Raw genomic sequence first — 72,089 nt, forward strand, 5'->3', positions numbered from 1 at the left:
AATGATAGATAGACACACACACACACACAGACACACACACACACACACACACACACACACACACACACACACACACACACACACACACACACACTATCTCACATCGAAGCTGTGAGATACACACATCTATCCAGACAGATGGATAGATGGATAAAAGGACAAATAGACAGACAGATTTGTAGATGGATAAAAGGACAGATAGGCAGACATAGATAGACAGATGGATAAAATAACACAGGTGGATGGATGGATGGAGAGACGGACGGAAGGACGGACACAGACAGACAGACAGACAGATAGATAGATAGATAGATAGATAGATAGATAGATAGATAGATAGATAGATAGATAGATAGATAAAATAACATGGATGGATGGATGGATGGATAAAATAACATGGATGGATGGATGGATGGATGGATGGATGGATAAAATAACATGGATGGATGGATGGATGGATAAAATAACAGATGGATGGATGGACATAGATAGATAGATAGATAGATAGATAGATAGATAGATAGATAGATAGATAGATAGATAGATAGATAGATAGATAGATAGATAGATAGATAGATAGATGTGCAATACTGATTTCGCTGTAATGGAATCTAAACTGACTGGTGTTGATGGCGCACTCTTGCAGGAGTCCAGTCTAAATCACTAATCTGAAGAGAAGCTTGTTGGCGTGATCTGGCCTGAAGCAGCTTCTGTTCTGTCAAACTTATTGTTTATCAGCAAGTTTTGCTCACGACCTGGAACAGCTCAGCTTTCTGCTCCTGGCCCCTAATTTCACAGGTCACCGCTTTGGATTATTAGCCTTCCGGACAGTCCCATCTTCCCTGAACCAGCAAATCTGTTGAGTTTGCTTGAGAAATAAAGTGTGGAAGGGGGACACAATGATCTCAGAGAGAGAGAGAGAGAGAGAGAGAGAGAGAGAGAGGAGCCCCCGTCATGACGACAGATGAATCTGCCAACTGCACGACACCTGCTCCTACAGCGACGGGCTGGTGGCCAATGAGAGCGAGTGGGTGGGCGCCGTGGGGGTCCAGGCTGACTCTACACATGCATATGTATGAGTGTGTATGAGTGTGTATAGTGCCTGCCGTCCCGGTCCCAGCAGGCGTTGGGTCTGTTCCTGTTCCTCATTCTGCTGCCGCACAGAATCACCAAGCACATGCCAGGTAATAAGGTAAAGGGACCGGATATTGTGGTAAAGTTCCATACCGGAGATTTCAGAGGGATTCCTATGGTCTTTGTTTGCTGTCCTGAACATATTTTTCGATTCTGAGAGGGTTATAATCTCTGATATTATAATCTTTACATATATCAAAACAGGAAAAAAATGGATTATAAAATATTGAAAGTCAAGAAAGAGCTTTCCTACTATTCACTTTTTTTCCCCAACGGAAGGATGAATGATTATTACAATTTTACACAGAACTGGATTTAAAGGGATGGTTCGGAGTTATTTCAACCTAGGGTCCTTTGCACCATGACCTTGAGCCAAACACACCCCCCCAGAAGCCTTTTTTCCTTGGTCGAACATTATTAAAGTTAGAGCTTATTTAGAGATATCAGCCGAATGGCTTAATGCAGGCGCTAATGGATCCAAGGTTGTATCTCGTAAATTACCCCACTAATAATGCCCAGAATGGTACCAAACTTCTACAGTAGTACAAACAGATTCTGTACTCATAAAACGAGGCATTGGAAAGTTTGTAAGTACATCAGGAGTTTATTTAAATAACACTTGCCTGACGGCTAATGCTACCGCTAACCCGGACAACAAAATTTCACGCGAGAGTATAAAAACGTCTCGCTGAATTTTGAAAGTTTTATAAATGCTTGTATTTTCAGATCAACACTTAAAGGGTAACTAAACCCTAAACCAACTTTTTTTAGATAATGATCTGTAAGAATGGGGCTTTATTAGTGCTTTTCATTGATTCAAGTAATTTTTTTGACATTTGTGTTTAAAGTATTTTAATTTTACTAAATATGGTGTAAAAACGTCTGAGTGCTGCCCTCTTCAGGTTGAACAGTGGCTACTGCAGTTGAATTTTCCTATTGGAAGTTGTGGTACACTCTGATGTCAGAGTGTACCAGCTAACCACGCCCCTGCCTGCAGAGAGATACGTCTCAGATGCACGCCCCCTCTCCACTGGGCTCTGCCTACTTTTCCAGCATTTTTCAAATATTGCCAGTGGGTGGAGTCAGGCTCTGACCAGGGGTTTAGTTACCCTTTAAAAAGTATTTTGAATATCATCCAGTTATCAATACATTTCTATGGAGTTTTAAATTCACTAGCTTTTCCCTAACACTTGTGAGTTTTGCAAAGGACTTTTACGGGCTTTTCCAAAATTACGGAAGTGACCTCGACGTCCAGGTTAGCGTTAGCATAACTTTAATAGAGCTCTAACTTTAACAATGTTCGACCAAGGTTTGGCTCGAGGTCATGGTGCAAAAGACCCTAGGTTGAAATTACTCCGAACCATCCCTTTAAAATGCAAAATAACCATTTTATCTCCAATATAACTGGATGCTATTACTGTAACTGAATTAAATATGCAAATGTTATTATTAAATATTATGTGAAACAGAGCAATACTAATGTTGCACAATGTGTTCGTTCGGTGTTTAAATAGTAGGCAGAGCACACATATCCAAGAAAGAAGGATGGATGGATGGATGGACAGACAGACAGACACTTTCATATATATTAGAATTATTAGATCAATCATTTACATGTTCATTAGGGAAATAAATATGAGGAGCATGAGCGCAGCGGAGCGTGAAATTTTTACACTGAAGCATTCGCTTTACTTTCATTCAATAGGAATTGCTTTAGGGCAGGGTATGTTGTTGTCTACACACACACACACACACACAAACACACCACATCGCTCAGTGCGTGTAGAAGAGGAATTCCTCAGTGTGTGTGTGTGTGAACACTGCAGCAGTTACTGACTTAAACTCTCACTCACGTCTCAATGCACACAACTAGCAACCAGCCATTGCAGTCTTGCATCCCCCCTCACAGTCCTGGGACAATTTCATTTGCAATAGTGCAATCAAGCAGCAAACTAAGAGAGAGGAGAGGAGAGGAGAGGAGAGGAGAGGAGAGGAGAGGAGAGGAGAGGAGAGGAGAGGAGAGGAGAGGAGAGGAGAGGCTGCTCCATTCCCAGAATAAGCCTGACTGATAAGTGAATGCGATTAGAATGTCAAACAGCTCCAGCACACACACATGCACACACACTGCCTCCATGTCTGAGGATCATGTGCACATCTTCAGAGGATTTAAACACTGATGCACATCAGGACTCACAGGCGAAGCTCTTGGCTTAGTCTGCGCCCCTCACCATCTCCTAACATACATGTATTGCAATGGCATGTTTTCTTGAGCACTGTAGCGACTGCATATTCAGATGCCTCAATATTTTCCTGCATGCGTCATGACTCATATAAATCAATAAATCAAAAGGCAAGCAGGTGCGTGTGCATGACAAGCTGTATATTAGAGGAATTAGAGGCTATCTTTGAAATATCAAACCATTCTCTGAAATATGATGTAAGCAGGCACCTCTTTACTGATTGATCACTCCTCTTTACTGATTAATATTCATGGTTTAGGGCATGAGGCAATTTTTTGCTGATGAAATATGACAAGTCAAGGATAACTAGGAAGAAAAAAACATTGAGTATAGAATTTTCCATTAATATTTAAAATTTGAGCTATTTCATGAAATTTTCAGGCTTGGAAATCACAGATGTTTCCAGGTTTTCCGTGACTGAAACTGTTGCAGTATGCATAAAAGTCCTGAATTATTTCATTTTGACTCATTATTTCAGAATGCCTAGCCAATTTTACACAAAACTGCATGAAAAATCCAAAAACATTTTTACGAGATAATAAATGGATGCCAGTCGCTGAATTAAAAATGCACACATAGCAAGTTCATGTGACAAAACTGTATCATTCCACTGCCTGAAACTTTGTATCATTGCACATTACTCTTTTTTTTTTTTTTTTTTGTTGCACATTACTCTCAATTTCACATTTTTAAACAGAACTGTGAGAAATGTCCACCCTTTCGTTGACTTAGTGACACGCCCTCTCCACACATCAGCCAACCTGATGTCAGCAAAAATGCACGCGCAAAATGATTAACAGTCAGAGCGCGTTTCTCATTGGCTAAGGAAAGCGCGGGCCGCTCCCCTGCTCACTCTCTCAACCGTTTACTATCTCGTTCTGTCAGAGACGTGTATGATTTATCACAATACCGAAATAGCCTACATTCATGTTTGTCAGGTAATGTCACTTTATGCGTGGTTTTAAAAATATTTTAAAAATGCATTACAGTAAGCAAGTATTCCATCCTGAACAACCCCTGAAAGCTCATTTTAAAGGGGAGTCGAGGAGAAGGGAACCTCCATCCGCAGAATAACCGAGGAAACCCCGCCTGAATGGAGCATCCCCGTCAGGTCCCGAGCAATAAAGTCCCGTTATCGCATCGCTGACATTTACACCGTTTAAACCTCTACCCACAGTCTCCGACACACTAGCTCATTAATATCAGATTCAACAATAAAACATTTAAAACGATTATGAGATGAAGGTCACGCAGAAAGCGTCCCGTTTCGTTTATGTAACCAAACATTTACAGCCATCGGTTAACAATAAAATAAACCAGAAGCTAAAGGGTGATAGTGGATCCCTGTGTGAACTGCTTTCATTTAAAGCATCACACTGACAAAGAAACAAACAAGTGACCACAGACACCAAAGGGATGCCCACATGTGAGCCCTATATGCAAAACATAACCCGTGTCTTTCCTGCAGCAGCCTATACATGCACACATTATATTTAGGCAATAGCTTATACCTAATATCTGTTATATAACCTACGGAGTATCATGACCAAAGCTACGAGAATCTACAAAGACAAAAATGCACTAACAATTCTTTGAGAACTATCACACAAAATAGAATAACAGCAATGTTGCATGTTATCCGGACCAATAAAGAAAATGCTCAAGAAAAACAAGTTAAGGCTTCATGTTAATACAGTTTGCACATGTTCTTTACTTTTCAAGCCCAAACACAAGCATGCATCACCTTCATCATCTGAAGGATGAAAACGCATTTCAGAAGATGAAAGTTCATGAGACGAGTTCGCATTCCAATCGCGTGTCGTATGTTATCATACCTTGTATCCTAGTTTGCTGTGATGTTCAGGGCAGGCGTGGCTGTGAAGCGCATGTTGCTGCTGTGTAATTCATTGAAAAACTGCTCCGGTTGTGCTGATCTCTCTCTCTCTCTCTCTCTCTCTCTCTCTCTCTCTCTGCGGGTTGACAGTTGTAGCCTATTTCACTCTCTCGTGCGGTGGAGATACTCACTCACAGCCTGGCGCGTCCTGGGTGGGGTGGGGGGTGGATTGCGAACGCGCATGCAACCTAGCGCGAGAACGCGCATTGTTTCATCTAAAAGGTGACTGACATGAAGAAAATAATGTCAGCTGACATGTATACTAGCAAAGTTTACTAATCTACTGAAATGTATACATAGGCTATTGTGTGATGTCAACCTGTGCATATTTTATGAAATGTTATATTACAGATCCGAGTGTGATGCTTACAGTTGGATATCTGTGGAATTAAACTCTTTCTAAACAAAAGAAAGCATGTGTATGTCTGTGGATGCTTTTCTTAAAAACATTATTTATATGAAATAAATAATCACAAATAAATAATGTATATCAAATATTTTCTTTTGTGTTCAGCAGAAGAAAGAAAAGGCACACAAGTTTGCAACATGAGGGTGAGTAAATCATGACAGAATTTTAAGTTTGGTGTCAACTATTCCTCTAAGTTGCTCTGGTAAGAAAGTATCCAAGAACAATATTGTAACTGTAAAAACGTGTCAAACTAACGTGTAATCATTAAGCACAGACCCAAATGTTCATTTTAATTGCATTAATATCCTTGTAGCCTACATTAATATTAATATTCCAGTTCCCATCAAATTCTGTAAAATTCTGTTCAATAGTTCAATAACTCCCTCTGCTGGCATGACAATAAAACAACACTTAAAAAATGGCTACTTAAATATCTTATCTGTATTCAAACAAAAAAGAAAGAAAAGAAAATCAAAAAAGGATGCTGTAATCAACATCACGTCAGGCATTTTAGAGAACAAATGGTTTCGATTTTGTTAAGATTAAGATTGTATTGTTCTTTATGAATACATTAGGCCTATTGAAGAAGACAGATCGTTTTTGTGATAGAAGACTTAGTTGAAAGTGATAATTCAGAAATCAGATCAGAAATATCATTAATGAAATGTGTCATTATAAAATCAGAAAGAAGTTTTTAAAATGGTGATTTTAATTCAGAAACATTATTCTATTTTTCTTATGATCTATCCATGTTAACCTTGAATCGAAAATAACTCCCAAAAATGTGAATGTTCCAACCCTTTCTAATTATTTCCCATACATATTTAACTTCATCTCTTCCTTTGTTTCCTGGTGAAAAAGACTGTCTGTGTTTTTTCTATTGAGAACTCCAACCTTTCTGTTATCATCCTTTCCATAATTTTGCATACATCTGATGTTAATGCTATTGGCCTATAACTTGTGGGCTTAGAAGGATCCTTGCCGGGTTTTCTTGAACGACTACTGCCTCTTTCCATGCATTCGGTAATCTTCCCTCCGAGTCCTCCCACACTCTGTTATGAAGGTGCAGCAACTTTAAGAGCGCTCCTTTCCCTAGCATTTATATCAAATTCAAAAGAGTGTAAAAATAACTAGGTTAGGTGGTGGGCACAGGAGAGAGGAAACTGTAATGACAAGGTTAAGGCTGGGGCACGGTGCTCTAAACAAATCACTGAAAATGATAGGAAAACACGAGACGGGCTTGTGTGAGTGGTGTCAAGAAGAGGAGTCAGTGGAGCACATAATTATAAGATGTATGAGGTACAGAGAGTGAAAATGAGGAATAGTTCGAGGGAATTAGAGGTGCAGGAATTAACATTAAAAGGATTGTTGAGCAGGTGACAGAGCACAGGTTAGAATATTGTTAACTTTCTTAAGGGAAACTGGTTTGTTTAATAGGTTATGAGGATAAACAGGGATATGGGAAAGTGTATTGGGTAATGAATGAATGTGTGTGTGTGTGTTATAAGATTATTATTTTTTCTTTTATTTCTTTTGTGTCTTTTTATGTGGACAATAGATTGTAAGCCTATTGTCTGATTCACACTCCGGAGCAGAAGGTGGCGGTAATGCACCAAAAGCTGGTTGCCAACCGCCGTTAAAAACAAAGAAGAAGAAGAAGAAGAAGAAGACCACCGTTCCCTGTGAATTCCCCCGAATTCCCTGCTGCTTGAAAACAAAGAATGGCTGATGACGAACAGTGGTCTTTCGAATCAGCTTTGGCCGCGACTCTGGAGGACTTGGAGTTAAGATTTTCTTTGAGAAAAGAAGAAAAGAACGGCACTTAAGTCATTCTTAAAAAAGGAAGACGTGTTCGTAGCTTTGCCGGCCAGATATGGCACAAGTTGAATCTATCAACTAACGTTAGTTCCGCTGTTGGGAAAACGCTCTGGTTGTTCCTATTGCGTGCCGAGGGAATCTGAAAGACCACCGTTTATCCCGTCCCTCGGATTGAGCCGTGTCTATGGTGAGTTGCCAGACCTAACATCTTGATGTAGGCTAAGGCATAACAGGAAATGGTAGAAACTACTAATTAGTGCTTCTGTCCTTTCCATTCAGAGTAAGTGGAGGAGATCAGACTAATCAGTGCAGCTCCATGAGGACATAATGAGTCATGTACAACAATCCAAAGAGGGAGATTGTTCTCCAGGATGCAGGTACATTCAATAAAGACATGATATCAACCATTTTTACATTGTTAATACACTCTTCCTGGTTTTCTTGTGAAAGACTACAGTGGACATCTTCAAAATAGAAAAGGTTGCTTTGGCTCTTTTCATCTGATGTCACCAAGCCCTATTATTTGCTGTATTACAGTTCAGTCCAGCAGAAGAGATCAGATTCACCAGAGCCCAGCTGTGTGTCCATGAAGAGTAACTGGTCAATGGATCCTCCACCCCAACTTAAGAGTGGAGACACACAGACCAATCTCAGGTGTTACTTTTAATGAAAAAAAAATATTGCAATGTTTTTTTGTTTTTGTTTTTTTATGTTTTAATTGATGGTACTTTTAACTTGGTTTGATGTTCTTACATGGTATTGTTCAAGTTACAGCTTTTCTATGTTCAAATTTGGTAAAAAAAAAACAAAACAAAAAACATTCCGACTTCTCTTTTGTTAGTAACACTTTATTTTAAAGGTTGATTAAACTATCTAACGTAGAAAGAGGTTCTGTTCTGTTACAGTTTGACTCAGCAGGAGAGATCAGATTCTCCAGAGCCCAGCAGTGTGTCCATGAAGAGTGACTGGTCTATGGATCCTCCACCCCAAATTAAGAGTGGAGACACACAGCCCAATCTCAGGTGTTACTTTTATTTTCAGTATATATTACAAAATATTGGAATGTTTTGATTTTTTTCCCCAGGAAATTTTGGTGAATTGATGGTACTTTTAACTTGGTTTGATGTTCTTACATTGTATAGCTCAGTTTACAGCTTTTCTATGTTCAAATTTGGAAATGCACTGTAAAAAAAAAAAAAATTCCAACTTCTCCTTTGTTAGTAGCACTCTATTTTAAAGGTTGATTGAACTATCTAACGTAGAAAGAGGTTCTGTTCTGTTACAGTTTGACTCAGCAGGAGAGATCAGATTCACCAGAGCCCAGCAGTGTGTCCATGAAGAGTGACTGGTCTATGGATCCTCCACCCCAAATTAAGAGTGGAGACAGAAGGCAGAGTCTCAGGTACACAATTGCGTATGGTATTGCCATGACCGCTTATGGTCCCTCCCGGTCTTATACTGTTATGAAACAGTAATATGAATATATATATAAATTAAATAAATAGCTGCATTTATTAATAATAATCAGTATAAACATTAATTTCATCAAGTAATCTATCTCATTAGCCTCACTGTATCAGTGGTTTATGGCTACCAAGCTAAATAGCATTTGGGTACATTCGTATAAAATGGATATCGATGTGTGTTTACACAGTATTAGCATTTTATCACCACTTGAAATTATCCTTTTTATATATTTCTAATATAAAAAGTCACCTTTATTTATATAGCACTTTTTACAGTACAGATTGATTTAAAGCAGCTTTACAGAGATAACAGGAAAATAATGCAACAAAGTTTGTTGCGGCTGTACAGCAGATCTAGAAGAAAATAGCATCATAGTCCAGCTTAAGTAAGTTCAATGATGGTTCATTTCTGTTGTAAAAAAATGATTTAGTTAATTTATCTATACAGCCGCTCTGGAGAAAACAGTGATGTCCTCGACCAGCTCAGTTCAGTTCTCATATAATGGTGTCAGTGCAGGCAGATCAGTAATATTGTTGAATATTAAGTGTAAAAACAGCAACTAATCTGTTTACAGAATTATTCAGTTAGTAGCACAATTCACTTTCAAAGTATCTGATTATTCTGCTGTTCTACTTCATGCTGTTTAAGGCGAATCCCGCGACCCAGACCAGATGTAACAAAAAAATATGACGAGACTATGAATCAACCACAAGAATTTGATGAAAGCACTTATCCTGGCATCAGGTAAAATAATATATTAAAACAAAATAGCCTCTTTTTATGGCTCTATAAATGTAGCTCTTGTATTTATATTCTGTTGTATTGATTTTACAGCCATGACTCTAATCATTCTGAAGTCCTCAACACATTTAGATCAAATCTGAGGAAAAGGTTTCGGAGTCTGTATGAGGGAACCGCACAGCGGGGAAGACCAACACTCCCGAATTAGATCTACACAGAGCTCTACATCACAGAGAGTGAGAGTGGAGAGATCAGTAATGAACATGAGGTGAGACAGATTGAGACACAATCCAGGAGAGCAGCAACAGAGGACACACCGATCAAATGCACAGACATCTTTAGACCTTTACCTGGACAAGACAAACCCTTCAGAACTGTGCTGACAAAAGGAGTCGCTGGCATTGGAAAAACAGTCTCTGTGCAGAAGTTCATCCTGGACTGGGCTGAAGAGAAAGAGAATCAGGACGTCCAGCTCATATTTCCACTTCCTTTCAGAGAGATCAATCTGATGAAGGACAAAACACTCAGTCTTTCAGATCTTCTTCATTACTTTTTCCCTGAAACAAAAGGAATGGAAATATCCAGTGACAAATATAAAGTGTTGTTCATCTTTGATGGTCTGGATGAGTGTCGTCTTCCCTTAAACTTTCACCGGAATGAGATTCTACGGGATCAGACCAAAGAGACCTCAGTGGATGTGCTGCTGACGAACCTCATTGTGGGGAATCTGCTTCCCTCTGCTCTCATCTGGATCACCTCCAGACCAGCAGCCGCCGATCTCGTCCCCTCTGAGTGTGTCCATCGAGTGACAGAGGTACGAGGCTTCAATGATCCACAGAAGGAGGAATACTTCAGGAAGAGAATCAGTGATCAGAGTCTGGCCAATACAATCATCACACACCTGAAGTCATCAAGGAGCCTCTTCATCATGTGCCACATCCCAGTGTTCTGCTGGATCTCAGCCACTGTTCTGGAGAAGATGTTGAGCGAAGCAGAGACCGGAGAGATTCCCAAGACTCTCACTCAGATGTACACACACTTCCTGATCCTTCAGACCAACATCAAACATGAGAAGGACTATGAGAAGAACATGACAGATGAAGACATGATCCTCAAACTGGGGAAACTGGCTTTTCAGCAGCTTGTGAAAGGCAATGTGATCTTCTATGAGGAAGACCTGAGAGAGTGTGGCATTGATGTGACAGAAGCATCAGTTTACTCAGGATTGTGCACTCAGATCTTCAGAGAGGAGTTTGGCTGGTTTCAGGGGAAAGTCTTCTGCTTTGTTCATCTGAGTGTTCAGGAACATCTAGCGGCTCTATATGTACATCTCTCCTGTACAAACAACAACAGAAATGTGTTAGACCCAAACACAAAACAAAGCTTGCGGTCTAAAGTTAAGGACAGGTTTCAACTCAATTCACCAGAAGAATATGTTTCATTATCTGAGCTGCATCAGAGAGCTGTGAATGAGGCTCTACAGAGTAAAAATGGACATCTGGATCTTTTCCTGCGGTTTCTTCTGGGTCTGTCAGTAAAGTCTCATCAGATTCTCCTTCAAAGATTAATGAAACAGACAAGACGATCTGACAGCAATGAGGAAACAGTTGAGTACATCAAGAAGAAGATCAGGATCATTCACTCTCCAGAGAAATACATAAATCTGTTCCACTGTCTGAATGAACTGGGTGATCGTTCACTAGTGGAGGAAATACAACAGTCTCTGAAATCTGGAACATTGGCTCAAGTTAAACTCTCTTCATCTCAGTGGTCAGCTGTAGTCTTTGTGTTGTTGACATCAGAGCAAGTGATGGATGTGTTTGAGCTGAAGGAATTTGTTGCAAAAGAAAATGTTCCAGATAATGTACTTCGGAAACTGCTTCCTGTGATTAAAGAATCCAGATCAGCACAGTAAGTGACAGATGATCTTTTAAAACATTTTACAGACAGAGTGCTGGCCCTCATGCTGGAGGATCTATGATTTTCTTTTAGTACTGACCCATGTTTTTAACTTGACTTGAGAGGGGAATAGTGATGCAACCTATAACCAGAGCCTTCCTTCTTTTGATATCATATTTTGATATTTGAGACCATACTCTGTGGTTTAACATTTAAAATCAAAGAAATTAAGACAGCCATGAATATTACTTTTGTAATATTACTGTTCAATTAATATTTCTGTACAATTAAATTATTATTATTTATCAGTATCGCTCATATAAAAATAAAATAAAACGGGGCATTCCTAGAGAAATAATTTAAATTATAATTATATTAAATATATAACGAAATGATCAGTTCATACATATGATATTTATAAATAATAGACAAGGAAAATTAAGGCCCTGGAACCACTGTGCAATGCTACAGTTTATCGGTCAACTGATCGTCCATTGCATTCGCAGCAAGAGGCTTATCAAACTGTTTTTACTGTTACTGTGTTCAATGTATTGTTTTCAATCTCTCTACAGTTTGGATGACTGTAATATCACAGATAAAGGTTGTGTCACTCTGGCTTCAGCTCTGAGATCAAACCCCTCACAATTGAGAGATCTGGATCTGTCTGAGAATAAACTAGGAGATTCTGGTGTGAAGCGTCTATCTGATGGACTGAAGGATCCTCATTGTAAACTGCAGAAACTGAAGTAAGATCTTCTCCTTGATTTTTTTTGTGACTTTCATATACAAAAAGAAAAAATAATGCTTATGAATATTTTCTGGTTATAAAACAAATTAAATTAAAAATCAAGATTGAAAATGGGTTTTAATATCATGATATTTGATATATCTGTGAAGATAATTTGAGAAAAATTAAACGTAATAAAATTAGTTATAAAAACTCACCAAAGTGTTTGTCACAGTCAGGCCTTGGATAATTTAATATTATGTTATGGACTGTATTTATTTGTTATACCAGCACTTGCTTTAATAGACTCACATAAACATGGCCAAATAAATCACATTTACATACACTGTGGCTCATAACTAAATAACCCAATGATATTTACAGACATAGATATTTATAATTAAAAAAGAACATATCAGTAAAAACTACTAAAAGAGTTGAATTTTTCTCCTGGCAGTCTGTACCATTGTGGCGTCACAGATGAAGGTTGTGCTGCTCTGACTTCAGCTCTGAGATCAAACCCCTCACACCTGAGAGATCTGGATCTGTCTCTTAATAAAATCAGAGACTCTGGAGTGATTGCTCTCTCTGCTGGACTGCAGGATCCTCACTGCAGATTAGAGAAACTGAAGTATAATGATCTGACTGACATGAGATTCACTGGTGTTTATCATTAAGTTGTTGCTAAACAGTGTGTTTGTTCATTGCAGGTTGATGAATTGTGGTCTCACAGATGAAGGTTGTGCTGCTCTGACTTCAGCTCTGAGATCAAACCCCGAACACCTGAGAGAACTGGATCTGTCTCTTAATAAACTAGATCAACGAGTCAGAGCCTCTTCTCTACAGTATATACTGGAAAAACTGAATAACCTGCTGTGAGTCTGATAAATGTTTTTAAAGGGGGCTATATGTAAAACTCAACTCTTGTTATTAGCTACATCGGTGGCTGTTAATTGAACTGCAGCCAGCAACTTATTGCTTGTGAACACACTCCATAGAGATGCAAATGAGCTTCAGCCAAAACAGTGACTCAAAGTGATTCACCGACATCATGGTGACAGATGAGGTTAATTAGAAGGACACTGTCATGATACTTTCCTTTGGATTTTCCAGGGAAAAAAAACGTCCTTCAAATTAAAATGATTCTACAGGCTTTCATAGACAACCTCAGAAGTCGGGGAAGGTCTCGTTTTCTCATTTTGCTACAATATCCTTCTTTTGAGAGCAAAGCAATTAACAGCTTCATATGTAAATAAAATATGCTTTAGTTGAGTACGTTTTTGTACTATACATTGTATTAAAGGTAGGGTAGGTAATCCTGTTCAGAAACACTTTTTTTTATACTGGGTGAAATGGTCCTTCCATCCTGATAGTAGTCAATACATTATGTGTTTAGAAAAAGGAATGAAAAAAATCAGACCTCTGTAGCAGCTGCAGGACAGTAAAAACTCTGACCAATCACTGCCATTCGGTGCGAATGTAAAGAACCAATCAGATGCCTTCATGTCTCGTGCCCGAGCCCCACTGCGCGCGCTGCCCTGCGTGCACTCATCACATGTCACCGTTCTGGAAATATTCAGCTCAAAGCACCTGCATGCAGTCAGCGAAGGCAAACAAGGCAAAAACTACTTCCTCGGACCCTGCCCGCACTCTTGAACGACCTCCTCTGCTTCGCCCTCAACCCCGGACCTGTCCTCGAACCGACGATGCGGTACTTGTCTCCGGACTCGGAGTGTACGTTAGTCTTCATTAGAGTCAACAATGTTTTCATCATGGAAACTCTTACATGCAAAACACCGTATATGTTATGAATCTTACACGAAATTCACCTTCATCACAGTGTAACTGATGGTAATGGAAAAACGTGTATCAATGCAACCTGTTTTTAGTTTTGCCTTATAAATATAGCTCGTTACCGAATGAAACTTTACCATTATCGATATGCTAGCTTGATAGTGAGTACTAAAAGAAATCTTATTTGTTTATATTCATAGTGATAAAGTTAGGTATTTTATTACATGTGATTCTGACATGATGTCACTGTATGTACTGCGCTCCTTCCTCTCCACTCGTCTCAGGTAATAAATGCGTCTTCCAGCTGAGCCTGAGCGTTTGGCGTCGCGCGTTCATGTGTTTTGGGGGCGTGGCTTTGGAAGGAGCTCAGAAGGGAGGGGGTGGGAGTGAATGGAAATAATGAGCTGTGTTTATTGCAGATTAAAAGGTCTACAGTCACTCGATTTTTATATTTTCTTTTTCAGAGTACTTACATTTTAATTATGTATTGGTATATAAAGACAGTTTAAACAAATTTGGAATGTTTTTTTTTAGAAAAAAGATTACCTACCCTACCTTTAATATGAATTTAATTCTGCTTATTTTGATGAGACTGGCCTGCAAGAATATCAATATTTTATTTTTAAACAGTTTTTAGTTAGTTGTTTACTGGTATTTAACAGCTTTTTGTTGAGTTCATGTTTGTAGATTATATTTCCTAATGTGTTGTGACAGCAGTAATGCCTCATACTCATGTGTGACTGTCTGTGTGTTTTATTGTAGGACTCTCAGTATTTAGACGTCAGTCCAGTTTCCTCAGGATCAGCTGATGGTGAATAAAGAGCCGCTACAGAGACTGAAGACACAGAGACATAAGCGATCCCTTACGGAACAAAAATATATGGGAATATACTGTACAATAGGGCTGGGCGGTATGACAGTATATATCGTTACCGCGGTAGAAAATGTCAACCGTAACAGATTTTTTTATTCCGTGTATACCGCGACATGTAAATTAGTGGGCGTGGTTAACTCACATGCAGCGTGCATGAGACTGAGACACTGCATGAGATTTGTCAAAGAAACACGGAGAAAGCAGATCAAGAGGATCCACAAAGGAATTACGTTTTCTAAAGCGTTGTTGTTAAAGTGATATTTTCGGGGAGAAAGGCGCAGCAGTCTAGAGCAGTGCGGCACCTGTAGGCTACAGTTTAGAGGAGTGCACGATCGCAACGGGGAAAGCATGAAGCTTACTTGACAACAACAGTTCATATATCAATATCGTAATGAATAGAAATAACCTTAAATATAGTTATCTGCATCTTTCCGTCTCTTATGTAGGCTATAGTTACTTTTTAAACACGAAACTCGCATTCAGCAATACCAGCGAGCGGTTGCCGTGGTAATTAACAACCTGCAAATGTATAATCCTGTATCTGAGGCAAACATTTTTTACTAAATATGCTCACGAGTTATATATTTCTAACTCCAAACAATTGGCCACTGAACCAGCTGATAAAATCTTCCTTTGATTCAATGCATGATTACAACTTGTCACTCAAATTAACCGATCGCATTTTACTGATGTAAAAGACGCGCGCGTGCACGCATTGAGAGGGAGCGCGATGTGTCGGTGTACACCAGGCTATGGTAAAATAATGACGCAATAACAAGGCGTGTATAATTTACACTACTTAGTCAACACTAACAGTAGCTGCTGTTCGGTTTTCATACTGCTGTTCTCCTAGTCACTTATGATCTTGACACTTCTGAACATCTCTTGATTAAAGCCCTTTAAAACACAGTATAATAAGCAGACATGGCAAAAAAATATCCTACCAAATTAAAAGGAAGTAACTAATTTTATTATGAATAGAATAGTTCAATATAAAATATTCAGATATTATAAACTGATTGATGAAGTAAAGCAATAACATGAGATTGAAAAATTATTCAGCAACACTTTATTTAAAGTTTAATTGCACCTATGAGTTGTATTTAATTTAATATCAATCAGTTGGGGGCAGTTCATCTAAAAGTTGATGAGAGTGTTTTGTTTGCTATATTTGGCTATTAAAAATAGTTTACCAAAGAAATAATTTACCAAACAAAAGAAAAAGAAAATTCAAACAAAGTTAAGTAGCCTACTTTTCATTTCTAAAGTATTTGGGATTATTTATTATACAAAGCCCTTTTTGACGATTTTTCGAGAATAACTACATATATACATAACTATATCGTGAAATATATCGTTACCGTGAAATAAACTGAGTCGTACCGTGAAACAGAATTTTGGTCATACCGCCCACCCCTAATTATGAATATGTCAAATTTAGCAAGGAGACATTTTAATTGTTTATTAATAAACAAGTGTTTTCTGTGTCAGTGTCAGCTGCAAAGATGAAGTTGACGATGCTGACTCACGATCACGTTCAGTAGTGAACGCGCCAGAGAGAAATGCACATTTCATACGGATTACATAAGCAGAGAGACGTTTTGAATTGTTCTGTTTAAAAGTAGACATGTCTGTGAGGCAAGTAGGCGCTGAGTTTCGGTTCATTTATGAGACGAGCTTCAGTTCACGCGCCAGCGCCTCCGTGTCCTGATTATCTCTTGTCTACTATATTTACTTATTATTTATTAAATCTTGGCAATTGGTTGATGAAACATTGATTAAAATTAAGATACAATTAATACAAAATGAAATTCACTTTATGTCTCTGTGAAAGTTTAAAAGCAGTCTTTTAGTGTCGCTTTCAGAACGCTCACGTCCGTAACAGAACTGACACGTCTGTAACATTGTTTTTTCCCTCATAAATGCGAACACGAAATATAAAATAAAATGAATATATTATGTTCTATGGAGAGCCAACCCTTCTTCATCCGGTGGGTAGTATTAATTTTGGTTTGCTTAGTGTAATTCACAGAATTACTAAAAAATATTTTGCTACCTAAAAGTTAAAGATTTTTTGTGTCACGCATGCATGCATGTCTATTTCCCTCATATTAAATTATTCTGCCTTTACTAGTGTGTGTGAACTAGGTTTACAGATAGCTAACAATATCCAATAAAGAACCAGGAAGCGTCTTGCTCTGTTGGTGTGTTTTACTGGAAGTACCGTAAAACTGTAACATACAGAAACAAAGAAAATGCATATTACAATCTCAACAGGGTGAATATACAATGCAAATATAAAATAAGTAGCTTAGAATAAACTAAAAACCTCAAAAAACAATCGCATTAGCGAGCGATTAGCACAATGCCAATTTACATGGAAAATGCCATAGGGAAGCTAACAATACTAGCGCCACATATTTCCTTACAAATTACGAATTGAAAACATGTTAAAATTACTAAATTTGGTATCTAAAGGAAGCTAAGATCACTATCAAACAAATACTTACAGACAGATCTTTTTTTAGGGACCAAAATAATAATTTACAGACTTTAACACTCTGGAGTTCGACTTGCTGTGGAACTGTTAGGAGAATCACTGAACTACGGAAGCTCTGCGTGGACAAAACGCAAGAAACTCAAAACACAAATAACTCTTCCCACAAGGGGGCAGTACATAAATATAAAACGCATGTGTAGACTGATACATTTCTATGTCTGGACTCCTTTATTAAGGGAGTAGCCTATGGATATATAAACAGACGTTTCAATATATTGGTATTAAATGAATTTTCGCAGAATTGATGTTTCAAGTTTTTACTGCAAATGTCACGTCCATAATGCTGGAATTGCCCAATTTTAAAGAATTTATCCTCAACTAGCTTTGTGGAGTAGGTCTACGTATTTTATAATGTTAACTTCAAATAATACTAATAGTAGCCTAATTTAAATATGTGGTAGCATTGAATCTGGACGGGAAGGATAACTCTGGGATTTGGGGTGTGTCACGATTCTGCCTTCTCACACCGCGACACAGGTTCGTGGATCTGAGTGTCGTGATTTCGGTTTCATATGATATCGCATATCGTTACAGCCCTAGTCATTTTAGAATGTTAAGTTCTACTTAGTTATTTTGGTGAAAGTAACTCAAAAGTAATACAGGAGTAATAGCCTAACGTATTACAATTCTGAGACAGATTGTAAGGTAAAGAATTACATTTAAATAACAGTAACAAGTAATGTATAAAGTATTACAGTTTGGAAGTAACTTGCACAACACTGGTTGTTTATGATGGGAGAATTTGCGAGTTTCAGTCAGAATTCAGAAGAGAGCACGCACTAAACAAAACTCTTCATATCAGCTATGACTAATCTGAACGCCTCATATTGGCCATCACACTCATAAACTCAACGGAAACGTGTACAATTGGTTATAATGCTCAATGCGGCATGACTCATGCCGCATTGAGCATTAACCAATTGTCATGAAATCTGATGGATATGCCGCAGTTAGGTTTAGTGTTAGGGATCAAATGAACGTTAAGAATTGTAGTTTGTTTAACCAAAATTATTACTTAAACATACTCTATATAAATATTTTGTAACAAATTTCCATGACTTTTCCAAAACTTACAAACACCACCAACCCCCCAACCCCCCCCCCCACCACCACCAACCCCGAATTTTTTTTTTATTAGCCTACTGATCTGCATGATTCACGTGGGTCATGATTTTAGGTTGAAATAACTGGAATTCCGGAGTGAATCCGAATGTGAAATGCGAATGTGTCACTGAAAGTCACACAGTAATCAATAATCTTATCTCTTACAACGTATCTTTGATAATGAAAATTACATATTTATATCACCACCTTCAAGAAACACAAACAGTTTACTTATAATTTGTTGTTAAAACATAAAATTAGTGTTGTAACAATGTGTCAACACATGTATGAGAAAGTTACATCAAATGCATATTTTAGGATGAATAATTATTTTCTGGTTCAAGTTAAGCATAAAAGGCAGTGCTAAAAAAAAATTCCAGTACAGATGGTTATTTTAGGTAGGAATACAATGGATAATTAAACACATTATTGCAAGTATGTTTCTTTCTTTTGGTTTAGACAGAAAGCAGCTACTGTAATACATCTGACAAGGACTTTATTCCACAGAAAGTGGGACAGGTAAAATGGCTTTCTCTCTAGAGATCGGTATGGATTGAAAAGTTTGTAGACTAACTTTGATGTTGGCTTAAGAAAGCCTAGCCAGAAGAGATAGATAGATAGATAAGACTTATTAGCTAGATAGACGCTGCACAATAGCAAGTAGAAATATTGGTTTAATTATGTGTTTATGTGTGTTTATAATATGTGTATATGAGTAATATGCAATATGTGTTTGAACCAGAAACTGATTCAGAAGAAGAGCAACAGCAAATTATACTGGGTCATCAACAAGTTGATATATCTGAATGGTAATGTGTATTCGCTCTCTACAATGTCAGACACATAATGGTCACTGATTCTTGAGATAAGGGACAAAACATGTTTTAGGTGTTACTTTTTATATAAAATAAAGCCTATTCTTTCTTTTTTTTTCCTTTTCTTTTTTGTGTAGCAGAGGCTGTTTGCTTAGTGGCACACAGCGATAGATCCGTGGTGTGGTGCAGTTCAGCAACCGTAAAGTGGTCTGAAGCGACCTGGATGACAGGACAGGAGTCTTCAAAGTGGGTGACTCCCCCTGGGAGAGATAGTTCGCAAGCGTCTCTTCCACAGAGGGCATCCTCACATATCCCCGCTTGGCTAATACTTGCACATTTGCATAGTCTGAATGCTGAAAAGGGCAAATCCACGATAAAAAATGGCTTCTTCCCCGACTTCTCCACTTCAGCGTGGAGGTCGGGAAGAAATGGAAGGCTCAGGGGGAATGGCAAACATGACCTAAAGGGAAGCGCTCGTTCAGACTACCACAAACGACTTCCCATTTTTCACACCCCCAAGCCAGATCCAATCTGGTTGTGGCATGGGCCATGACATCCAGCAATTCCCTGTAAGCTAGCTGGCAGATTGAGAGAATTTAATAAACACACTTTCCTCAACCTCTTCAACCACGTCTGCCTCCTCCTGGCTGGATGGTTGAGCCTTCAGCAACATGCTATCTGCTGGATCGGATGACTCCAGAGACTGAACATCCTGATCCAACAGATTGCTTGAGCCCATGATTGAGGTGCAAGAAAGAGCCATCCCTTTCTTGAACTCCTCAGTGAGCTCGACCTGCGATCCCTATGACTGAAGCCTCCACTGTGCCACAGTTACAGCGGGGGATGAGCCGCAAAAATAGGGACAAATATGAACTGAGCTTTCTCAGATTCCAAAAATTAAGTACTTGTAATAAGATTATAGGCTATTAGCCACCAGTCATGAGCCTATCATTGAGACCCACACAGCATTTGATCACTGGATTTACGGAAATCATTTTTCACTTTTATGAAGTTTTCTCAACATTGCAACATAACAATAATATTAATTCATAGTTCTCTGATGTCGGTTAATGGTCACATGACTTGCCGGTAAACAAATCATTTTAGTAATACCTGTAGTTTAGTAACAGTTCAGAGGGGTGCTAAGAATTTGTGCATCAATAACTTTAATATCCTACATATATTGCATTTTATTTATTTCATTTTCCATTTTACCGTAAAACTACATTTACAAGGTCACATTAAAAAGTGTACATTGTTATTAAACACTACCAATTTTGAACAAAACTTTTATTATTATACTACCTTATCTGCCTTTTGAATCAATAATGCTTTATTGAAACCTGCTGACTGACAGTTCAATAGGTGTTATTTTTATTATATCTTTAAATGGTGAGTGTTAAGTAGGTTTCTGGACTATATTGACTGGTTCTGACTTAATTGGGATCATCACAGGGCATTGGTAAGAATGCACAAAAGTCCAATCACTGTTGTTTTAATAGAAAGTTCAAGCCATCTGACATACTCAATGCGGTGCATTTAACAGGTGTGTGTGATATAAGGTGTGGTTTTTTCAAAGTTATGCACATTCATCTATCTCTTTAATACACGCCAGCCCTCCACTGCTTCCAAGCGGAACATAACACCTTGCGTCAAACTCTTGGGACGGAAGTTACGATTGTAATTTGCAACCCACCTGTTCAGTAGTTTTCTGGACTGTATTGACTGGTTCTCTGACTTTATTGGGATCATCACAGGGCATCGGTAAGAACGCACAAAAGTCCAATCACTGTTGTTCAATAGTAGGTTCAATCAACATACTCAATGTGTGTGGTTTCTATAATAAAAACAGAAATATAAATAATCAGGTGACAGTAGGGCTGCACAATATTGGAAAAAAAATACATTGCGATATTTTTTTCCCAACGATATATATTGCGATATTGCAAGCCATCAATCCAGGCTAAAGTCAATAATTACCATTCCATGATATTAATAATTTCACTAAGCAAGCTTCAAAAAGGCCAATTAAATATTTTATTCCAAAATTAGAACATAGGCTATTTCTGTTAGAATTCGGTGAACGTTTATGCAATCCAACGTGGCGGCGCTCCTAACAGATGTTTGTTGTTCATTAGGCTATATAATTCCTCAAAATAAGTCAAAAATATTATTCTCTCTCTCTCTCTCTCTCTCTCTCTCTCTCTCTCTCTCTCTTCTCTATGTTTTCGATGCAGTGACGCGTTCATGTAAACGGCACCTAAAAGCTGTCACAAAGAACCAGCAAAAGTAATGATTATGAATATGTAAAATATTACAGTGAGACAAGTGTTTTCTGTAAAGATGAAGTTGACAATACTGACTCGCGATCTTCGCAGTAGTGATCGCGCAGGAGAGAAATGCACTTTTCATACGGATTACATAGTTTTATTTTGTTTTGAATGGTTCTGTTTAAAAGTAGGCCTAGAGATTTCTGTAGATATTTCTATTTTTTTATTATTTTTTTAGGTGTGTGAGGCCAGTAGGCTACCTTATACGCTGAGTTTCGGTTCATGGATGATAGCTTATAAGCTCCAGTTCAGTGATTATCCGTAAGCCTCCATGTCATGATTATGTCTGCTATATTTACTTTTTATTTATTAAATCCAGGAAACTGGATAATGAAACAGTACTGATCAAAATTAAGATAAAATGAATACAAAACGAAATTCGCTTTAAAGAAAGGCTTTGTGCTTTCTGTTTGAGGTCTCTGTGAAAGTTTTAAAGCAGTCTTTTAGTGCCGCTTTCATAACGGTCGCGTCCGTAATGGAGAACTGTACATAACGTTTTTTCCTCATAAATGCAAACAGGAAAAATAAAATACTTTTTTTTAAAAGACAACCATCCACAACTTTATAAAACTCCAGCAAAGTACCTCTTTTTGGTCAACATCCTCCTTTTTGTTGACGAAATAGTAGCCTGGTAATACCAAACTGGTAATGATCGACATGCCCCCACGTACGGAATAATTTTTTTTTAAATAACCCCTGAAATGATGACTTCTGGTGAATATTGTGGAAACTAATTGATATTTAGATAAATATATTTCATACATTATAGCATATTATAATAGGCCTACAACTTATTAGGCCTAGCCTATATTTATAGAATAGCAAGTAGGCCTAATCAATATACAAGACTGAACCACATAGATGTGAAATATAAAGGCTATCGTCATTTTGCCAACAATGAACCATGGATTTGTTTAGTTTATAATACGTTTTATTTTTAAATGTGCATGTCACCCCAGCAAAAAGCCATACAACAAACTCGTGTTTACTGTGTGCTACCCTGGTGATACCGTTCTCTTAATACACCATGGGTGCTACTACCCTTCACATCGCATGTTCCGGCGCTCATTCGTACATCGCGATGTCGATGTTAAAACAGAATATCGTTCAGCCCTTGTTGACAGTAATAAATTATAAACATTTAACTCAAAGAATAAACACGTGAGGATACAAGGCTATAAATGTAAACAATTGACTATTAATACATACATGAATATCGTATGTAATATTCACAATCCACATAAATATGGCTTAATGGTTTGTAGGCTACAGTTTAAACACTAAAGTAAACATGGAAAATATGAGTCGTTATCATTATTTAATCGGAACACACGTGCAAAGATAATGCACACAGTCATAGGCTACCGCTAACATTAGCTTCATGGAGATACGAATACACCCAACATCAGAACGTTTCAACACATATTAAAACAAATATCGATATAAACAAGGTAAGACCGTATATTATATGTGAAAATTAAACTTCCTTTCAAAGTTACGCACACTCATCTATAGCTTGAATACACGGGAGCCCTCCACAGCTTTCAAGCGGAACAAAACAATTTGCGTCAAACTCTGGGGACGGGACAATAAGTTACGACTGTTAATAATCCACAACCCACCAATAATAATTAACAACTGAGCCTTTAACAGTAGGCTACGCGAACCTTTTTTTTCTTCTTTAAAAAAAAAAAAAAAAAAGATTTTAAAAGAAAATCAATATTCTTTAAGCAATCTTTTTCAAAATATTTTCTTTTGGGTGAGTAGCCTAAATGATGCCATTATTTTCAATTTGGGATCAACCATTTCTTTAAGTTCTGGTAAGAACATATCAGAGAATACATGTAATTGGAAAGGCATGTAAAACTAATGTGTAATTATTTAGCACCGACCTTACTGATAAATCTTATTTCGTATCCTGGTACATTTAATATTAATCTTTTTTTCAGTTCCCACTTAATTATATTAAATTCATTGTAAAATCAATAACGCCCTCTGTTGGTTATAATGAGAACAGCCAGTCTAGTTCTGTAGTGCAGTCTGCAATGGACTACTTGTAGTACTTGCACAACTACTTCCGCGTTCTAGTTAGTAGCCTACAAATCGGGAGTTTCCGGTTAGAGCGTTCAGCGCACCTTCATACATAAAAATGCAGATTATCACTGTTTCATGGCTGCCAATTGATGAAAACAATGAATAATGGTCTTGAGCATGTTGAAATGTCCCTTTAAGCAGCGTATGTGTGTCTCCCTCTCTCTGCGGTCTGACTGCTATTTCACTCTCTCGTGCGGTGGAAATACTCTCGAGCGCTCACTCACTCACAGCCTGGCGCGTCCTGGGTGGAGAGAGAGTCGCGAACGCGCATGCAATCTAACGCGAGAACGCGCATTGTTATGGGTTCCATCTAAAAGGTGACAGACATGAAGGAAAATAGTCAGCGACTTTATTCATATGTAGGCCTATATGAGAATGGCTGTAGAAAAGGAACTGTATTGCACGAATTACTAATACGATGCCAACCGTTTCAGAGAGTCGATTACCACATTTTGATGTCCAATGACTACGAGAGTAATGAAGAGCAGACAGACTTACTATGTTGTTCTATTTTACTTTAAGAATGTTGGATAACAAATCAAATACAATGTGTAAATATTCACAGTCAAAAAATCACATAAATGTAAAAGAAAATGTACATATGAAGAGCGTAGGCCTACGCACAATAATAAACAAATAAACAATGAATTATTTCAACAAAGTTGAATTTCAAGGATACAGCTGGTCTGTGATTCGGCAGTGAAACAATGATTATAAGAGTCCGTGTTAGTCTCTTCGAAATGTAAATTATCAGTGATGTGAAGCTGTAGTCTCAGACCTTCCGATGAATGGTGAATCCTCTGCGACAATAAATGCAAGTAGACCTAGGATGTGTATCACTCGATGTATGACTCTCAAATGTGGTTCTACAATAAACAAATAATGTAATCAGTAACAGAAAACTGTATAGATATGCAATTAACACGGCAGAACTGCTGAGACGTTACAAGTATATAATGGCTGATCACGTATGCCGCTATTAACATAATATCTCACACGATCAGGTAACCACACTCTCATATAACAAAATATAATGTAGCAGCCGTACATCAAACTAAACAGTGAATAAGTGACACAATAATAATATAATGAATACTCAAAATGTAACTCACAATCTTCAATGACGCACATTCGAGAATCGTCACCATGGAAACTTCAGCACGAAGTTAATACCATCCGCTGCCAATGAAGACCACAAATATTCTTTCCTGCAGTTCACAAAGTGAAGGCGCTGCAGAAAGAGATTTTAATCAATCTTATTTACTGCCTTTCAGGGAAGATTGCAGGACTTCAACTTTCCCTCAGGATCCAAACCGAAACAATGATCCGCTCTCGCGCGCGCGCTCAGCTTAAGCCACGCCTCCTCACATTCAAATCAATGACCAACATAATAGCTGCACAGCCCTTGTAATAAATGAACATAAACTGAACATGGGCTTTTTTACAGCCGCCCCCAAATTTGGTAGACAAATTTGCCCGTAGTAAATCTACTACTGTGTATAATCTGAGCCCTGCGGTAAACCGGGTAATCTAATCAATCGGGCAACTGGTCGAGTGTAAGTATGATCTTTCACTTTAACAACAGCAGTTCTAACTCTACCATCAGAGCTAGGAATGATGGATGAAACAGTACCCACTCGCCAGAGCGCTCTCGGTAACTGCTCGTCAGCTATAAGGACTACAGTTCCAACTGTAATGTTCTCCCTCTCTCGATTCCATTTCTGACGTGACTGTAAAGTAGGCAGAAAGTCATGCACGAAATGCTTCCAGAAGTGATCACTGAGAATCTGGCTGTGTCTCCACCTCTTCCGGCTGAGCAGATCAGACTCAGGATAGACCACCTGAGGTAATGAGGAGTCAGGCCGCCCCATCAGCAATGAATTCGGAGTCACAGGATCTGGATCGGCCACATCACTGGAGACATACCCCAAAGGTCTTGAATTTAAGATACCTTCAACCTCTACTAATACTGTCCTCAAAACCTCTTCAGTGACAATCTGAGCGCCCAGTGTGGTCCGTAGGGCTGTTTTCACAGACCTCACTTCTCTTTCCCAGGAGCCCCCAAAGTGAGGAGCACTGGGAGGATTAAAGCGAAACCTGATCTGTTCTTTGGCTAGTTGTTCTCTGAGAGTGGGTTGTATCTGACTGAAAACTTCTTCCAATTCACGACTCCCACCTTTGAAATTGGTTCCCTGGTCAGATAAAAGTTCGTAGGGCTTCCCCCTACGTGAAATAAAGCGTCTGAGGGACAACAAGAATGAATCAGTGTCCATATGATCAAGTAGATCAAGGTGAACCGCTCGAGTGGTGAGACATTTATAGAGAATACCCCACCTTTTCTCTGTGCGACGACCCACCTTTATTGTAAAGGGACCAAAACAATCAACCCCAGTGGAATAAAAGGGAGGTTTGAATAACCTAAGGCTGGAAGGTGGAATGTCTGCCATCCTTGGAATTTCTGGTTGAGCCCTCCACTTTTGGCACTCAGGGCAGTAACGCTGATGTTTCTTAACTGCCTCTCTCCCTCGTAAAATCCAGAACTTCCGTCGTAGTTCGCCGAACACCCGTCCAGGACCAGGGTGAAGTAGTTGAGTGTCATAGTGCTTAATGAGGAGTTTCACCACTGGATGAGTCGGAGATAAAACCACAGGATGTAGAACGTCTTTGGCCAAGCTGTCACATCTTCTAAGTCTGCCACCCACTCTGATCAGGTTGGAATCTTTGTCATACTCAGGTGCAAGTCCTATCAGCCGACTGCTGGTTGGGAGTGTCTTTTCTTCCTTGAGCAAGGCAAAATCTTCAGGGAAGTCTTGCATTTGACAATGCCTAAGAAGAGTCAATTCTGCATCATGGAATTCATCTGCATCTGGTGGTTCTCTACTGCCAGCCGCCCCATGCAGGGACTGCACTGTGGCTTCTAATAGCTCTTGATAGCTATTGAATTGATGGTAGTCTGGAAGGTCAGGTGTTGCAGACTCGTTAAGCAATCCACTGAATACAGGTCTCTTAAGCTCCTGACTATCATCAAGGGTTTGACCTTCAGGTGCCTTTGGCCAATTGCAGCTAGATTGCATCAAGAAGGCTGGACCCTTCCTCCAGCGAGTGTCTTGAGCCAGTTGAGTCAATGCCAAACCACGTGTGATGTCATCAGCAGGATTAGTTGACGAATCAACGTAGCGCCAGGATTTTGGATCAGACAACTCTTGTATTTCACAGACTCTGACTCCAACAAATACTTTGTACCTGCAAGAATCAGATTGCAGCCACGTGAGGACTGTGGTAGAATCAGACCAATACACAACGTTGTGGATGTCTAAAGTCAGCTCTTTCTTCAATACAGCACCCAGCTGTGCTCCTGTCATTGCAGCACAAAGTTCTAAGCGTGCGATGGAGAGCTGCTTCTTTGGAGCGACTCTGGATCTTGCGGCCAAAAAGGCTACCTCAATATTGTTCTGATCGTCCTCGGTACTTAAGTACGCAACAGAGCCATAAGCTCTCTCAGAAGCATCGCAGAATACATGAATACTGCGGCTCTTGACTGCATTCTGTGTGCTGGAGCTGTAGCATCTGGGCTGAGAGATCTCTGATAGCTGAGGGAGCTCATTCTCCCATTGCTGCCAAGCAGTCAGTAATTCAGCAGGGAGGCAAGGGTCATCCCAGCCTCGTTTCTTGCCCCAGAGCAATTGCACAATGATCTTAGCCCTTGTAGTGAAAGGAATCAGATACCCAAGGGGATCATACTGCTTTGCGAGTGTGCGGTAAATCTTACGCATGGTGGTTTCACCTTCCTCTTTCTGGTATGGTTTGTAGCCCAAAGTATCAGATTTGCAGTGCCATATCAGTCCGAGGGTACGCTCTTGAGGATTGGCTGTTTCTTGGTTAATCCAGATCTCACTGCTCTTTGATTGTAGCTCAGACGGAAAGTGGTTAATGACCGTAGGAACATTACTGGCCCATTGTCGCAACTCAAATCCACCCTCCATTAGTTGGTGCTGTAATCTGTGTACTAGTTTCTTGGCCTGTTCTTCATTTGGTACACTTTTTAGACAGTTGTCTACATAAAAACTGTGTTCAACAGTTTGACGCACTTCATCTGTTGGTTCAAGGTAGTTCCCTACTTGCGACTGAAGGGCAAATGTAGCACAACAGGGGCTACAGGTGGTTCCAAAGGGCAAAACTTCCCACTGATAGATTGTTGGAGTCTCAGCAGTATTGCCATTACGCCACAGAAATCGGAGGAAAGGCTTGTCTTCATCAAGGAGACGGACTTGATGAAACATGCCTCGCACATCGCTACAAACAGCTACAGGGTGCTCCCTGAAGCGGAGGAGAACTCCCAACAAGCTTGCCCCGAGAGTAGGCCCAGGTAAGAGATACTCATTCAGAGACTGGCCTTGGAACTCAAAGGAGCAATTGAATACAATACGGTCCTTACCATTATGATGGACCATATGGTGTGGTATGTACCACGAATGAGGACTCAATTCACACTCCTTGGATGATAGTGGGGAGACGTAGCCTGCCTGCAGCAACTTCTGAATTTCAGCATTATAAGTGGCGGCCCTTTGTGGCTCTCTGGATAACCGTCTCTCCGTGCTACATAGGAGAGCCAGGACAGCTTCCTTTGGAGCATTCAACGGGGGAAGTGACTCTTTCCAGAGTAATGGGGTAGCGTATCGATTGACTCCATCCACACTAACTCTAATGGTCTTTTCTTCCAGAATACGGATGGCTTCTGAATCTTGACGCGAGCGTGTGACCACCTTATCGGATCGATAAGGCAAAACGTCCAGTTTCCACAGCTTTTCAACCTGGTTAAAGAGGTCAGAATCTGGTGTCACACAAGAAACAAAGAGACATTCCTGTGGCTGAAGACGAGGGCGAAGAAATCTTGATGGACCTTGCAATGTCCACCCAAGTCTCGTATGCACAGCTGCTGGTCCACCTTTGGGCCCCAATATCACTGGTTCCACCGGCGTGATCAAATGTGGATAGTCTGAACCTATAAGCACTAATGGTTGTGCTTGATTGATATCGTCCAAGGGCAGGTCTCTAAGATAGCGATACTTTTGCTGCAAGTCAGTGATGGGATAAGTATGCTGGACAAGACCTAGGTCCTTGGCTGTAAAGGCTCCATGAATTTGGAATGATCTGTCAGGTTGTGAAGCTGGAGCTATAGAGAAGGACACCGAACTTCCCCGTATGGTGTGAACCTCATGCCTCACAGTACGAAGAGCTAGATCTTCAACTGTACCTTGAAGGCCTAAACGTTGAGCGGCCTCATGCAGCAGAATCGTTCGCTCTGAACCGTCGTCCAGTACAGCGTAGGTCTCTAGCGACTTGTCTCCATTCTGAATCACAACTCGACTCAATTTAAGTAACACCTGCTTTCCGCTTGTAGAACGGTCAAGATACAAGGTCTGAGAAGTGGAACTCACGGGACCTGTGCCCTCTGACTCTCTGATGTTGCCTTTCCCACTTGAATCTGAGCTGGCATTAACATCATGAAGAACCTCAAGATGTTTTCTATCGCATTTCTTGCACTTTGCTTTCAATGTACACTTTGAGGTCTGATGACTTCGGCCGCATCTCCAGCATCTACGGCCCATTTTAATCCAATTCTCAACCTGCTCCTTGTTCAAAAGCTTAAAGTTTGAACACTGATTCATGTAATGCTGGATGGTATCGCAGAACGGACAATATATTTTGGGCTTCTCCTGCATCCTATCTGAGGACACTGACCCTGTCTTTGAGTTCTCTACTGACTCTCCCTTATGCTCGCCTCCATGCAGAACAGTAGTCAGCTTTCGAGGTGGGAAACCATACTTCTTGTCTTTGCGGGGGGCATGTTTCTCATAATCAGGGTATGAGCTGTACTGGGTTCCCTCCACCTGCACGCGAACCTCATATTCAAGCCAATCTGCCAAGTCAAGCAAAGTAGGAATTGGAGTCTGAAGAGGGTTAACAAATCTCTTAAAGTTGGCTCTTAGGTCATAAGGTAACTTAGCTAAGAGGCGAGATACATGAGAACCGCACTTCAACTCAGTCCAACCTGAGCTACCCAACTGATTCAACATTCCAACTAATGCCCGCACACGAAGAGCGAATCCCTTGAATGCCTTTACATCACCACTCTTAATTGTGGGTCCATCCATTAAACTGGTGATCCGCTGCAATGCCAGCTGATGTGGTTGTCCATACATGTCGGTAAGAGCTCGCATAGTGTCACTAAAGGGAAAACGACTGTGACTGTAAGAATCTGCAACAAGTAAAGCATCTTCCAATTTCAAATGATCCATTAATATTTGAAACTTAAAAGATTCAGAAGCGTCGTCAGGCAGTACGTTGCCTAAAGCGAGCTTAAGTCTGGCGAACTCTCGTGGATCATCATGAATGAAATTTGGGATTGTTGGTGTAGGCCCACGATATTGCACTCGCAGCGTGTGCAAAGAACGGTTAAGATCTTGATCCAAAATTGGATATGAATGATCAGACGGATATAACCGTCCGTTGCCAGGATAGTTCTCAGTTTTAAGATTACGTTGAAATAGAGGAGAACGGTCAGCTAAGGCAGTTCCTTGCAAAGTGTGCACTCGGCCCCCATAGTATGGATCATGAAGATTTCTAATGGGCCGATACTCTGAATGCGAATGACAAGTATGTGCATCGGCAGGAGCATGACCGAAAACGCGAGGGGGGTAAGATGAAGGATGGGGCTGCAACAACATGTCATCATCATACTGACAACAAGGAGGATTCGACTGACTCTGATGCAAACCACGGACTTTAGCAACTCGGCCAGGAACGTGTTGCGGTGTGTCATTCGCCCAATGAGGAGGTTCAGTATACTGAGGTGTGGACTGACCTGAATGTAATTGGCTACCACTGAGTTCACCTACTCTCTTTAGACGATTAGTAAGATCTTCAATAAGATCTTGATAACCATCACGACGTGCGTGCAGAGAATCATCCCTAGGAGGCACCAATGGCACATACTCAGATTGACCTGGATTTCGATCATCCTGATGTGAGGCCAACATACTTGTAGCCATCGGTGTAGAAGATACCTCATTTCCCGCACTAGGTGATTGCCGTGAGGGTGATGAAACCTGTAGTGGAGCTGACACAGGGGAACTAGCGATTATATCTGAAATACGTTTCACATCTTGCCGCAGCTGCTTACTCTCCTCTCTCATTTCACGAATACATGAGAGAATATCAGCATTCATTACCGTATTGACCTGCTCGTCTGCAAATGTGAGTTGCCTCTGAGGATAACTAACCTCATAGTCCTGAAGATACAACGGCTGTCGAGTAATTCTGCGTGGCCTTACCACCTCATCCTCTATCATTCCCTCTCTAAGTCTGGACATCATCGCTGAAACGGTTAAAGCATCCGGCTCGAAGGACCATTAAATGTAGAAAAGGAACTGTATTGCACGAATTACTAATACGATGCCAACCGTTTCAGAGAGTCGATTACCACATTTTGATGTCCAATGACTACGAGAGTAATGAAGAGCAGACAGACTTACTATGTTGTTCTATTTTACTTTAAGAATGTTGGATAACAAATCAAATACAATGTGTAAATATTCACAGTCAAAAAATCACATAAATGTAAAAGAAAATGTACATATGAAGAGCGTAGGCCTACGCACAATAATAAACAAATAAACAATGAATTATTTCAACAAAGTTGAATTTCAAGGATACAGCTGGTCTGTGATTCGGCAGTGAAACAATGATTATAAGAGTCCGTGTTAGTCTCTTCGAAATGTAAATTATCAGTGATGTGAAGCTGTAGTCTCAGACCTTCCGATGAATGGTGAATCCTCTGCGACAATAAATGCAAGTAGACCTAGGATGTGTATCACTCGATGTATGACTCTCAAATGTGGTTCTACAATAAACAAATAATGTAATCAGTAACAGAAAACTGTATAGATATGCAATTAACACGGCAGAACTGCTGAGACGTTACAAGTATATAATGGCTGATCACGTATGCCGCTATTAACATAATATCTCACACGATCAGGTAACCACACTCTCATATAACAAAATATAATGTAGCAGCCGTACATCAAACTAAACAGTGAATAAGTGACACAATAATAATATAATGAATACTCAAAATGTAACTCACAATCTTCAATGACGCACATTCGAGAATCGTCACCATGGAAACTTCAGCACGAAGTTAATACCATCCGCTGCCAATGAAGACCACAAATATTCTTTCCTGCAGTTCACAAAGTGAAGGCGCTGCAGAAAGAGATTTTAATCAATCTAATTTACTGCCTTTCAGGGAAGATTGCAGGACTTCAACTTTCCCTCAGGATCCAAACCGAAACAATGATCCGCTCTCGCGCGCGCGCTCAGCTTAAGCCACGCCTCCTCACATTCAAATCAATGACCAACATAATAGCTGCACAGCCCTTGTAATAAATGAACATAAACTGAACATGGGCTTTTTTACAATGGCTATGGTAATTTTTTTTACTGAAAAATAATTTACAAATAAACAAATAGGAAGTCATACATAGGCTACTGTTGTATAATAAACATATGGATATAAAAACACATGAAAAACAGATTAAAAAACTGTCCATCCATGATATGCAAAAATATAATTGGGTTGTCCAGCAATTCAAGTAAAACAAATCTTAATGCTATGCCAAAAAATGACATTTTATCGGTGCTTCCTATTTTGTTGCATCAGTTTAATTGGGAGATCCATGAGAACACCTGTGCAAAAAAAACGGGGTCCATAAAGAGAGGGTTTACTAAGCAGGGGTTTACTTCACCACTACTGAGCACCTTTGGGATGAATTGGAACAGAGTCAGGCCCACATCATCACCCAATGGTAGTGCCTGATCTCGCTGATGCTATTGTTTGAAGAAACCCATATCTGAATGGACCACATATACGTTTGGATCTGTATTATAGATCAGGGCCCGTATTCATAAAGAATCTTAATGCAAAGAGTAGCTCCTAGTGACAAAATTCTAAGAAAATTCTTAGAAATGTGGGCGTTTACTCTTAAAATTAAAGAAAAACTCCTAGTAAAGAAAAAAGTAATTCAGAAAGCATCTTAACCCTTAAAAGAGGTCTTAAGGTCAAAATTGTTAGGAGCACGGACGAGGACTTTTAAGAGGCTTAAGAGTTTCTTTAGCAGAGGAGAAAATGTCAGAAAGACGAAGAGGGAGAAGAAATGTGTTGCAGACAATGGATGACAGTGAGGTAATAAGACGCTATAGATTAGATCGTGCAGGGATCATGTTTGTGACTGATCTTATTAGAGACACGCTAATATCTCCGATACAGCACAGAAATGCCATAGCGCCTGAAATGAAAGTAATCGCTACATTACGATATTTGGCAACTGGGAAAATTCCATGTTTGATACATTAAAACCAACATTCAAACCACCGCTTAAATAGACATGCCAGCAATCAGTGTAACTGGAAAGAGTGGAACAATTTTTATCATTCTAAGCAATCAAATACCTTATAGGAAATCAACAGCATGGTAAATAAAAAAAGGATTTATATACACATATATAATGTGTGTGTGAGTGTGTGAGAGAACGATCAAATAGGAAAAATTACGCATGTAAGTTCAAAGTGGAGGCTTAGAATAGACCCTATACTTAAAATCACTTTTTTTTTTTTCTTGGACAACCAACCAATCACAGTCTTCAAAAGATTGTGTCATACATAGCAACGGGGTCAACCCCGCCTCCTCACTAAGATAAAAGTTTTTGTATTTTCCTTACTCAGAGTTGCTCTCAGATCGGTCCCGAATCGCTCTTAAGCTAAGACTCCTACATAAAAGTTTTTAAGCTAAATTAAGAGTTTTCTGAGAGGATTCTTAGAATCTTTATGAATACGGGCCCAGGGGCCGTATTCACAAAGAATTTTAAGGCTAAAAGTAGCTCCTAACTGGCGAATTTAGGAGCAACTCCTAAAAATAATGGGCGTGTCACTCGTAACTTTAGGACTCCTAATTTTTTTGACTAAGAGTAATTCACGAAGCATTTTAGCCCTAAAAGTAGCACCTAAGCCTGGGACAGCTTAAAAGAAGTCGAGAGGACTCCTAACTCACTAAGACCTATTCACAAACCGCTTTTTGTGGCATTTCACGTTGCGATGTTTTGAAATGCGTACGCGGCGGCTACAGGAGCTTCCAATCGCGAGGGAACAATTTTGCATTGTAGGCATAACTAGGGATGCAATAACGCCACCAACAACAACCAAAACTAGGCTACTCATTGCATGTAAACTAATTGTAACGTTTCATTGTGAATCAAATTAAAATGTTCTTCTCTTTGCAAATGTAGGCAGAGGCATATAGTGACAGATTAATTCAATAATGTTGCAAAGATATTGCATCAATCCATATGTTTCATTAGGCTACTAGGCTATTTGTTTTGCCTTACTCTTTATTCATTTAGGCTATTTATTCAGTTATTCATCATCTTCCGTCCTTCGCACTACTTGTGTAGCGCACGCATTCTCAGACCTGTCACCTGTCACTCATCATCGTACGGGAGGTGTTGAAATCATTCCCGCGTTACAATCATCAACCAATCAAGGTGGTCACTTCAATCAAGCTCGTGCATGAGTAATGACGTCATCCATAGCAACGAAGACTCACTCTTAGTTTAGGAGTTGTCATTTTTTTTACTAAGAGTAGGTCTGAAAGGCGTTGTGAATAACTTTTAAGAGAAAACTCCTAGCTATTAGTGCGATTTAGGAGTACTCCTAGTGGTAAGATAAAATGCTTTGTGAATACGGCCCCAGGGGCCTGTTTCAGAAAGGAGGTTAAGTGAAAACTCTGAGTATGTTAACCCTGAAATGAGGGAAACTCTGGGTTTTCTGTTTCAGAATTGGAGGTGTGTTAAACCCGAGAAAGCAGAGTAAGTCAAGCCCGTTTCTGAAAGAGAGGTGACTTATACTCAGAGTCAGTTACCATGGTAACTTACTCTATGAACCTAACCTGGTCGGGAGCAGGTTTTCTTCGGTAAACCCAGAGTTTCTTTCGGTCTCCTCCCCTTTTTTTAAAGAGGAAGTGGTGTTTAAACACCTCATTCATTCTTTCAGTACATTTTTATTAATAAAATTAATCTTTTATTAATAAATAAAATATTGCTATTTTTACTGTTGTTGTTTTTTCCCAATTTTTTTAATAAGATGAAGTCTATATAACTCTTTAACTGGCAACTGAAAATACAGTAGTAGATTATAGTTACATAATGTAGTTCTAAACAAATTCTACAGAATTAAACTGTGGCATTTACTGAAAATCACTGAACTGTGTTCATCTGCAACAGAAGTTGATGGACCGTCCTCCTGCTGTTCTTCCACACTCTGGGGAAGAGATAAGAGTACCCGTTTATACTTAGATTTAAACTTAGATTCTATAGGCTACTCCACATAAAAATGTGAAAAAATCTGAATGTGTAGATTGTTTGATGTGTAGACACATAATATTAACATTACCTCTGTAGGCCTCTCTGTGGCAGCAGAAACGCTTTATCCCCATCGTCCTGTGAAGATGAGCATTTGGCCGAGTACACTTTATAACACTATTTGTCAAGTTTCTGGTGTATTGAGTAGGCTACTTACAACTGCCTGGGGTTCTGTTGGGACAGGAGGCTCCAAAAGACAGATATTACCATCAGAATGTGTTGGGACCAACAAAAAACCCAACCCAAAGTAAAATAAATGGAAATATCAAAAATAGCCTATATAAAAAATAACACATATGTAAACCTCTTACATTTTATGAAGTCCCTTGGATCTTCGGTAGTGACTGGCTCTGATGAAGTCCCTCCAGGAATTCCCTCAGCCACAAATGCTGCTGCACTGCTAGACACTGGATGCTATTTAGTTATTTAATATGTTTGTAAAGTCAGGTAGCCTACACCCATGATATGCTCAAGCCTTACTTGATTGAATTATGTTTTTATATTTAATTTTCAGCTGCTGCCATGTTCTTTTAATGCCTGCAGGATTGCACCTACATGAAAATTAAAATTAGGTTGAATAACATAGGCTACTGTTCTTTCAGTTTCACCTCTGATATTATAACAGTTAGGTAAGTTACTCTAAAATAGTTATTAATTACTAACTACAAATGACATCTTCAACAGTGTAATTAGATTAATGTAATAATGACTATCTTTAGAAAGTATTGGTCTACTTATTACTAATGACCAAATCCCATATCAACCTCAACCACTTGAACAATACAAGGAGAGACAAGAAACTGCCCTTTTAATGCTTTCAAATAAACGATATACAATTGCATGAATTATTCTTGAATTGACCAAAGTGTGTAGAGGGAGAAGGTTACATTAAAAATATACCTTTTAAAAATGCATGTTAAATACACAGAATTGTTCTATAGTCTATGCAGTATTTAATGCAATTAAATCAGATTTTACTTTAAATCACAGAAGAATTAAGAGTAATCCCTTTAAGGCGAGACACGGCAGGCAAAAACATCGTTTTTTTTTTACTGGTCAATTTTGAGATTTGGGGATATTTGTCTTCAATAACACGTCTTCTTTCAGACTTGTGTTGAAAAAAAAGTCCGAAATACACATTTAGGTCTTTATTTTATTACACTTTGTCTGTTTGCGTCTGTAGATTTCTCATAAATTCAACAAAAGTTCGCGTTCTTAATCACCGTGCTGCTCTGCGATCTCTGCCGTCAGCCTGTCATCAGAAGCACCGTTAAGGCCTCATTATACTTCTGCGTCGGACCTACACCGGAGCCTATACGCCGTAGGCAACGTGTTGGTTTTAATTTATACTTCTGTGTCGTTGTCCGCGTTGACGCGCACCTGGGGAGCATGTTACCCCGAGGGAGGGGTTCTGGCAGACCAATCACAGCGCTTGTGTCCACGTAGAATTGACGCGTTGTTACATTTTTGGAGAGGTGCACGTCAGGGTACGCCGAAGGGTACGCGCGCTACACACAGCCTACGACGTAGCTACGGCGGCAGTTCGACGCAGAAGTATAAAACAGGCTTTAGGAAGCTCTCTCTCTTGTGTACAATCCTGTCGGATCCAAATATGGTCATTTCCTTTCTATCAGCAACCAATCGTGAAAGTAAAAGGGCTGAATGCGCAATCTCATTGGCTGATGAAAAATCTTTAAAGCCCGTTTTCTCAAAATGACTTTTCTCTCATACTCCAAGTCCGAAATCTCCACTTCAGTAGCACACTGTTAGCAATTGATGTAATTTTTACAATAAATTTTACAACAACATATTGTATTCATTTTTTTATTGTAAATGTAGATGCATGATGGGAAATTTATGGACAGTCCTGTAATTTTATTGTAACTACACTGTAGAAGCATTATTTTACAGCCGCCGCATAGCATTGTGGGATAGCTGCTGTTTGAATTTTGAAATTGCGCGGCCATGGCGGCCAACGGTACCAGAGAATCAAACATTTTTGGAAGAAGAACACATCTCAGGTATGAAACGTTAACATGAAATATATCATATAAGTATATGGATATATTAATACCGTTGATATGAGTGAGTGCTGCTGATTGTTTCATTTGGTATATTTCAGTGACATTAGCTTCAGTGACGTTCGCCCCGAGTCGACTAAAAAAAACAACCTGAACTGACCGCGGTGAAGTGGCGTATTCTTACTCAATCCATACGGAAAAGGACCACATGCAGGTGTAAAGGTACGAGATATTCTCAATTTTCCGTTTGGTATATTTCAGTGACATTAGCTAGACACGTTAGATCCCTAGAATGTTGGCTCAACTCGCCCTGACTCGACTCGCTCACTCCCGGTATAGTAAACAACCTGAACTGACAACGGTAAAGTGGCGGCGTCTTACACACAATCCATAAGGAAAAAGGTAAGTTACCACATCAGGTACAAGACACTAGATATTCACGATGGAAAAACAAACATGGTGAGTAGAATCGAGTCGAGCTGAGCTTGTAATGTAACGTTAATGGAAAACCACCACAATGACGATAGCTCAAATGACGTTAGCCCAGACTGTAAAAATAAGCATTAACGTTTGCCCGGTAAGCTTCCTTAGCTCAGGTTATCATTGCATTGATTACACTTGCTACCGGACAGGCTGTTGTAACGTTATTAGGACTTCTGTTTTGCTGTCTAACCGGGGGTCTTGAAGTCGTGGTGGTTTGCACACTAACTTTAGCATAAACGTAGCTTGCAGATTTTACGGTCACTGAATAACGTTACTTAGAGAATTAAATTAAGATACCAGGATTTTAATTTAATTAATATTTAAAATAACGAGATTGAAATATGGGCTTTAATTAAATGACAATGTTGGTATCTTCATTTAATTCTGTAAGTTAGCTATAACGTTAACTGTGATAAAAGCTGAATATAGCATCTGGTATGTTCAGATGTTATAACTTTACTTTGTGCTTGGCCAACCAGTCCAGGGTGAAAAAGCAGTCATGTAAGGTAAGCTGTCTTTATCTAAAATAAACTGCGCGTGCGCAACTTAAACCAACCGGCATCGTCATTAAATATTATGTTTTCGGATCCTGGGTTCTGTTGAAAGGGTTTCACTGCTCTCTTTGTCTTCAGAGAAGGCAGCAAATTATCAGGAGTATTAAAATCAAGTTAAACATTTTGTTTGTCTCAAATTATATGTGGCTGCCTGGCAGACTGTATGGAATATTAAAATAATAATAGATTTGTAATTGGTATTTGTTGTGTAATTGGTAGCCTAATACATTTGGTAATGTTTACATTTTTTATTCCCTAGCCCTCTGCCACAGCTGCTGATATCCAGAGAGAGACCCTACCAAGCACACCCTGCTTAATTGTAAAAGGTATATTCTTCCCTAAATGAAAATTACCCCATGATTTACTTACCTCCAAGCCATTCTTTCAGACAAATACAATCTGAGTTATACAAAAAAAACACGCAAAAAAAAAAAAAACTGACACTTCCCAGCTTTATAATTGCAGTGGATCAGTTTGAAGCTCAAACAAGTGCATTTATCCATCATAAATGAGCTCCACGCAGCTCTGAGCGGTTAAAAATAGGCCTCCTGAAGCGAAGAGTTTGTGTAAGAAAAATATCCATATTTAACATGTCACAAAGTAAAATTCTAGCTTACGGCCATACACAGTCTACTTGCATTCAGAGTGCAACTTACACAACTTATGACGTCAGAAGTAGCGTAGTGCGTCATGGCGTAGTGTAAATATCAGCAGTACGTTGCATAAGTTGCGCTTTAGAGTAAAATCTGTATGTTATTGTTCTTTTGGCCGGAAGCTAGTAATTTTACTTCATGTAAGAAAAATATTAATATTTAAAACTTAAACTCATTGCTTTGCTTCAGAAGGCCTTTATTAATCCCTCAGAACTGTGTGAAGCACTTTTATGATGGATAGATGGACTTTTTTGAACTTCAAACTGATGTTGCAATCCACTGCCATTATAAAGCTCGAAAGCATCAGAGTGTTTATTAATATAACTCCGATTGTAAATATATTGTGAATTTTATCCGTTTCAGGTCAGGATTTCTTTTTCAAATGGTTAAAATGTGCATTAAAAAGTTGGATGGAGGCCCAGCTATTACTGTTAAGTGTTTGTTCTACCTAGAGTTGGTATTCCCATGCAGGACATTTATGTGTAAACAGAAGAGTCTGACGGACAGCAGTTTAAAGGGATAGTTCACTCAAAAATAAAAATGCTGTCATTATTTACTCTTCCTCAAGTTGTTCCAAACCTGTATGACTTTCTCTCTTCTGCTGAACACAAAAGAAGATATTTTAAAGAAGGTTGGTAATTAAACAGTTGCTGGTCCCCATTGACTTCCATAGTATATATTTTTTTGTCCTACTAAGTAAATGGGGTCCATCAGTCGTTTGGTTACCGACTTTCTTCAAAATATCTTCTTTTGTGTTAAGCAGAAGAGAGAAAGTCATACAGGTTTGGAACAACTTGAGGAAGAGTAAATAATGACAGCATTTTCATTTTTGTGTGAACGGATAGTTTAACATTACGACTTTCATTAATTAATTAAATAAAACATTTTGAAGTGTGGTTAAGGTATTTAGCAGATGCTTTTGTCCAAAGCGTCATTCGATATACAGTGCATGCATGCATACAATGACATTATATATTTACAAAAAAACAATGTAAAAGCCAATGTAATTCTAAATGTTATGTTGTTAATATTAAATAAATACATCAAAGTAATTTTCTTTTATGACAAAGTAGGAATAGGTTACTTTTGTTTTTTACACAGTATTTGTCATTATTTAACAGATATGAAAACTTAAAACTTTTTTTCCTCTCGGCTTTCAGAACTTTTTGTGGAGTCAACTCCCAGACGGGCTGCAAAGCAGAGAAGAGATACGGGCTCAACGCACCGGTTTACACCCTCCTAAGAAAACAGTTTTTAATAAAAGATTTAAAAGAAATCATTGTTGTGTTTTTAATTGCCTAATACGGATAATTACAGCATTGTTTTGTGATATTTACAAATAACAGGATATAGTACATTGAATTACAATATAAAATTCTGTCCTGTGAAAATACAGGAAATTCCTGGCAACTGAGTTGCAGTAAATATACAGTAAATTGAAATAAATTACAGCATTTTACTGTAATAATGCTACTATAATCACAGTAGCACTGCTGTATAAATACATTACTTTATTGTAATTATAAACAGTAATAATCCTGTATATTACTTGCTGTAAATTTACTGCAATTAGTTGCCAGGAATTTCCTGTAAAATTACAATAAATTTTTAACAGTGCACCTATAGAGCTGGTAAGTCCCGCCCCTTCCGTAAAACCCCGCTGGACCTCAAAGTTGAAAAACCGTCAATGCAAGTGAATGGGAGAAAATAATTATTTTCTGGTCCCGTTTGAATTGTGCCATGAATGTGAACATATGTTGTCTGTGAATTTTTTATATAATCTTTCATGTTACGAGTTTGACAGTATATGGTATGATTCTTCGGCTAGCAGTTGTGGAAGAGACATAACGAGAAAGACTACATGTCGCCTATGTGACGTCACCCCATAAAGTTGACTTACCCGTGGTTTTCGCCAACCTCAACGATTTTGTTCTCTCCCCGAAAGAAGGCGGTGAAGTGCACCAAAGACACAGCCATGTTTAGCGGGATCCGTGAGCTAGTGTCCGTGTGCTAGTGGTGGTGGCGTTTCAAACGCGTCGAAAGCAGCGATGAGTTGTAGTCCACAAAGTGCTCTCACACAAAGTCTAACCGTATCAAACTTCTACCCGCTAAATTGTAGCATTCTTCACACGAAAGATTATATAAAAAATTCACAGACAACATATGTTCACATTCATGGCACAATTCAAACGGGACCAGAAAATAATTATTTTCTCCCGTTCACTTGCATTGACGGTTTTTCAACTTTGAGGTCCAGCGGGGTTAGCGGAGGGGGCGGGACTTACCAGCTCTATATACACCAAACTTTCCAGTCTTTTACCTAGTTATATTATGAAGACATTTACAGAGGGATTTGTAAATATATTATTCTTAGCCTGATTTATATAACATTTTATTCCAAAAAACATGGCGAAAATAATTTTTTTAAGGCTATTGACAATATTTTCTGATTTACAGGATAACAAAAGTAGATAATCCATAAATCCCTCTGTAATTTTTTTCCCATCTAATATGTGAACACAATGAAAAAATAATTTTTAACCTGGCTTTATCCAATACTCAGATATCGTTTTTTTAAATATATGCAAATTAGTGCATATTTGATTAGATATTGCCTGATTTGCATATTTAAACATTAAATTACAGAAAACTTGTAATACATTTTTTTCTCATCTTAATGTAGGTAATCAACTGGGAAAGTTTCATGGTGATATCTGCTAGTTAAAAAATGTACCCTATTCACCTGTAGTGTCTCGCCTTAATTAAATTACAGTATTTAGATTACTTGGTAATTAATTACACCCAACTGTATAACAGTAGGCCTAATTAAAATGTAAACTTACGCATTGACTCGAGCAACTATTTTCTTTCAAGCTAAGTCTCTGTCCTTCGCTGCTTTTTATTTAAAAAGAAGAAATATGCAGACCTCTTTTTGTCTGGCGCTGTTGCCATGGTGACTCATAATATCTGCACTCCATTGAAAATGGCTTTTTATAGTTGTGGTGCACGTGCTTAACTCAGAGTCAGTCAACTCAGAGTTGATTGAACTAACTAATTTCAGCTGTTCTGTAACCGAAAACTCAGAGTTTCCCATCTCAGGGTAAGTCAACTCAGAGTTCAAGTTTTAACTCAGAGTTGTTTGAACCTCCTTATTGAAACAGGCCCCAGATCAGTGCCATAAATCTTAAGATTTATTTGAGTATTTTTGTTGTAATTTCTATCACAGCTAATTGTAACTATTTATTGTTTTAATTTTTAGATTTTTTTTTTAATATTAACAAATAAGCAACACTCTCTTCTGTTCATCATGTGATAATATACACAGATTTTGTTCATAGCATACAGAATTTAACTCTTATGTAAAGTAAAAGCACTACAGCATGACTGTATAAAAAGTGTACACACATAATACATAAAGCAATGATATTTAACATCACTTTGTAGATACATACGGCATTTACCATTTACACAACAACATGTACTTTGTTAAATCGCCCTGCAAAAACATATCCGCCAAGAACATAATGTGATTAATAAAAGTAACATTAATGCATTGCATACATGTGCAGAGCTGGTAAAATTAGAGGTGGATTAGTACCCCCAGGGGCTCCTGGGCACTGAAGCTCATGGGCCCCCCTCCCCTACCTGACAACCACACTCTCCAAAGGAACACACACACACACACACACACACACACACGCACACGCACACACAATACTAAGGCCCACCAGGTGTGGGATTTGACATGCCAATCACTATTGGTCAAAAGTTGAATGATTGGTTCACAAGACAATGATATAATTCTTTTTGTTTGTTTAGTCTTTTTTTAAAAGTAGAGCTGCACGATTTGGGGAAAATGTTATATTGCGATTACTGAGGTCAATATCGTAGCGCCGTTGTCCTCAGACTGTTGTGAGTGAAGTATATGGTTCTGCAGTTGGTTAGTATTGGAGAAAACAGGTAGCACCCCGCACTCCGCTTGGAGGTGCATCTCAAGTGTTTACGCAGACTTTTTTTTGGTGATAAAAATGCCATTGTACATGGTTGGAGATATACAGTGTACAGTATATTGAAAACTGTCATATGATGCTTAAGCAGTGCTGTGTTAAAAAAGGATGTTTGTAAATCCTGTTAAAATGATCACACACTCCATGTTTATATGGTCACGATCCAAACAGTAAAAGTGACACTGAAGCTGTGTCAAATGCAGCACTAAAAATACGTTGAATTATGTCAAAAAGACTGAGAGTTCAGCCAGATCTTAGCAGATATACAGTGGCATCTGTCATAAGGACTTTTCGACAGGAAAACAGGTAAAAGAAGATCTGTCTACAGTTACAGTAATCAGCCGCTTATTGTATGCACCATATCAGCACTTGTGATACCCCTTCCTGTGACATTGTACAGTAAGTTACATGTAGTATTCTCTACATAGAATTGAGGGTCGGGAACGACAAGGAGGAAGGGGGCCGATATTCATGCAAGAACAAGAGAGAGAGATAATAAACATGGTTTTGGCCAATAATGCTATCAGGCTCTGAGAACTACAAGCAAACATTATTGGTGACCATGCCATTTTCAATAATGTCCATCAGGTCTCTCAGTCAACACTGGCACGCATCCTGAAAAGACATCAGGTTCAAATGAAACAACTTTATCGAGTGCCTTTTGAGCGGAATTCAGAGAGGGTCAAACGGCTGCGGGATATGTGAGTATGTGGAGGTTTGTATTGTTCACTTTAGCACTGTGATGTTGCATACTGCACACATGAATTTTTTACATTGACTGTATACTAGACCTATCCTGAACTACACAATCTTGTCTTTCACTGTATTTCAGAGAGTTTTGCAGATGGATGCTGAGGAAATCCTGCATGAATTCATATATATTGATGAGGCAGGGTTCAACCTCACAAAAGCAAGAAAGGAGAGGCAGAAATATCATTGGCCACAGGGCTATAATCAATGTCCCAGGGCAACGTGGGGGTAACATCACCCTTTGTGCTGCCATTTCACAGCATGGGGTTCTCCTCCGTCATGCCAAAATGGGCCCTTACAACACACCTCACATTCTCGCATTTTTGGACCGATGGCACCACATGGTCACAGCAGGTGATGAAATGCACCAGAGGCAATACACTGTCATCTGGGACAATGTGTCATTCCACCGGTCTGCTATTGTCCAGAACTGGTTTCAACACCATCCACACAGTTGACAGTACTATACTTCCACCATACTCTCCGTTTCTAAACCCTATCGAAGAGTTTTTCTCTGCATGGCGGTGGAAGGTTTACGATCTCCAGCCCCAGGCTCAGGTACCCCTCATTCAGGCCATGGAGGACGCCTGTGACCAAGTCGATGCAGCAGCTGTGAAAGGATGTATTCGACATTCAAGACGGTTCTTCCCGCGTTGTCTTGCTAATGAGGATATTGCTTGTGATCTTGATGAAATTCAGTCAGTTATTTTTTATGTTTGTTGTTATTTACTGTAATTGTAACCTGTACTGGATACAGTATTTTACGTTTGTCTGTTGTTTTCTGAGGTAACAGTGTTATGCACACTACTGTAGTAGCATGAAAACTGGGACATGTTTTGTTGTGATTCTCCATGTTGACTGATTTGGGTATATGGAGAGAAATAAATTATATTTTCCTCAGTCTGCAGCATTGGTCTTGTGTAGTGTTTGGTGAACTATACTATATAGTTGCACTTTCTCTGTGTACTTCATTTACAGTACTCTAATCACTGAGAATTAGACTTGCTAACAGTGTTTTAGGTTAGCAACAGCAGTGTGTAACTGGTTCAAAAAGATTGAAGTCATATGAAATGTGTGTGTTTCGTATGGTAACAAAATATTGTTTTTATGAAGTCGTGTATAGTTTTGACAAAAGTATTCCATTTTGCAAATGATCTGAAGTGTTGTGCTACTTTGGTGTAGGGTTGTGCTAATTGTGTGTAGTGTTTTGACAAACCGGGCCCTGTTTTCAAAATTGTGCTTAAACAATTGAAAAAAACTAAGTAAACATAAAAAAAAAAATTAGAGGCAAGGGTTAAAAAAAAGAAGAGTAAAAAAAAATAATGTTTTTGTTTTTTTTGTGTGTGCGTTGTACTGTGTACTACATGAATGAATAAAAATGTGCCAATGTATCCATTGGTTGTGTCTTTTGTGTTCATCATGTGAAAAGGTTTGTGAGGAGGGGAACTACAAGCAACATAATTTGCCAGTTTTGGAAATGTTGTTTTGAATTTATTGCACCAGTGTGCTAGACTATGTTGTAGTGTGTGTGATTTTGAGGGCTTGTGTGTCCTGTCTGAGGGCAAAGTTTGGTTTTTCAGCAAGAGTGAATGGTTTTGAGTGTAGAGCTTCATTTTATTTCCAAAAAGTCTAATAGATTGTGTAGAAAATATGCTTGACAGTTTATGACAACTAGATCAACCATTTTGCATTCAATGACTTATACTATGAACTAATGACTAGATGTTTTGAGGGGTAAGACTATTGCACAGAGAACTATTTAATACATTTTGAGCAACATGGCATTAGCAACTGATAATGTAGGAAACCACAGACAATTGTACATAATCAATTGCATGAATGTACCAAAGCAATTGCAACTTGTTCAAAAGAATGATAAACTGCTTTTATGATGTGCACAAGTGACTACATGATGTGGAGGTTGAACAAGTAGTTTTGAGAATTTAATTTCTGATCTGAGAAATGCACCAAAGCGACTGAGAAAAACTGTAACACACATCAATCAGATCCTTCAATAGATAGATAAAAGGGCCCAAATCAGTTTATTGAGTTTTGGAACAATGGATCCAGAAAGACATGAAGGAAGAGATCGAGGAGGGATAAGGAGGAGGACGAAGGGCAAGAAGACAAGCAGTCTCAGATGAAATTCAAGCCACTCTAGTTGCCCATGTCTTAGTCAATGGTATGACTTTGAGGGAGGCTGGGCTACGAGTAAGGCCAAATTTGAGTCGCTTTACCGTCGCCTCGAGAACCTTCAGGGAGGTGTGGTGGCAAACAAAATTCTATCACTGAATAAGAGACAAACTTTTCCAATAGTCTTTGATGAGGTTTATTTTCTTGCAAGAAAAGGCCAGCAGTTGTACAGTCACACAGAGTGGTTGCAGAGTGTGACAATGAAGGGAGGGCATCCTTTCTCCTTTATAGTCTTGACTCCCACAATGTTATCTTTCTAGGCCAATGATGGTATTTCAACCATACGTGAAACATTCTTAGACTTGTTCATCATATTGTCTCCTTGAGTGGAGGCCCTTCTGTCACCTACCAACACTCTTTACCATTCCAATACACTTTCATATTAGAATAAGGTTTGTGTGTGCTCTTTTACTGTCATATGATGGTCACACACATCTTACTGTAAGTAAATATGAAGAAAAACTCTTTTTTTTTTTTTTTTCTTCATTGTACTGTGTACATGAATGAATAAAAATGTGCCAATGTATCCATTGGTTGTGTCTTTTGTGTTCATCATGTGAAAAGGTTTGTGAGGAGGGGAACCACAAGCAACATAACTTACCAGTTTTGGAAATGTTGTTTTGAATTTATTGCACCAGTGTGTTAGACTATGTTGTAGTGTGTGTGTGTTTGTGAGGGCTTGTGTGTCCTGTCTGAGGGCAAAGTTTGGTTTTTCAGCAAGAGTGAATGGTTTTGAGTGTAGAGATTCATTTTGACATGAAAATAGGATGTTTGGGGAACTGGGTGAGACGTTATGGATTTGTGTTTACAGTTTTGAGAATACCAGGCATAGTTTCAAGAAATGTGTTTAAGCAATCGAGAAAAACTGTAATATCATAGCCTACTTTTTCATCCCCCACCGGTATTCACGCGAGACTATAATAGGCTACCGCTTTAGTCTCATGCAAAACTACTAATACAAGTTGACCGAAAAAAGCCCACTGACGCTATAATGGTTTCTTCCATGTTGACATCAATAAGCCAGCAAAAGTGAAAGTAAAAGTCTTAGGAGCCGTTTTCTTTTAAAATAACTGCGTCACGTTGCGTGCCATAGTAGAAAAAGTGAGTATTAAAGGTGATTTATTACACAAAAGCTCGCGTTATGTTTATATTTGGTAGATAAACACCATTTGTACAATTTTGTAAACTTAGCCTGTAGAAAGTGTTCCCCTTTGACACATGGACTCTCCCAGTCACCCCTGTCATTCAGTGAAAAATGGACTATTCCAAACTTTCCACCAAGTTCGCGAAGTGACGGAGAAGAAAGTTGACGGATGATAACGGGAAAAGGAGATCGACTGAATATTGTATATAGTTTGTAGAGTGGAATATAGTGTATTAGCCCAAATCGGAGAAGTTTTATAGATTGTGCGTGTGCGTGCATCACACTGTAAGTCTCAACTAAAGCTAATCCGCCTGTATCCGTGTTTACATTTAATGTTGTTTACTTAATTATATTCGGCTGCTGTGACATTACTGCTATGTATATTTGTGTCATTTGTTGTCAGTATTAGTTATATTTATTCATTATAAACACCAATGCACGTTGTATCTCAGGTCGCGCGCATGCGCTCATAGTTGTTTACATCTCGGTTTGACCGCACATGCAGCAGTAGCCATGCTCGCATGCACAGCTCGTGCACAGCTTGTGTACACACATTAGCGCACACACATCCATTCCCACTTATTCAAGTATTTCATCATAGAGATTGTATTGTTATATATTACCTTTATTCGTCAGTAATTTACCAAATAAGCTTTATTCATATTGTTCTTGTGGTTTATGTTTATATCCATATTCATATCTGTATTTTGTATTCACAGAACCACACATCTATGCACCTTTAATAAAACAACGATTTGGAATATAACCTGAGTGAGACATTGTTCTGACCGGACAACCTGTAGCCTTCAGCCAAACCTGAACTAGCAATTAGAGTGAATACTCACAAGATTTTTCATAGCCAGTAAAATCGATCGCAAAAGCAGCAGTTGGTCGAGATGAACTGTTATGAGGTCGCGATCGTTTGATGTTAGCGCGGGCAAATATTTTTTTCTTAACTTTAAAGGTACAATATGCAAGAATTTTGCATTAAAATATCCCATAATCTCAAGGCCAGTGTTATATATTTTGTTAAGTTGATTACTTACAATATCCCAAATGTTTCCAACTATTTTTAAATCGTGAGAAAATTGCGATTTTAACCAAGGAAACGGGGCGTTAGAGCAGGGGGGAGCTGGGAGTCGCCAGTCAATTGCGTCATATCCGCGTTACCCTCGTTTCCGCTCGTACTCTGCTCGTACTGCGTGGAGTCCTGGACAAATGCGGAAGTTGTAGTTGTAGCGTCTATCAAGCAACAGACGTTAGCTTGTTTCTTGCAGTCCTTATGGAACACAATTATTCTTTACCGATTGCAGCTGGTTCTGTCGACAAAGTATGCTTAATTTTATATTTTCCTAATGTAGCATTCGGTAATAGTTATGTTTATGTAAGGGAAGTATTATTGCTTTAGATTTGTGTTTAGTTTATTGACATTGTTTATCACGTCTGGTGTTTATGGCCATGTAAATAAATATAGCATGTGTTACATAAAGATTAATCAGTATTTTGGCAAATGATGTGGGTATGTTCGAATGTACTTTCACAACAATTGTTTAGAACACGTAAAACTGCGCCGCGTTATCACAACAATGAATTCGACATACAGTAACATCTATGATAACCAATTTAATATTAAACCTTACTTTTCTTGCGGTTAATTCATTTTAATGAAATAAAAGTGTGATGAGGTTCAAGAGTCAGGAAGGAAGAAGACAGGGGTCGGCGTGACTGGGACTCGTACTTTATTAAAATAAAGCAAAACAAACAAAAGTCGTGCACAACGCGCATTCACCGTGGCAACCGCGACGGCACAAAACAGTTCAAAAATGAGAGCTCGGATCCACCGGTTTTCTTTCTCTGCGTCCAATTTTCTCTTCAGTCTCTCTCTCGTTCCAGCGCGGCTTATAAGCGGTCTCTCCACGCCGATCACTGCAATAAGACACAGGTGTTCGTCATTTGCACTTGACCTACTTGCTCGTCTCTTCTCTCTCCCATTACAGACCGTGCTGAACCACGCCCCCCTCGCCACAAAAAGCATGTCATTATAAAAAAAGAACTTAGCCTCATCCATGAACATGATTTTAGATTCCCATCTGACTGATTTACATCCACGGTGGAGTTTAAAACGACAGTTCCCATCATTCCACGCTCCTTCACATCGTCATCAAGCTACGCCGTTGTTGTTGTTTGGAATGTAGCGCCCTCTAGAGGCCAAAAATTCTTGCATATTGTAGCTTTAAGTAAATCTATACGAACTACGATTTTCCTCTTATTGGTCTAGATTTTTTGGGATTAATATTACTCAATCGCCTCTTCTTTTTTTAAATATTTTTTTTATATTGCTGTATGTTGCTGACTCGACCTATCCTATTTCCTTACCAAACTCGATGCTCATCGAATTAAATGCGGAACTTGTGAGATACATTTTTTTATAATAATAATCCTTTAAAAGTAAAAAAAAAAAATATATTTTTTTAAAATAGAATATAAACCCCGCAATGAGTAAGAATACAAAATATATACACAGCTAGGAATAAACCAATCATTGTTTTTTCTTTCAAAAGAAAAATCGTTTCGTCGTAAATGAGCGTGTGACAGTTCTTATTCTTCTATCCTCCTTCCTTATTATTCCTCGGTATGACTGACTGTTTCTCACACACAAGGCCTACAGTTGGATCATATCAAGTAAAATCTAGTTGTGGGGGGAGCAACTAGTTTTCTGCCCTTAAAGTGAGGCATAACAGGAAATGGTAGAAACTACTAATTAGTGCTTCTGTCCTTTCCATTCAGAGTCAGAGGAGGAGATCAGACTAATCAGATGCACGAGTGCAGAACCATGAGGACATAATGAGTCATGTACAAAAATCCAAAGATGGAGATTATTCTCCAGGATGCAGGTACACTCAATAAAGACAACATGATATCAACCATTTTTACATTGTTAATACACTCTTCCTGGTTTTCTTGTGAAAGACTACAGTGGATATCTTCAAAATAGAAAAGGTTGCTTTGGCTCTTTTCATCTGATGTCACCAAGCCCTATTATTTGCTGTATTACAGTTCAGTCCAGCAGAAGAGATCAGATTCTCCAGAGCCCAGCTGTGTGTCCATGAAGAGTGACTGGTCTATGGATCCTCCACCCCAAATTAAGAGTGGAGACACACAGCCCAATCTCAGGTTTCACTTTTATTTTCAGTATATAGCCTACTAAAAATATTCTAATGTTTAGATTTTTTTTTTTTTTTTTCAAGAAATATGTATGGTGAATTGATGGTACTTTTAACTTGGTTTGATGTTCTTACATTGTATTGTTCAGCTTTGTATTGTATTGCACTGTAAAAAAAAATAAAAAAATCCAAATTCTCTTTTGTTAGTAACACTTTATTTTAAAGGTTGATTAAACTATCTAACATAGAAAGAGGTTATGTTCTGTTACAGTTTGACTCAGCAGAAGAGATCAGATTCTCCAGAGCCCAGCTGTGTGTCCATGAAGAGTGACTGGTCTATGGATCCTCCACCCCAAATTAAGAGTGGAGACACACAGCCCAATCTCAGGTGTTACTTTTATTTTCAGTATATACTCAACATATTTTAATGTTTAGATTTTTTTTTTTTTTTCAGGAAATATGTATGGTGAATTGATGGTACTTTTAACTTGGTTTGATGTTCTTACATTGTATTGTTCAGGTTACAGCTTTTCTATGTTCAAATTTGGAAATGCACTGTAAAAATAAAAAATAAATCCAAATTCTCTTTTGTTAGTAACACTTAAAGGTTGATTGAACTATCTAACATAGAAAGAGGTTCTGTTCGGTTACAGTTTGACTCAGCAGAAGAGATCAGATTCTCCAGAGCCCAGCTGTGTGTCCATGAAGAGTGACTGGTCTATGGATCCTCCACCCCAAATTAATAGTGGAGACAGAAGGCAGGTCTTATACTGTTATGAAACAGTAATATATATATATATATATATATATATATATATATATATATATATATAAATTAATAAATTAATAAATTAATAAATTAAATAAATAGCTGCATTTATTAATAATAATCACTATAAATATTCATTTCATCAAGTAATCTATCTCATTAGCCTCACTGTATCAGTGGTTTATGGCTACCAAGCTAAATAGCATTTGGGTACATTCATATAAAATGGATATCGATGTATTAGTATTAGCAGTATTAGCATTTTATCACCACTTGAAATGATCCTTTTTATATATTTCTAATATAAAAGTCACCTTTATTTATATAGCACTTTTTACAGTACAGATTGATTTAAAGCAGCTTTACAGAGATAACAGGAAAATAATGCAACAAAGTTTGTTGCGGCTGTACAGCAGATCTACAAGAAAATAGCATCATAGTCCAGCTTAAGTAAGTTCAATGATGGTTAATTTCTGTTGTAAAAAATTTATTAATTTAGTTCATTTATCTATACAGCCGCTCTGGAGAAAACAGTGATGTCCTCAACCAGCTCAGTTCAGTTCTCATATAATGGTGTCAGTGCAGGCAGATCAATAATATTGTTGAATATTAAGTGTAAAAACAGCAACTAAGCTGTTCACAGAATTATTCAGTTAGTAGCACCATTCACTTTCAAAGTATCTGATTATTCTGCTGTTTTACTTCATTCTCTTTAAGGCGAATCCCGCGACCCAGACCAGATGTAACAGAACCCGTCTGTAAAAAAATTAAATATGACGAGACCATGATTAAACCACAAGAATTTGATGAAAGCACTTATCCTGGCATCAGGTAAAATACAGTATTTTGACAAATAAGAAAAATCAGTATAAACAAAAGCAGGCATTCTGCTTTACATATATTATATTATATAGAAAACAAACTAGCCATCTCTTTTTATGGCTCTATACATGTACCTCTTGTACTTATATTCTGTTGTATTGATTTTACAGCCATGACTCTAATTATGCTGAAGTCCTCAACACATTTAGATCAAATCTGATGAAGAAGTTTGAGTGTCTGTATGAGGGAACAGCACAGCAGGGAAACCCAACACTCCTGAATGAGATTTACACAGAGCTCTACATCACAGAGAGTGAGAGTGGAGAGATCAGTAATGAACATGAGGTGAGACAGATTGAGACACAATCCAGGAGAGCAGCAACAGAGGACACACCGATCAAATGCAATGACATCTTTAGACCTTTACCTGGACAAGACAAACCCATCAGAACTGTGCTGACAACGGGAGTCGCTGGCATTGGAAAAACAGTCTCTGTGCAGAAGTTCATCCTGGACTGGGCTGAAGAGAAAGAGAATCAGGACGTCCAGCTCATATTTCCACTTCCTTTCAGAGAGATCAATCTGATGAAGGACAAAACACTCAGTCTTTCAGATCTTCTTCATGACTTTTTCCCTGAAACTAAAGAAATGGAAATATCCAAAGACAAATATAAAGTGTTGTTCATCTTTGATGGTCTGGACGAGTGTCGTCTGTCTCTGGATTTTCAGAGTGATGTGAGGTTGTGTGATGTAAGTAAATCAGCCTCAGTGGACGTGCTGCTGACGAACCTCATTGTGGGGAATCTGCTTCCCTCTGCTCTCATCTGGATCACCTCCAGACCAGCAGCAGCCGATCTCGTCCCCTCTGAGTGTGTCCATCGAGTGACAGAGGTACGAGGCTTCAATGATCCACAGAAGGAGGAATACTTCAGGAAGAGAATCAGTGATCAGAGTCTGGCCAATACAATCATCACACACCTGAAGTCATCAAGGAGCCTCTACATCATGTGCCACATCCCAGTGTTCTGCTGGATCTCAGCCACTGTTCTGGAGAAGATGTTGAGCGAAGCAGAGAGTGGAGAGATTCCCAAGACTCTGACTCAGATGTACACACACTTCCTGATCCTTCAGACCAACATCAAACATGAGAAGGACTATGAGAAGAACGTGACCGATGAAGACATGATCCTCAAACTGGGGAAACTGGCTTTTCAGCAGCTTGTGAAAGGCAATGTGATCTTCTATGAGGAAGACCTGAGAGAGTGTGGCATTGATGTGACAGAAGCATCAGTTTACTCAGGATTGTGCACTCAGATCTTCAGAGAGGAGTTTGGCTGGTATCAGGGGAAAGTCTTCTGCTTTGTTCATCTGAGCGTTCAGGAACATCTAGCGGCTCTATATGTGCATCTCTCCTGTACAATCAACAACACAAATGTGTTTGACCCAAACACCAAACAGAGCTTGCGGTCTAAAGTCAAGGGCTTGTTTCAACTCAATTCACCAGAAGAACATGTGTCATTATTATCTGAGCTGCATCAGAGTGCTGTGGATGAGGCTCTACAGAGTAAAAATGGACATCTGGACCTTTTCCTGCGGTTTCTTCTGGGTCTATTAGTAATGTCTCATCAGATTCTCCTACAAAGATTAATGACTCTACCAAGAAGTAGATCTGACAGCAATGAGGAAACAGTTGAGTACATCAAGAAGAAGATCAGGACCACTAGCTCTCCGGAGAAATCCATCAATCTGTTCCACTGTCTGAATGAACTGGGTGATCGTTCACTAGTGGAGGAAATACAACAGTCTCTGAAATCTGGAACATTGGCTGAAGTCAAACTCTCTTCATCTCAGTGGTCAACTGTAGTCTTTGTGTTGTTGACATCAGAGCAAGTGATGGATGTGTTTGAGCTGAATAAATTTGTTGCAAAAAAAAAATTTGCAGATAAAGTTCTTCGGAAACTGCTTCCTGTGATTAAAGAATCCAGATCAGCACTGTAAGTGACAGATGATCTTTTAAAACATTTTACAGACAGAGTGCTGGCCCTCATGCTGGAGGATCTATGAATTTCTGTTAGTACTGACTCATGTGTTTAATGACTTGAGAGGGGAATAGTGATGCAACCTATAATCAGAGCCTTTCTTCTAGTATTGATACCATATTTTGATATTTGTGACCATACCCCTCTGTGGTTTAACATTTAAAATCAAAGAATTTAAGACAGCCATGAATATTACTATTGTAATATTCCTGTTGATCTGTAAAATTAAGGAGAAAAAAAGGGGCATCTCTAGATAAATATCTATAATTATATTAAATATATAACGAAATAATCAGTTCATACATATATTTATAAATAAAATAATTAGATTTTAGACAGACAAGGAAAATTAAGGCCCTGGAGCCAATGTGCAATGCTACAGGTTATCCGTCAACTGAACGTCCGTTGCATTCGCAGCAACTGTTTTTACTGTTACTGTGTTCAATGTATTGTTTTCAATCTCTACAGTTTGGATGACTGTAATATCACAGATGAAGGTTGTGTCACTCTGGCTTCAGCTCTGAGATCAAACCCCTCAAACCTGAGAGATCTGGATCTGTCTGAGAATAAACTACGAGATTCTGGTGTGAAGCGTCTATCTGATGGACTGAAGGATCCTCATTGTAAACTGCAGAAACTGAAGTAAGATCTTCTGTTTGATGTTTTTCGTGAATTTCAGATACAAAAAGAATAATTAATTCTGATGAATTAAATTAAAAATCAAGATTGAAAATGGGATTTAATATCATGATATTTGATATATCTGTGAAGATAATTTGAGAAAAATTAAACGTAATAAAATTATTTATAAAAACTCACCAAAGTGTTTGTCACAGTCAGGACTTGGATAATTTAATATTATGTTATGGACTGTATTTATTTGTTATATCAGCACTTGCTTTAATAGACTTGCATAAACATGGTCAAATAAATCACATTTACATACACAGTGGCACAATGATATTTACAGACATAGATATTTATAATTTAAAAAGAACATATTAGTTAACTTTAATCTACTAAAAGAGTTTTTCTTTTTCTTTTGGCAGTCTGTACCATTGTGGTGTGACAGATGAAGGTTGTGCTGCTCTGGCTTCAGCTCTGAGATCAAACCCTGAACACCTGAAAGAACTGAATTTCACTGAAAATAAGATTGGAGATTTGGGACTAAAGCTCCTTTCTGATGTCCTGAAAGATTCTCTCTGTGTACTAGAGAAACTGAGGTAAGATCATTATCAAGAACATTCATTTATATTAAATGTCATTAATAAATCGCATCAAAGTAAAACAATTTACAGCATAATTTGTCACTTCATTAAGTAAAAAAAACACAAAACAAAACAAGGATCTTCAGATAAATATATTAGTAATAGGGTGAATCTCTATCTAAAGGCACTTTTGCATATAAACATTGACATCTTGATTACATTTAGTCATTTAGCAGACGCCTTTGTCCAAAGCGTTAGAAATAATTATAAATAGATTAGATTAGAAATAATGCACTATAAAAATACTCTGCTCATATTTCTTCTCAAGCTCTTCACTGATGTTCTTTCCTTGGTAAACAGAGTATACTAATTAAAAAATGCCATTTTGTTTTGTCACACAAGTAATGATTTTTTAAGGAACGGTTAAAAGTAACATTAGCTAAATGTCCTAATTTTGAAACCAGAAACTTTTGGTTTAGTTTTAGGCAAATAATAATAAATAAAATAAAAACATGAACATAAAAGTGCCAAAGAAATACCTAATAACAGTAGTAGTACATTTACCAGTAATAAACAATTGATTGTAAAACATGGAATTTACAAAGATTCTGTCAAAGTACCTTTGTGACAGTTCTGTAAAAACAAAAGTACTTGACATAGTTTGTGAGTTTAAGTCTGTAGCTGTTTCAGAGAGTGAAAAATGTGTGTTCTTTGCAGGTTGATGAACTGTGGAATCACAGATAAAGGTTGTGCTGCTCTGACTTCAGCTCTGAGATCAAACCCTGAACACCTGAGACATCTGGATCTTTCTCAGAATAAAATCGGAGACGGAGTGATTGCTCTCTCTGCTGGACTGCAGGATCCTCACTGCAGATTAGAGAAACTGAAGTATAATGATCTGACTGACATGAGATTCACTGGTGTTTATAATTAAGTTGTTACTAAACAGTGTGTTTGTTCATTGCAGGTTATTGAATTGTGGCATCACAGATGAAGGTTGTGCTGCTCTGACTTCAGCTCTGAGATCAAACCCTGAACACCTGAGAGATCTGGATCTGTCTCTTAATAACCTAGATCCACGAGTCAGAGTCTCTGCTCTACAGTATATACTGGAAAAACTGAAAAACCTGATGTGAGTGAGATAAATGTTTTTAAAGGGGGCTATATTGTAGAAGTCAAAAACTCTTGTTACTAGCAACACTGGTGGCTGTTAATTGAACTGCAGCCAGCAACTTATTGCTTATTGCTTATTGCTTATTGCTCATGAACACACGAGATGCAAAACAAGCCTCAGCCAAAACAGTGACTGAAAGTGATTCACTGACATCATGTCGACAGATGAGGGTTAATTAAAATTACACTGTTATGATCATTTTCTTTGGATTTTACCGACAAAACCGGCCCAAGTCCTTCACATAAAAATATAATTCTACAGACAACCTCGGAAGTCAGGGAAGGTCTTGTTTTCTTTCTCATTTCGCTACAAGCTGTTCACACATTGGCAAAAAAAAAGAAGAAGAAAAAAAAGACACATGAACATTTTTACGTACAGGACAGCCCCTCTTAAGTATAACATGTCAATATCTTTTTTGGAGCAAAGCAATAAACAGCCTTCATATGTATATACATTATGCTTTAGCTGAGTGGAAGTTTTTGCACTATAAATTGCATTAATATGAATTAAATCCTGCTTATTTTGATGAGACTGGCCCACAAGAATATCAACATTGTATTTTTAAACAGATTTTGAGTTTGTTGTCTACTAGTATGTGATGTGACAGCAGTAATGTCTCATACTCATATGTGTCTGTCTGTGTGTTTTATTGTAGGATTCTCACTATTTAGACGTCAGTTCAGTTTTCTCGGGATCAGCTGATGGTGAAAAAGGAGCAGAGACTGAAAACAGAGTTGCCACTGCAATCACACTGATTTGTGATTTAAAGTCCCCTGTAGTCAATAATCTTATCCCTTAAAAATTATCTTTGATAATGAAAATGACAGATTTAAATGGGGTTTTTTTTCCTGTTAAAATATATGAAATGTAACTCTACACCCTTGCTTCCTGTAGTACATGTGGAACCATGAATATGCTAATTCGTCAAGCCGTGAAAATAGTTACAAATGGGGACAAATGTGAACTGAGCATTCTCAGATTCAAAAAATTAAAGGGTAACTAAACCCTAAAGCAACTTCTTTTAGTTAATGATCTGTAAGACTGGGGCTTTATTAGTGCTGTTCATTTATCAGAGTAAATTTTTTGACATTTGGGTATAAAGTGTTTTAATTCTACAATATATGGTGTAAAAACGTCTGAGTGCTGCCCTCTTCAGGTTGAACGGTGGCTACTGCAGTTGAATTTTCCTATTGGATGTTGCGGTACTGTGTGACGTAAGCAGGTACGAGCTCACCACGCCCTTGGTACGAGCTCACTAGGCTCGAGCGCATCTAGTTAGCATAGCATTTATATAGTTATTTAGATTATTTTGTGTAGCCTATGTAGTTAAGCAGCAGTTAGTGTAGTATTGCTAGAAGCATAGATAGTTAATGGCATAGTATTGCATCAATTAGGATAGCTTCAAGTTAGCGTTGATTTTTAGCATTAGCTTTATCTGTATTTTGTACAGTGGTGGTGTAGCAGTGTTGCTGGTTGCAAGGCTGTAAACTGTAAAGCGGCACAGTGCCATGCGCTGCTCCTCCTGCATGGGACTCCATCACTGCAGCGGCGTCTGATGTGAGTGAGTGAGCATATATTTTTAGTCACAATTTATGTTCTTTCCTATTAGGCTAAAGTTAAGCCTCTGGGGTCGGCAAACGTGCCGGCGCGGTTTGCTGGCTTTTTTCACATGGCAGCAAAATAGACTGTTCAATGTTTACTTTTTTATGTGTCCACTTACAGTCGAAACAAAACATTGTACTTTTGTAAAATAAAGAAAATTTGCTTTCTGCCTCTCCGTGTCCGTGAACCTTTTTTCTGGAGCACGTCTCTAAACTTAAACAAAACTCAGCGAATACTAGTCACACAGGCATAAGCAATATCTTAATAAACATTTAAAGGGATAGTTCACCCAAAAATGAAAATGCTGTCATCATTTACTCTTCCTCAAGTTGTTCCAAACCTGTATGACTTTCTTTCTTCTGCTGAACACAAAAGAAGATATTTTAAAGGAGTCATAACCTAGTATTACCTTGGATACCCACGCTCTATTATAGTCTTTCAGGCCCTTCTAAAAAAGAAAAGTGGAAAAAAAATAAACACAGAGCTCCTCTGACCCTTATTTCTGAAGGCATTATTGTCTCGCGAGATCTGATGCGATATTTTGGCTGTCGTGGACGGTCATTTTAATAATGCAAATGAGGGGCGGGTTGATTGGTGGCAGGAAGGAGGGGGGTTGACACCGCAGGTAACTTCAGCATATCATTCCAAAATGACATCATGGCGCAAATTGTGAATGAACCCGACCTGGCCGCGACCTACGGAATTCAACCGTATATGTATGAGCCAGACTCTGAACCAGAGCTGGAAAGGGAAGATGTAGAGTCGATGGAAGGACGTCTACATCAAGATGTCTCTGAATGGTAAAGACAATCATTTTGACTGAGACATATTATACCTTTTATTTAATGTAGATTACATTAACGGAGATGTAGTCTACTTTTTTTATCAGCTTACAGTGGTTATTGAGATCAACGTTTGCTATCATGTGGTGTTTTTGCCTTGTTTCACGTTGTGGTTTTTTAGACATTCAATATTTTTCTTCTACAGACATGTAACGTGATCTTTTTCTTTATGTTTATTATTACTTGACTGTTTGTTTTATTTATCTATCCTTATCTATTCTATAAAAAAATCAATACAATTATATGTTGTCATAGTTATATAATATAGGCTACAATTCTTCGCCTGATATTGCCCCAAATTTGTGAACGATTCCGGCGTAAAATGATTAGCACAGACACCTAACATTAAGTCAGTGGGAAGGGTTGTAGGAACCGCGTCATTAAAAATGAATTTAATCCACTGGTCCCTGACAGCTTGGTCCGTTCTTGGGAGAGAAAACACATTTACATGTTGATTCTGGCAGTCAACAACAGAGCAACTCACGTGTGCACTACGTTTCTGCATCTTTCGCGAGAGGGGCAGGGCGGGCTTCCTGCAGCATAGGTCTGCGGTGTCCATATATGGTATATCCTGCCCAGTCTTGACGTCAAGTCGGGGCAGAAATTAAAATCTCGTATTTGAGTGCGCGTGCACGTGGGCTGGTTTACGAACCCAGGGGTAAACAAACGCTTCACTTTTAAATATCGGCTTCCCGGCCAGTAATCGTTAGGCAATCATAACATACATTGATTCTCGTGGAAAAGTGAAAATTACAGGTCATGACTCCTTGAAATAAAGAATCAAAATCAAAATACACAAGTCAAAATACACAAAACAATATAATAACCCCCCCAATATTTAAATCTATGCATTACAACCCCCCCAATATTTATACCATAATCACAATATCAGGAGGCATACCCAAATTTCAACCCCCCCAATGTTCAAACCAAATCTATGCCCTTGATCCAGGTAGCCTGTTAACCCGATCTCCTCCTCTTATTGATTTAGGGACATGTTCTATGCCGATTATCTTCAATGTACTCGGGCTACCATGATTTTTTATCTCTATAATGTAGGGCTATAGGGTATAGAGGGTTGCAGACTCGAATGGCATTTTTATGTTCTGATAATCTGATTTTTAATTTCCTTGTAGTAATCCCTATATAAAAGCAGCCACATGGACACTCCAACCTATATGGGCCTACTACAAATGAGGTATTACAATTAATAAATGATCAATTCAAGGCCTGAGGTTACATCTTTAAACATATTAGTCTTAACCATATTGTCAGTGATGGCAGTTGCCACATCTGTAAGTTCCTGCACTGGAACGTAACCAGGTACAGTATTTGATTTCTTAGAGGGAAGATGATTTCTCACTAATTTATCTCTAATTGTAGGTGCTTTCCAGAATGCAATGGTAGGAGATTCAGGCATGACTTCCCTGAGATGAGGGTCACTCATCACAATTTTCCAATTACTTTTTATAATTTTCTTAATTCTATTTCCCTCTGTGCTATACTGTGTCACAAAATAAACCGAATGATCTGAATCTTGTGATTTATGTTTTTGTAATAATAACTCATCTCTATTAATGTTTCTTACTTTATTGCATGCTTAATCACACTATTTTTGTACCCTCGTTCCTGAAATCTTTGAGTCATATGTCAAAATCTTCTTCCTTGTCGCATATTCTTTTCAACCTCTGAAACTGTCCAAAAGGAATATTATCGGTCATCCATAAAGGGTGAAAGCTGTCTGCTCTTAATATGGTATTTCTGCCAGTTTCTTTCCTAAAAATAGTGGTATGTAACACACCATTACTTTCTTTAAAGATTTTTAATTCCAAAAAATGAGTGTGTGAAAAATCAAGACTCAACTTCAAATTTGCATAGGTATTATTTAAGTATGAATGAAAAGTGAACTAATCTGCCTCTGAACCGGTCCATATCAAGATAATATCATCTATATATCTACCCCACCATTATGCTGTATACATTTTCTTTTTACTCTGATGTATGGAAGTTCCTTTATGTGTGTGAATGATAATGGTTACAATTTCCTTAGCAGTATGAGTGCAATGTGTGATGTCAAACCTTGGAGGCTACTCTTACCCTAAAATCCTATTTCTTTATTTCAGTTTTATACACAATTGTATTCTGTTAGCTAGACAAAAAACAGTACAGTAACCATTGTCAATGAAGGACTGGGCTAAGACTGAACGTGGGGACATGAGGGACATTTCAATGGTCCTCTGCCATACTGACAAAACATCTAAACACTTTGACTTGGAGTGCTTACACAATGCCAAAGGGACAAAGCATTTTGGGGGCACTGACTGTTTAAATGAGAAGGAAATTTAGTTTTGACACGAGTGAATTTTGGGAGAGGTATGAACTTTTGCAGGTGAACCATGGTGTTGTGCCGAACCATCCACGTTATTTTGGAGAAAGCACAAAGAGTGTTGAGAACGTCCGGTCTGTTTCAAGAAATGAGCCAAAGCAATTGAGAAGGATCTTTGCCATTTTCATGGCACTGACTCTTTATATGGGAAGCAGATTTAGTTTTGAAGCATGAGTGAACAGTTTTGGGAGAGATATGAGCTTTTGCAAGTGAGCTATAGTGTTGTGCTGAACTGTAAGACTGTTTTGCCAAATGATCTTAGAGTTTTGAGAATGTAATTTCTGTTTCAAGAAATGAGCCAAACCAATGGAGAAAAACTGTAATAAAGGTCATTTTCCAATCTTGAAAAAAAATGCACAAATGTACTTGTGAGCCCTGTACATTATACAGTAAGTGAGAGACTAACACAGTATCTCATGAAATATATTTTAGTATGTGATTGCATTGTATCAAATTGTTCTGTACATTTTGTTTGGTGTTCTGCACATTTTAATAGTGTGTGTCCAAAAAAAAAAAGATAAAAAGCAAGAAGCCTGTTTGAATGTTGTTTCAACCATTGTGTTAGTTTGATCAACACTGAGAGCGTTTACATGCATGTTCTTAACCTAGTTATGCTTTATAAGCTGAAAATGCATGTGATCATGTAAACGCGCTAACCCATTTTTACTTTATCAGAGTAAGATACGACATAAGCATAAACCCATCGGCACAGCTAGATTTTTGCCCCTTACTCTGATTTTGTCCAGAGGTAAGTAGGTGATCTGGGAAATGCTAACATTAGCCTGCTAGCATTGAAAGCATACAATCCCACCCTCCCTACAAATTGCCATCCAAAGACACATGAATGCACACACAGCTGCTCTCAGCAAAGTGACACAAGAGACGGCATTAAACTACCTAATGTCTCAAAGCACATAACATTACAATGATAATGAACGTAAACAACTTAGAGAGCTTGAACCTGACTACTGCAGATTCATTGCGATGTTGACATGGAAATGCATAATTCCGAGTCTGAGGATGTGAACAGCTTTGGTCAGAACGTCACGGGTTGTCATCTCTTTATTATGGTAGTTATGGTGTGAACGCAGCATAAGCTTGTTGTTTTGGAGGAACTGTAAAAGGTGGCTGCTGTTTGTTTGTGGTGCTCCGTGACAGACATGTGTCTGTACTCTGCATAGCATGATACACGCTGATGACGTATGATGTCTGTGCGAACAGGGTGCGCGAGTGTATGTAAAAGCAAACGTTGACAGGCACCGCATTATTTCATTTAGACCAATAAAATTATTGGATTTACATTTTATGGTCCTATGCCTTCCACAAACTATATATTTATAGAAATACATTTAGACCGTTTAACATATTGATTGCTTTCAGGAAATGAGCAGACCTTCAACCAGTTTAAAAAAAAGAAAAGCTCTGCTTCAGTCACCGATTAGCCTGGATGCCAGCCGAACTTAGCCCTTAATTTTAAAAGAGGGACAGAGAACCGCATTCAAGGCATTTGTCGATCGGAAAGATGAATGAAGAACATATGTCACTTACTCCGTTGCTCTGATTGGTTGTAGGTCTATCCAATTGAGTGCAGAGGCATTTTCTTTCCTGGTTCGGTTGAAACACGCCCCATAATCACAGCCCAATGGAGCAATATCAGAATCATATTCTGACCAGAATCTGAGTATGACGACGTCAGGCTAATCACCTATTGCACCTTTAACCTGATTTCTGTTGACTTATTGAAGTGCACAAATGTGATGTGACAGGAACACATCCTTACTGTGGATTTAAGCACATCCTGACAGAGCGAGCGTTTTGCAATAAGGGAGGAAGAAATATATCGCAAACTCAGACTCTTTCTTGACCCAAAAAATTATAAAAGTGCAGCAGAAGTGCATCTTGTGCAGCAGAAGAAAAACTGGTACAAGCAAAATGCTGCATCTTTAACTGCGTAAGAGGAGAGCTGTAAGTTTCCTGCTGACATATAACAATACTCTTCTTCTGGGTAAAAAAAAAAAAAAAAAGAAAAAAAAAGAGGCTAATTAAAAATTAGCATGTATCGGGTTTGGCTTTTGGCCAGATTTGTACATAATTTTGGGTTTTAGTCAATAAATTTCATTTTAGTGCATTATTTATTTTTCAGCTATTACAATTTCATTTGGCATATTTGATAAACAGAGAGATTTGGCTTGTTTATAATTGATCTGTTTTACAATGGTTAAGGCAAGTTTGAGACTTTTATTATTTCAAATGAATGTCTGATTTTACATAATTGACTGTTTTATTTATGGATTTACAGGTTTTGAGGAAATTCCATTTCTGGTGAAATGCCCGCACTGAATCCGGCTCCCACACGGTCTCTCCACTGCACACTCTCCTTTATCCACTATAACTTGAGAAATGCTCCATATTGTTGTATAAACTACCCTGAGCTGGGTCATGCAGCAGACTAAAACTGTGACAGAGAGCACACAGTTTGTGTATCTTGTTATACATACTAAATACAGATGAAGGATGCTGTCTTTTCAAAGGTGTTGTGTAAGAAGCAACATTCTTCTAGTCTGATTTGACATTTGTATTACAAACAATCATAGTTATTTATTTTTTGTTATTTATTATTTATTTTATTTAATTGTAAGCACATAACAGTCTTTAGGTCAGTAGAAATGATGATCAGCTCCTATTGAACATAGTGATCAACCTCAACACAAACATAAACTGCTTGTATTAAAGTTGTGGTGAACTGCACATGCTAGGGCCCAGTTTATGGCTGACCAACACAAACAAACTGACCAACGGCATCAGATAAAGATGCTAGGACAACAGCCAGACACCTCTTGGAGGGCAAGAAGAGGACCCTCGGTACTGAAGGGTTACAAATTTAAGAATCTATTTCAGATATGCTTCCTTACATAACATCACAGTGAAGAATACTGATTTTACCTTTTAAGGTTAAGATCTCAGCAAAGTTGCAATTCCTGTTCTCTCCTCATTGTCTTTAATGGCTCTTGGAAGAAACTCTTCTGTTTGAACGTGATCCCAACGACTCCTGGTCTGCTTTGAAGAAAGAAAAACTTTCCAACAGTACCAAGCCCAGGAAGGACAGGACTTCTCATTGCTCCACATGCAGTTTCTGCCCTGCAACCCATCTGGACAGGAGTAGGTCAAACAAAGAGAGGCCACAATGAACCATCCAAATCTATTCATAACTATGTTTGATATTAACTGATGTTGTAACATTGGCAGTCTGTTTTGATTTCTGTTCTTGTCGGTGTCTGGTTATCTGTTTATTAGTTCAGTTTAGTCTTCCTCTGCCCTGCCTGTTTGTTTCTCTGGTTACATATTGATTAGTTAGTTCTGTTCAGGTGTGTCTCGTCTTATCTTGTTAGCTCTCCGGTTTGTTTCTGTATTTAAGCCCTGTGTCTAGTTCAGTCTTTGTCAGTTCTTGCACTATGTTGGTTGTTCAGTGTAACACAGTTAAGATGTTATGGGAAGAAGGAGGTGGAACCGGCGAACATTTAAAGACTTTAACCCTTGTGTGGTGTTCAAAACCCTATAACACCTCTGATTGGCCTATAAAAAATAGCTTATAAATCACTTAAAATGCTATGTTTAAGCTATGCTTAAAATGTTATCACCCAATATTGGATTCAATCTTTTTGTCAACTTGTTCTCTTTCAATTAGGACTGGTTTTATATTTCTATTTGCATCTGTTTAATCGTAGGCCTCATTTATTTGAGATTAAGCATCTCATTCTTTGAGTAAAAAAAGCATTATTTTTGAATATTTTTGGAAATATGAAATAAAATATGAAGAAAATCGGTACTGTTGATCACACTAGTCTACTTTAATATTTCACCAGAAATTATGTTTTGAAAAACTTTTATTTTGTACAAAATGGCACAGTCACACTTTGGTGTTTCCGGTCAAAAATGACCGGCCTACAAAAAATTGCTTATAAATCTCTCATTATACTATACTATCACCCAATATTGGATTCAATCTTTTTGTCAACTTGTTCTCTTTCAATTAGGCAGGCTTGTGCAAAATTCAGAATTTCCGAATTGGCCTCCATTCAATTCATGAATTGGAATTTGAATTGAATTTACTCCGCCCCACAAGACATTGAATTGAATTTGAATTGGAATGACAGGAAGTGGAATTAAATTCATGGCAATTCAAAGAAATTCCACACAGTCACACAACAGAAAGAATGTGTTTAGTCTCGCATGCATTCAGTGTTAGGAAGATTACTTTGTAAATGTTATTGCTTACTGTTATTAGTTACCCATTATAAATGTGGTTTGGATTACTTAATTTGGATAACTTTATCAATGCAAAGCATTTTCGTTTTAAGTTTATTAGTAACTTGTTGAATTAAACATTTTACCTCAGTAATACAACTAAATACAATTACTTTAATTTTGTAATTTAATAACAGAAATTTCATTTCACGTAACTATTTACTCCTCAACCCTGCATACATTTTGTTCTAAAATAGATATTGATCAAATTCTTGAAATAAATTACCCCCTCAGTGTTGTTTAATTAGTTTTGTTCCAATGTAATTTTTATTTCAAAGTAATCACACAAACACAAAGTTGTTTAATGCAGTTATCATTTATTCCAGTGCAAAAAATTACTGAGCAACACTGTTGCATCTAATTCTCAATAGCTCCTCAAATGTTTTTTCATTGAGTCTGCACCGTTCTGGGTTGCGTTTCCCGAAAGCATCGTTGGCCAACTATGGTCGCAAGTTCCGTCGTTACCAATAGAGTTCAATGGACATTGCGATGAACTTGCGACCATAGTTGGCCAACGATGCTTTCGGGAAACGCACCCCTGGTCTGAATATCTTTCCTGCAACACTAAAGATTCTCTCAACTGGTGCAGAGTGAAGTTGTAAGGGACTTCTGAAATTTAAAATGTCCAGTGTTGCCCATTAAATTGTGCTTTCAAACAAATGTCCACCTCAAATTGTTTAGCAACCATTTTAAATACTTGGTGAAAGTAAAGCATTCTAGGAAATGGAGTCATGTTCCATCATGTTCCACAAAATTACAATTACAATAAAGAACACTTATAAAGAAACGACAATTAACATTGAATTAAATGTGACATTTTTAACTAGAAAAACTGAAATAAAATTGTCTTGTAAAATGTACTCTAATAATCTTTCTTTTTTTCTTTTCTTTTTTTTTTACAGTGTATTGTATCTACAGTGTAAAATTATACAGTCATGTATCATAAATCAACATGTACCTCTGGCTTAACCATATTCAATTGTAAGCTAAAATGTAATTGACACCCTGACTGATGATGTCAAAGATCTTTTCAGATCAAAGAAACATTTCAAATTTTAAAACATTTTATGAATACAGTAGCCTAAGTGTGCAACACAATTAAAAATTAAAAGTGTAACAATTAACACTATTCTCACTTGAGGTGAAGGACAGGAAGGGAGTTTGTGCTTGTAGACATTTATTTCATATTTATAAATTCAGTTATATTCAGAAATATAATATTCAGAAAGATCACTGCAGTTTTGTAGCCTGGGTTTCCTAGAACGCAAGTTTATTTCGTCTTCTTCCTCGTCGAATTTCTGTCGCTCTACATACGTCATCTGGTATAATTGAAACGATTGGCTATGAGCTAGGTACAGGCGCATTTGATAGACATCCGTTTTGCCCAATAAACGGCTCTCGGCTTCGTAAACCACGCCTCAAATACGAGAAAATGAACATGTGGTTCCCAGACCACGTCTCAATAAGACGAGGTCTGACGTTAGCCAGGCTAGCAGTTTTGAGTTGTGAAGAAGAAAGTGAAGACGATTGAATGATCATTGTGGGGCTGTTTACACCTGGCCACTTCATGCGTTTTCTGTGATCGGATAGCCCGATCGTGAAAAGACCAGGTGTAAATGCCCTCCGAAACGCATTCGAGACGGATTTGAATCCGATCGCTCAAACCACTTCAGGAGCTGGTCTGGGCCGCATTCCAGACGAAACTGGACAAGTGTAAACTTGAAACCACATATGTAAATTTTACTCCTCCCAAAAATGATAAAAAATGTAACGTGTGAGAGCTTGTCATAGGCTATATGTCATGTTATAGCCAGATATGACGACGCTACTGCAACACGCATCACCGCAGGTGAGCAGCTGAGCATCTATTCTTTAAAGCTGCAGTAGGTAACTTTTGTAAAAAATTATTTTTAATTATGTCCTGACAGTGGAATATGAGACGGATAATCTGTGAAAAAATCAAGCTCCTCTGGCTCCTCCCAGTGGTCCTATTGCCATTTGCAGAAATATACCGCTCCCGGTCAGAAACAACCAATCAGAGCCAGGAGGAATGTCTTAGCAGTGTCAATCAAGTTTGTGTACGCACTGATCACACCCCTCTCTTGCACAGCGCGTACCGTCGTTCAAAATCAAGATTGCCGGTGTGCCGCAGCTGTGCTAATGGCGGACAAACAACCAAAACTGCCAATTTCTCGAGTGGAACCTGCTCATATAACAAAGAAGGGTAAACGGAAAAAGACAGATGACGATAAACAAGACTTGTTTTAGTCGCTGTGGGTGTGAATTCCTCGTCTGAGCCCATTGGCTCAGTGTCAAAACTCTAGCCGCATAACATACAGATAAAATGTCACGCACTGAGCAAAGCAACAATTGAAACCTGCTAATTCACTGGCTTGTCATGTTGCTGAAATAATGTACTTGCAAACCTTATTTAGCATTACATATCGCTAGAATAATTACTTACATACTGTAACGTCAGTTACCGCTATATTATCTTACTAGCTATTTATAACTTATAGAAAGAATGCAACGTTATAAAGTTACATTACATGTATTGCAAAATACGTAATGATTTGAGGACCAAGTTTGTAGTCAAAGTATGGGCAGGCCATAGTCAATGTAAAGCATATTGTTGATGTTTTGTCCCTACCAGTGAATGTGCCATAACTGTTTATCCGCCGTCATTGGTGGCCCTGCTTACTAGCCTGCGCGTTCACGGCAGGCTCTGTTGTGGGGGAGGAGCTGTGGAGGGAGGGCTATAGCACAGCAGAAAGCAAGGGGGAGTGACCTGTAAGTTGTGCTTGTTCAAATTTTCAGGCTTTTTCTAAAAACTCTCTTTTTCTAAAAACTCCCTACTGCAGCTTTAATCAAACGTGCAGACTATCGCAAATCAAATCATCTCAACTGTGAAGCATAGTGAAGCATCCAGTTTGAAACAGAAGAAAATGTGAACTTTCCTGACCTCAAGCCATGCTGTGGCATAAAGAGGGCTGTGCTATCAAGACAAGCCAGAAATATTAATCCACTAAAACAGTTTTGGGGTGGGAGGTCCAAAATTGGACACAACTTTTATAAGCAGCAACAGAAAATATTTTTTGGATGTTTTAGAGCATCCAGAAGGATCTACAACCTTGGCGGCTGGTGGGAGATTTTGTATAGGGCTGTGCCACATCCAACAATTTTAGCAAACAAACATAGTATGATTTAATGCAAAACAGTCAGTTAAAAAAAGAAAGTTTAAGAAAAACAGTTAACAGAAGGAAATATTCAAATTAACTCCATATGATTCATAACTGTTTCATGACAAAATGCACATGATGAACATTTAAGATAGAACTGATTTTTTACAATGCAGTGCAACAGCAAAAACTTTGAGGAAAAATATAAACATTCTGAATGTGTGCAAGTTATCTGTACGGGATCGATTCGACACCACCAGTCAACAGATCCTCTGTTAGAGCGAGTCCTTGTGCTTGTGCTTACAGAAACACTGATGACCCTCGCAAACTCCTCTGGAAGATGATTCTTCGGCGAGCAATAAATCACAGGACATTAATTTATTTATTTTTTGAAAATTATGTTGGCATTAGTAGAATTGCTAGCATGGTTTAAATCATACTTATCTGACCGTTATCAGTTGGTAGCAGTAAATGAATAGATCATAGATCACAAGGTCAATATGGTGTACCACAAGGCTCAGTACTAGGGCCGTTGCTGTTCACTCTGTACATGCTACCTTTGGGAGATATCATTATGAAGCATGGCATTAGTTTTCACTGTTATGCTAACGATACTCAGCTCTATATTTCTTCACGTCCCGACGAAACGCACCAATTCACAAAATTAACGGAATGCAAAGCTGATATAAAAATTTGGATGACTGGTAATTTCCTACTACTTAATTCTGAAAAAAAAACCCCAGAGTTTCTAATTATTGGACAAAAAACCTTTGCACGTATTAACCTACAATTCTGTCTAACACTTGATGGCTGCTCTGTTAAGTCTTCGTCGTCGGTTAGGAACCTGTGTGTGCTCTTTGATACCAATCTTTCATTTGAAAGCCACATTTCTAGCATCTGTAAAACCGCATTCTTCCATCTTAAAAATATATCTAAATTACGTCATATGCTCTCATTGACAAATGCGGAACAATTAGTTCATTTGTTTATGACCTCAAGGCTAGATTATTGTAATGCTATTATGGGTGGTTGCCCTGCACGCATAATAAACAAACTACAGCTGGTCCAAAACGCAGCAGCTCGAGTTCTTACCAGAACCAGGAAGTATGACCATATTAGCCCCGTTCTGTCAACACTGCATTGGCTCCCTATTAAACATTGTATACATTTTAAAATATTGCTGACTACTTACAAAGTACTAAATGGTTTAGCTCCGCAGTACTTGAGCGAGCTCTTAACGCATTATAGACCTTCACGTCTGTTGTGATCTCAACATTCTGGCCAGTTGATAATACCTAGAACAGTGGTTCTCAAACCTGTCCTGGAGGACCACTGACACTGCACGTTTTCGTTGTCTCCCTAATCAAACACACCTGATTCAACTCATCAGCTCATTAACCCATGTGATAAAATAGTCAGTTTAAATCTAGACTAAAAACACATCTCTTTTACCTGGCATTCATATAGAACATTTAATTTCTATTATTCAAATCAGTTAAATGGTTATTAGGCTGCATAGATTAGGTGAGCCGGAACCGGGGACACTTCTTATAACACCTGATACTCGTTACATCATAAGAAGTATGGCATCTAAGCTAATGTTAGTTGTAATCCAGGTGTTTTTCTGCCTTGTTTTCCCTTCCTGCAGCTTCATACTGTGATCGCGTTGTCGCAAGTCTTTGTAATAATAATTCGTTACATTTATATAGCGCTTTTTCTGAGACCTCAAAGCGCTTTACATAGATGGGGGAATCTCCTCAACCACCACCAATGTGCAGCATCCACTTGGATGATGCGACGGCAGCCATTTCACGAGTTCACACTTACATATAATTTGAATGGGTAAGTTTAACCCTTAAAGACCTAGAACATTTTTGGGGCGCCTGACTCACCTGTACTTTTCTTTGTTTTTCTAACCCATTCTAGCAGCAAGCATCAAGTGCCATATATCATTTTAAACAGGAGAACCTAAAGTTTCCAGCTAGCTAATTTAAAGTCCCAGTTTTACATTTCTTTTGTCAGAGAATTTATGAAATTAACAGGATTTTAAGAAAAACGGCAGCAAAAAATGTGGTGTTTTCAGTGTGAACTCAAACAGAACTTCCTGAAGTTTTGTTTTTTTCTTTTAGAAAGTTAGACTTGGTTGTTTTAGACTTCCAGATGAAATTTTGTCTACATGTAACAATCCCTCAGCAAGTTATAGCCATTTATTATAATATTATTCTAGGCGTTTTTGAGTAAAAACAGATGTATTACATTTACTGACAATGTAGATGTGTCCAAATAAGTTCAGGAAGTAAAGTAAATAGAAAAGTTGTTATATTACAACAGAACACTGAAGCAAACATTTTTCTTCAGAAAATTATATTATAATTTGACCATGAACAACAAATGCAAACAATATAACAAGTAGTGACAACTGTGCAATATAAATACTAATAATACAATATACAGAGTGTAAATGAACAAATGGTTCAAATAATCTTCACAAACTAAATACAAAAAGAAATAAACAGTGCAAATGAAGAAATGGTTCATTGAGGGTAATATACTGAGTGCTAATGAACAAATAGTGCAAATAATCTTCACAAACTAAATACAAATAGATAAATAAACAGTGCAAATGATTCAAACAATCTTCTGAATCGGAATTTTCCACCAGGTCTAACGACTCGTTTAAAAAAATCAATTCTAACACATCCTCCGATTTGTACTGCTGTTTTTTTTACATACTCATGCTCTTTCGTGTTATATGCTCTTTCGTGTTTTGCGCTCTTTCGTGTTTTGCGCTATGGTCAAAAACTTTGCATCCGTTAGTTTTCATGCGTAGTTTTCAATGCATTGCGTTTGTTAAAAATGTATAAAGAAACGTGATTGGTTGTTAAAATCACCAATCACTATGTTTGTTGGTTGAGTTGATGACCGTTTGGACGAATCTGGGCATGGGGGTGGGACTAAGCATCAACAATCGTTCCTGTTTGGCTCAGAGAAAGAAACCACATGTGTTTCCTTGACGAATCACTGCTGCAGATTTTGATGACGCAATCACCGGCACTACGCAGCCTATGAAAGACCAATAGAGACACCCGTGATAACACGGGAAAGCTGTGAATCTCATCTTTACGGTGCATTTTAAAGCATACAGATTGGATTAGCGACTCAAAAGTTATTAAACATTTTAGAACGATAGTTATTTTATGCCGCGGGCGGCCGTATCGGTCTTTAAGGGTTAATGCGTATATGGCGTGCTGTCCGGAGGGAGGGCTCCGAGCTCGGAATTCAGCCCGAACCCAGAGTACTCCCCCCGTATGTAAGTGTTTAGTACTAGAAGTGTGGAGAAGGGGTGGTGGAGGGATGCTGCAAAAACTGTCAATGGAATGAGGTGAGACTGCTGAGTATTTATACCTCTCACCATTG

General features: G+C 38.4%; 2 protein-coding genes and 1 pseudogene across 6 annotated transcripts in view; 2 read left to right on the forward strand and 1 right to left on the reverse strand.

Annotated features, from left to right (window-relative positions):
- slc8a2b (solute carrier family 8 member 2b) overlaps positions 1-5,339 on the reverse strand; it is a 109,850-nt gene extending 104,511 nt beyond the window's left edge. For both annotated transcript variants that reach the window (XM_084418600.1, XM_084418598.1), the window contains exon 1: positions 5,210-5,339. The gene's annotated coding sequence lies outside the window, so the exon portion shown is untranslated. The remainder of the gene's footprint in view (positions 1-5,209) is intronic.
- Positions 5,340-6,778: 1,439 nt separating this feature from the next.
- LOC311296723 (NLR family CARD domain-containing protein 3-like) lies at positions 6,779-16,961 on the forward strand (annotated as a pseudogene). The gene is made up of 11 exons (XR_014630303.1): positions 6,779-7,682; positions 7,775-7,872; positions 8,033-8,149; positions 8,401-8,517; positions 8,781-8,897; positions 9,611-9,706; positions 9,797-11,614; positions 12,175-12,348; positions 12,787-12,960; positions 13,040-13,204; positions 14,886-16,961. The product of XR_014630303.1 is annotated as an NLR family CARD domain-containing protein 3-like (transcript).
- Positions 16,962-47,013: 30,052 nt separating this feature from the next.
- On the forward strand, positions 47,014-58,129 carry LOC311296719 (NACHT, LRR and PYD domains-containing protein 3-like). Of its 3 annotated transcripts, none has more exons than XM_084418596.1 (12): positions 47,014-47,139; positions 49,970-50,076; positions 50,240-50,356; positions 50,618-50,734; positions 51,000-51,104; positions 51,833-51,946; positions 52,108-53,931; positions 54,445-54,618; positions 55,026-55,199; positions 55,902-56,072; positions 56,152-56,316; positions 57,014-58,129. In XM_084418596.1, the coding sequence occupies exons 2-12, from the start codon at positions 50,027-50,029 to the stop codon at positions 57,027-57,029; spliced, it is 3,027 nt and encodes a 1,008-aa protein (XP_084274722.1). In that variant the 5' UTR covers positions 47,014-47,139; positions 49,970-50,026; the 3' UTR covers positions 57,030-58,129. The 3 variants fall into 3 exon arrangements, with proteins under 3 accessions (XP_084274722.1, XP_084274721.1, XP_084274723.1); XM_084418595.1 differs by lacking the exon at positions 47,014-47,139 and adding an exon at positions 47,319-47,467; XM_084418597.1 differs by lacking the exons at positions 47,014-47,139; positions 55,026-55,199 and adding an exon at positions 47,319-47,467.
- The last annotated feature ends 13,960 nt before the right edge of the window (positions 58,130-72,089 follow it).

The sequence above is a fragment of the Rutilus rutilus genome, assembly GCF_951802725.1.
Source record: "Rutilus rutilus genome assembly, chromosome: 9".
Taxonomy (NCBI): domain Eukaryota; kingdom Metazoa; phylum Chordata; class Actinopteri; order Cypriniformes; family Leuciscidae; genus Rutilus; species Rutilus rutilus.

Bases quoted from the DNA above. Each gene is read 5' to 3' on its own strand.
- LOC311296719 (XM_084418596.1), top strand. From the start codon at position 50,027: ATGAGTCATGTACAAAAATCCAAAGATGGAGATTATTCTCCAGGATGC. The intron at 50,077-50,239 runs GTACACTCAATA...GCTGTATTACAG, and splicing joins GATTATTCTCCAGGATGCAG to TTCAGTCCAGCAGAAGAGAT. The intron at 51,105-51,832 runs GCAGGTCTTATA...ATTCTCTTTAAG, and splicing joins ATTAATAGTGGAGACAGAAG to GCGAATCCCGCGACCCAGAC.